Below are 72089 nucleotides of genomic sequence, written 5' to 3'. Positions count from 1 at the left end.
AGAATCCTGTTGTACTGAAAGGTCACAGATTGAGAGTGAAGGGGTAATATGGTGAAACACTGTAAAGTACTTACCATTTGTGACAAGTGATAAGAAGCCAATGAGATAACCAAGCCTTTCCTTTCTTTGGCAAGTTCATACATATTTACGGAAAAAAACATGATCTCAAAGCTATTTCCAGTTTCATATATTGTTTTGATTACTTATAATTGATTTATTATCCTTACAATTTCATGAAAGTACCTCATGCAGTGTCCCTTATCCTAAATCATCAATGCCAAGACTGCTATGAGTTAAGTAAGATTAAGATTACATTATCCAATTGTATCACACACCTTTGCTTTGCAATGTCATTTCATACACTTTCATTTGGGGTAGATTTTTTAGAAAGACGTTTCTTTAGTTATAGTAAGTGTGGACATGAGATATGTTGATTCTAGCTCTTACAAATATTGGTGGATAGAGCAAATATTATGAAAGAACATCAGCATTAAATGGAGCAGTTTTGGTATAAAAATTGCAAGTAGGTCAAATAGTTGCAGGAAATACTCTGTTAAAAGTAGGAAAATGGAAACTTGTTTACAAATATTTATCAGTTTAGAATGGGATGTTTGAGAGAATATCAAGTCCAATTTAAGGATAACAAGGAGCATGAGAAAGGTAGAATACAATAACCTGACCAGACTCAGGCTAGGATACCAGTGATAAAATAATGAAGAAAAATGACATGGTGACTTCAGTGACTGTTAACGATCAGCAGCTCAGTTTTATTTCCAAACTGAAGGGAGAATGAGATACACTTGTTTCAGCCTGACCTGCATTTGTGGTGAGTGCTCAGCGCGTGTCTAAGCTTGCCCGAGCAAATCTGCTATGGTGTATTCCACAGAAGGTTTGTGACAAATCCTGCAGGGTTTGTGACTGAGAAAGATAACATAGCAGTTAAGGACCATCATATTTTACTGCTTCAGAATTGCTGGTCCTGCACCTCAAAACAGTGGTTTGTCTCCTCAGCAGTAGCTTGAGCTGCTGTAAATATTCAGCTTGCCTGAAGAACAGAAAGAAAGGGCTGCTTTTCTCAACTGGGGAACAGATTATCACCCCAATTCTGTGACGCTTTTGAAAGGTAGAGAGACAGCATATTCCTTGGTTAAGCCTGGTTTAGCGTGTCTAAGTTCATACTCTCTTGATTTCTAGTCTGTTCATCTAAAAGAAGGCTTAATGAGGAATCCAGAGAGCCAAGGAATAACTACTAAAAGACTACGTGATACTTTGATGAAGAGTATGCAAATATAAGTGTGGGCTCAGGCTGGCCAGGCATTGATTACAGGATCTAAACCAAATGCACTGCAAAGCTCTGCAAGCAGAACAAGGACCCCAGTCCATGCTCAGAGTTTGAGACCATAGCTTTGGCCAGTCAGACTGGGAATGCTGACTGAGTTGTGCCTATCCTCATTTCACTGGGAAGTACGTGGTACTTGGAGTATAGGCTCTTCCATGCAAAGATCAGGGATTGGGTCATAACACGGAACATAGAATGTGGAAGTTTTTTTTTGTTTCTTTTTTTTTTTCTGTTAAAGGAAATCTTTGGGTTTAATAACATATAATATGAAGATCTGTTTGATCTTGAGACAGAAGTTTTTATTTGTACTTTATTTCCAATTCACACCCTTGCAACTAAATTGAGCAGGCATGTGGAGCATTAGTTAGACCTGAAATCAACTGAGAAGGTTAGCAATGTAGAGAAGATTCACCCATCCTAATTTACAAGCGCACCTGAGCGAAATCCTCTCTTTCATATTGAGAAGGGAACTTTTTGTAAGTTACACCTCTTGCTTCACAGTAAAATGCAGTTGCAATTGGCACCCCACCCTCAAAGATCCATTAAACTGGATGTAACAGAAGTTTCCAGACACCGACATACAGTTCTCTGGGCCTCAGTGCATTAATGCATTTGATTCAAACACAGTAGGAAAAGGTTCCAGTTCAGAGATGAAAAGAATTTACCTAAACTCATTTAGCTTCTTAGAGACATGAATGTGCTGTTTTGTCACAAAACATTGGCCTACTGCTTTGTTTTTTTTCCTTTTAATTTAGTTGTCTGTAGTAGAATTGCAAAAATATATTAACATTTTACAGAAAAGTTGTCAAGAAAGAAAATATTACGCGGGTAACTGTTTTGCTTACCATTTTTAAACATGGTATTGGAAATTTTATTTTCCCCAAATGAATCTGGACTTGACGAACAAAAAAAAAAAAAAAAAGAAGCTAAACAACTGATCATTCTAAAAATAATTGCTCGCAACTGTTGTGAATGAGTGGTTTAGGTTGCTTAGGGGTGTGTGTGTCCTTCCTAAGGATACAAATGTTAAGTTTGTAGGTGATTTTCAGCATGATCTTAAGAATCATAGTAAAAGTAGTTTAGTGTGGCAGAAATTCCTCTCTACAGGACTTAGATGACATGCCCATCAGAACTCAATGATGAATTTCATCTGTTTCTTACTTTGAGTTTGTAACCGAAGTAATGAGTGCTGCCATCCTCTTTGGAAATCTGAAGGCCACTGCACTGTCTCTGCCTTGTGCTTGCTAAACTTCCCTATCACTAAAATGTTTTTGTGATCCATTGAATTGTGTTCAGCTTTCTTGGAACCACTGCTTAATTTTATAAATTGTGATATTGGTTAAGATACGTATTTTTGGCATGGAACTTTATAAGTAGTGATGTATTTATTTATGTGACAACAGTAGTGCTGTTGTGAATGTAAAGAAAGGCAAGTTAATACTCCCTAAATAATTGAAGGGTTGAGGTCCGTGTAAACAACCAGTAATTTGATTTGTTAATGCAGAGAATTCCTGCGAGAACTTAGGTTTAGATGTCTCAAAGAAATGATAAACCAGTGGAAAAATTGCTCCTATTCTCACTGTATGGAATTTCATATCTGAGTCGAGGGTGCTAAAAGTTCATTAATCAATATAAATTTTCTACACAAATTTTTAATATATGCTTGTTTAAAATATGGGATTTCAGAATTGTGTAGCAGTATCTCTAGTATGCTTTTGAAAGTCTTGTACACTAGATTGGAAAGTGCCCTCAGATGTATTTCTATCTTCCTTCTGAAATATAGATTCCCTAAAGTAAAATGTCTGAATATCTCCCATATGGCCAACTTATGAAGCTACAGAATAATTAGTAATTTTCATTATTAAATGGATTTTTATCTGCATTCCATGTAAGCATAGTACTTTATGTAGATACATAGAGAGCTTACAAAACATACTGTAATATAGTAACATTACATATGAGAGACGCTTTAACATTGAAAATATTATTTATTCTTATCTCTTTAGGCTGCTACATCATATATTCACATCAAACCAAAGTACACAACTTTTTACCAGTACTATCCAATGATAGGAATAATATTTTAAAAAGCCAGTGAATATGTCAAATGGAAAAGAACAACATAAATATTTTCAAAATTAATTAATGGATCCCTCTTGCCTCATTCTGTCTTTGTTCTATTATAAATGTTTGTTTTACTTCGTATATTTCTGTGAACTCTCAGATATTCATTCTGCAGAAGACAACTTTCCCCATTTCTAATCTAATGACTGTATCTATCACTTCTGCTGTAGCTTCCTATATTACATTGTTCATTCTAATACTTGCGTTGTATGTTATGTACAGATGAAAAAGCTATCATCATTGAATATTAGAAAGTTTTTCAACCATTATTTAGCGATTTGTTTCATCTGTTGAGTTTATCACACATGACAGAGGAAATTTGACAGTTAACTCTGTAAGATACCTGAACTTTGGCCTAGTACCCAAGCCATAATTCCTCTCATCCTTCTTGAAGCTGATGCATTTATTGTGTTTTTCATGTCAAATGGTGGCTGGCTGTTTACCCCCTCATATACATGCCTTTGTTATTGTGAGGGCCCAAGGAGAAAAGCAGTCACATAATTTCACTTGGTACTTATATTTTTTTAATTTTTCCAGACTCCTACTAGTATAAAAAACATTGGTTAAATATAAGAAAAAACATTCTATTTGTTCCTTAGATAGGTGTACCAATTTGTTGTGTGCTGTAACACTGTCAAGATAAACTTACAGCTATATGTTGTACAGTTGTTAAAATCATGACCACCTAATTTCATTTCATCATTTGGTTAGTAAGGCAATTAACAACACTAAAAATACATAGAAGATGCTTCTCTTAATCAGAAGATGCATGCATTTCAACCAAATAACTGAGATACACCTTGTTCCTGAAGTCGTACTCACCAAAGGTACTAGACTGAGTAGGTGCATGTCAGCGAAGAGCCTGCTTATTTATTTTTAGGGGGGGAAAAGATACCCTGGTATCATGGTATGAGTGTCCTATGTACTGTAACTGTTATGACATTAGCAAGAACTTCAGAATGTGATGCTGACTCATGTTATTTAGCATACAATTTTAATCTTTCTATCTCAATGCAAGCTGTTGAAAGGATGATGCCAAAACCAGATTTTCTAAGGATTATGTTTACTAAGACTTTCATAGCAAGACTCCAGAAAAATCTTGTGAGACTGGGAACTTTCAGGTGATAAAGGTGAAGTGGGTCATTTCTCCATTTATTCCTGTGAGGGAATGCATCTCAGAGGGATGCTGTTACAGCTTTAAGTTTCACTGAAACTTGGTCGTGTTAAATTTCCCATGGAGCTTACCCTGTCAGTTGATAGTTTAACAGAAGTAGTTAACAGAAGTAGTTAACAGCTGTTTCACTTGGCAGGAAAGAAAAATCTGAGCATGCTGAAAACAACTAAATATATTAAAACAAGTGCTCGATTTTCACAGAAGAAGGATTTCAATTATTTATTGTAACATTGCTTATCAGCAACATTGCTGATAATTGCTATACCTCCAGGTGGCAAGTAATTGAAAAATGAATGTTGGGAACCATTGTATACTGTTTAGCAAATGCACAGCAGAGCAGTCTTCAAAAGCTGGATTTTCATAATTTTACAGTTATTGCACTACATTTTTATTTAAGTTTTACTGACATGTGAACAATTAAATGATTATCATCTTATTGTGATAATTCCTGTCTTCTCTATTTTGTTTCTATCATTAAATCTCAAAGCAATTTGCAGTGGAGGTCAGTAGTATTATCACTCCTCCCCAGGAAAAGCAGAAGTAAAGTGACTTGTCAGGCATACAGAGGGTGAATCCGGAAGGGACATGTAAGTGCATGAAATAAAATTAGGTTCTGTTGTCTAGTGGGACAAGATGTCTCCCATGCACAATAGAGTGCAGAGGGGAAAATCCTGTTTGTTTCATCTTAATTATGTCATAGGGTAGGTTGTTGCTTAAAAAGAAATGATGGTCTGATAACACAGCAAATACTGGATAGAGATAGACAACAAATCTTACATTATTAAGCACTTACCTAGACTATATGGTGGTTTTATGTATGTATTCTCTGCATTTTCTCTCATCTAAAAGTATTTTAACGTGCATATTTTAAGAAAGAAGTAAAACCCCATTTTAATTTTCTTAAGTCTCTTTGGATGTTTTTGCTTTAGATAAAACAATAACAAATAATAATGAAGTTTAGGTCTTTATAGACTTGAGTAAATGAGGCACTCTTTCGAAAAAATGCAGGTTTCTGAGTTAATTAAGTGAAAGAAAATTCATCCTTGCTTTTGCTCACTGATGATTTTCCTCTTGGTAAAAAATTCAACAGCTCTCTATGAGAGCCACTCAAAGAGCACTGTGCCCCTTTGGCACAGACTAGTAAACAAGTCCCACAGAGCTTAGAAGATTATCAGCTGCTGAGGAAGCAGACGTTTGACTGTGAGCCTGTAGACACACACAGCAGGGTGCATAAAATAAGGTAAAAATAATTCGGCCGATGGTTGAGAAATCCAAAATTCCTGCAAGAATAAAAAAACATGTGAGACAGAAAATTGTAGTAACATCAGAGTGAGGTAGTTTGTGGATGAGCTGCTTGAGAACATAGTTTTACTCTTCAGAAAATTTTGCACAGAGGAGCAGAAGATTTGTGTTGTGGATGTATGACAGAAAAAGAAGAAAAACATGGAAAGACAAAGTTGTAATTGAAAATGTAACAAAATAATCGCAGATGGGAGAGAGAAAGCAGAAAAAAGACATTGATCTTTGATAGTTATGAATCAACACAAAAATCAGTGGACTGATTTATGCAATTCATACCAATTTTTGTATTTATCCTTCCTGAACTCTATCCTCAGCATGAAAATAATGATATTATATCTATCATAAATTGTGAGAGGAAAAGAAATCACTGAACTAAAAATGGTAAAGAAGTTACTTCAGCTGGTTGCTTTTTATGTGTCTTAGGTGAGATGTGCTTCATAGCTTTTACTTCATACACTGCAAAAGGCATGAGATTCTCCGTGGCAGCACCTTTGAGCCTCTAAAGTCTGTGCTAGAGTAAGAGGGGAGGTATTGAGAATATGTTGTGCTGAAATCGCAGCCATTGTTGTATACTTGTTTAAAGAGGTATGCAGTCAGAAGAGACTGCATTTTGAGACCTTCGGGTTATATAAATACTACTCAAAAAACATAATCAGAAGAATGGCAGGGCTCATGGCAGGTTACTTCCAATGGATGGTGGCCTAAGGACATTTGGCTAAAGCTGCTGGGTAGGTCTGTCAACATAATGTGATGGGGTGTGAAGGCTAAGATAAGGCCAAGGTACACTGAGGAACAGTGTGATCCAGAAGGCAGCCTCTGGACAGATCAGGGGTTTTGCTGAGAAATTAAAGCAGGCGGATCTGGGCTTGCAGGCATCTTAGGAGGCTGTATTAGTAGAATAGTATCCAACATAATTACAGAAAAGAGTCAGAGGATATATGGATAGCCTCAATATGTACATCTGCTTATTTCAGTTGCAGAAGAAACCCAGAGCACAACAATGAGAAAATAAATATTATATGAAGAAACTGTAAAATGAGTAGTCAGGTAAGGTTTGAACTGCTTTGTAACCCATTTTTTCCTTGTTATACTCAAGCCAGATTATTCATTCAACATACTTTGACAAATATTCACAGAGATTGTCCACAGATTGTTGTTGCTGTAAAATGCTTGATTTTCTGTTTTTTACAAGGTGTCTTGGACTGTGCTGACAGCTACTTCTCCTGTAGCGCTGCTTTCCTTTGTATCGGTGTGCCCTTACATTTGTAAGAAACAAATAAGTCATGAACTATGTGATTTATTTGGTTTTCTTTTTCTTCACTGATTTGTCCTCTTTTTACACGTTGCAGCAAGTTTCCCCTCTGTTTTTGGTGTCTACTAAGTCTTTAATTGATCTGAAAGAGAATCAAATGCAAATAGAAAAAAAATGAATTTGTGTGATGTGCAGAATCCTCTTGTAGTTTTTCTTCTCATTTGCTGTAGATTTAATATAATTTCTCTTTTTTCTACACATTCAAAAAAACAGCCTGGGATCACCAGCACATGGTCATATGGACTTACTGAAGTGAGTCTGGCATGATGATTGAGAGATTGAAGCATCTTTGGCATGTGGAGAGGCTGAGAGAGCTGTGACTGTTCAACCTGAAAAGAGAAGGCTCAGGAGGGGACCTTATCTGTGTGCATTTGTGCATTCCCTCCTTATAGGAAAGAATGAAGACAAGGGAACTAGGTTCTTTTACTGACAGGACAGGAAGTAAGGGGCACCAATGAAAAAATATGAAATCCCATCTTAATGCAATAAAACAATTTTTTTCCTCTGAGAGTGACCAAGCAGCTTGCCCAGAGAGCAACTGGACATGGTTCTGGGTAACCAGCTCTAGGTGGCCCTACTTGAGCAGGGGAGTTGGACTTAGATGATCTCAATAGGTCCTTTCCAATCTCACCTATTCTATGAATCTATGATTTTGTGCAGTTCTTGTTGCTGTGTTTTCTGGCTAATATTTGCCTGAAAATCAAACTAATATTACATCATTATTCTGTAATTATTTGTTAGTAAGCAATCTTTCTATCTAGTAGTCCTGAACAGTTCTAAGTATTTTCCCCCCTCTCCTTTACATCATATTTAGAATTCTGTGATAATATTTTTCCAGAATAATTTCATATTATCTTTGTATATTTGTCTTTTATTCAGGGAACTGATCTTAGTGACACTTATAATCCTCTAAATATATACATCAAATATCACAAAGTCAAGGGCCTGATTAATTTGTGCTAGCAAATATGTTTAAAAGCCCTGCATTAAGCTGGCGGTTCTAGTCCTTCTGAAATAAAGAATTGTCAGTAGATGCTTCTCAACTCCATGTTAAAATGATAAGACAGTGTAACATATGCATGGTCTCTTCCTCTCTTGGGTCCAATCTTATAATCTTATCTCTGTTAACACTGTCCTTGTTCTTCAGAACCAGTGTTACATCAACTGGGAATTTTCCCACTGTATTTCAGTCCACCTGTTTTACTACAGAGAGTTTGTATATGTTACTATATTAGTAATAATTTACATGAGTATTTTTTGAGAACTAGATGTATCAGTCAGAAGTAGAGTTATATACAGAAGAATGTCTATCCCTTTTGGTTTTCTGAGAGGTGCATAAAGTCTGGTACTACACTCTGATCTTCAATTATATTTCATTTTAGAGGGACTTGCTTTTCAATATTGCTTATCGGTGTATTTTTAAATAAAGAAATAGAACTTTCTAAAAAATCTCTTGAATGCTGAATAATATTATGATTTTCAATTTTTGTATCACAGGTAATTGTATAAAACTATCAATAAAGTAGTGGTACAGATGAATTATTGAAGGTAGTCCTGACTGTTTAAGGGTTTCACACATTTCCAAGTGCATTTATTCTGTGCCCTTAATGGTATTTCTGTGAGGGTGGCTAGGGACTGTTGTTGCACCTTTCTTTGATCAAGAACTGAGGATAATTCAGCTTTAATAGAATTTGAAAGCAAAACTGGATGGCTTTAGGCTTTTTGGAGTGTACAGTTTTATGGTTGTTTCCTTATTTTGATACACAGATTATTAATTTTTGAAACAATCAAGCGTAAGCTAGAAGAAAAAGGAGATACTTGTATCATATTTGCTATATTGTTTCTCATATCAAATTAGGAGTCTATTAATTTGAGTAGTTGAGTATTTGATGTGAAAATGAAGTTTTTGAAACTACTCAGGCTTTTGAAAACATTACTGTCTACAATTCCCTCTGTCCAAAGCAGAACAGTTTTGACATCAGTAGTTACACTCATTTATCTCTGCCTGTTTACATATGTCTTTGAAAGATATTTAAGGTGATTCCAGCTATCCCACAACTGAAATGTGAGACATGGCAGGAAGTATCCTATCTCTGCTACATATGTAATCACACAACCCAAAAATTGCTTCCATGTATTACATGAATTTTGGTCTTTGGCATAATCATATGTTGAAATAAGAAACATATGAAAGATCAGGAGAATATGAAAGATTCAAATATTATATTAAACAACAAGAAGGAAAAGCAACATATGGCTTTGGAAAAATTGAGCAAGAAGTCAAATTGTAACTTAATCTGGAGTAAAAGCTTAAAGGTCTGAGGAGTCTTCGTGCTTGTTGATTTATTTGAAGTAGATTTCCCACTTGCTTTGAACCATATAAAAGTAGTCAGTCATCTAAATGTGCAATGTGGTGCAGTAGAACAGATGCTCTATTTCAGTGTCCTAAGGCTCAGCATATGGGACTCACAGCTTACTGAATCAAGACAACCAGTCGTCAGCTTGAGGAGTGCTTTTCAGGGCTTTCTGATGTGATCTGGAAAGATATATTCTAGCTGAGATACAGATCTACTCTTCTACTTGGTGCCTAGAATTAAATAAAAGTAGATCTAATATAAATAACAGTATCCTGTATTTCAGAAACATCTAAAGGATCTGTATTTATAAAAGGAGACTTTGATCTTCACTGAAATGAAAGTCTGTAGTCATAGTATGCCGTAAAAAGTGGTTTCTATAAAAACGTGCAAGTGTATTGGTATAACTTGGAAATCAAAATGGTTAAAGTTGCATTTATTTATTTATTTATTTATTTATTTATTTATTTATTTATTTATTTATTTATTATTACTGTCTGTAGTCAGCAAACATAGAATAACAAAAAATTATTGACACAGTTCAATACTGGGTTTAGTTGCACAGGACTCAATGCCAAGACATTCCAGTATAACTTGTACCTGAGAACTGAAGCAGGTTTCCTTCTGTAGCAAGGTTGTCCTCCTGTCCTTCACAGTAACTCTCTACTAATATTCATTCTTTCCTTGCTTTTCTTCCTGACTTCTCTTTTGTTACTGTTCTGCGTGCTAGTACCATGAGAGTGAAGTGTCTAAAACTTTGACTACTCAACAATTCGTCAGAATTAAGCAGCACTGCACTATGTGCTCATAGGAACATACAGCACTATTGTCAATGGCTGCTCAGTTATAAATTTATTGAAGAAGAGAGTAAATATTGCCATAATGCTTTGAGGCAGTGTTCTCACAATTTTTTTAATCTGCCATCTGAATGTCTTTATTTTTCATTTTTGCTTTCCTGCCAAAATGAGAGATTACATCTTAATCACATTTTTAAAAAGAAATTGATTCAGCAGCAGTCTAGGTGTTTGTTTGCTTTTTTTAATCACACCATTTGTTTTAGACTCTTCATTTGATACTGAATCTGTATATCTATTGAACTCTGAGCATTTTGATTCCTACAATAGAGACCTTGTGTTCCTCTAAAAGTATAATTTCTGCTTGTAAATACTTTTTTTTCTGCCTTGCATTGTCCTGCCTTTTATTTCTATTGTTAAAGGAAGCCAGGGGAAGTGACAATGCAAATAGAGCACTGTGCTTGGCAGATGAACACTGTGTCAGGACATGACATCAACTGCAGGGCCCTGGGCTGCTTGTTCTTTTTCTGCTTTACTTCATACTGCTCACTGACTGTGTTGCTTTTCTTCATGGAGCTGTGAAAAAAGTGGATGGAAGGATGATGCTGCTTCTTCTTTAAAGCCTTTCCATCTATCAAAGACATTGGGAAGGTGTAGCACTACAAACTTATTGTTTCCTGATGGTATTTCTTTAGTCTTACTTTGTATTTCTTAATGTGGTCTTAGAAGAAATTGTTCTGGTAATTTTTTTTTTTTAATTTATTTCCAAACAAATACAGCATATATAGAGTCAGGAATCAGCACTGTGTATCCAGCAATGCCTCTTTCTCTTATTAAGGTAAGGTAAAGCATAGCTAGCAAGCTAACTCACGTGAAGGAAGTTAGAGTTGAGATGATTCCTACCAGATCTGTCAGCTGGTTATTTTGTGTGATGCTGTACACATTTACCCTGCACATCGAATGGCTGGTTCTGACAGAGGCTTCTAGAGGTGATTAAACAGAGAGCACTTGTCCCTTTTGTGCAAAGGAAATCAAATTAAAGGAGCAAAAGGCATGGAAAAGACCATGGCTTGTGTCCTGAGACAAGGTCAGTATATAAAATTCAGCTTTCATTGAGGCAATTAAATGAAATAATTTCATGTCCAGAGAAATAATTAATTAATTAGATTTTGAATGTCTTAATTTAATCCAAGACTTATAGGAAACATCAATCTGAAATCTAAGCATGTGGAATTTACACAACATTGACAAAACTCTGAGGCTTTGTTTACAGTGTTCTACAAATACTTAGGCACACACTTCTCTCTCAAGCACATGAGCCAAATCAGAAGTGAAAGCATTGGAAGTGCTTGAAAGATCTAAGCTGCAGTGGCAGAATTTTGAAATATGACAAAAGCTGGTAGTTAAAACAAAAAGTTTTAATGATGTAATCTTACCATCAATGACAAAAATCCTTCTGAATTGAAGACTGCCCAATTACAGTCAAGCATCATATCAGAGGGATAGTACGTGTCCTAAGGCATATGGATATAGAGAAACACCAAATGCATCAATACTTTGATTTAGAACTGAAGAGAGGTGCTAAATATGTTTGTATTTGACACTGTTAACTATCCTGAAGCAGTATTTGTAAAAGTTTGTAAAAAGTGTGTGCACCAGGTGGGAAAATGCAATGCCATCTCTTTACCTCACACAAGCACGTTGGTTTGTGCGAACTAGTTATTATGGATATTATAACTGACTTGACAAGCAAACACGTTTGTTTCTACAAATACCAGTACTGAAGTTTGCACACACTCCCGCAGATACAGAGGAGCCATCTAAAAAGCGAACTCATTCTGAATAAGAGCAAATGAAAACAGCATTAATTATTGGTCACAGTATAATCTTCACCATTCCTTACAGGTATAAAAGTGAGTCTGTACTCCATCTTCTTAATTTAGAATCTTTTTAGTATGGTTAAATTGACCTTCAGCCTTTTAGTTATTTTGAATGTTATGCTCATTTCTCACCTTTACAGATGTGAGTAAGATGCACGAGAACAGAAATGCCATGGTGTAGAAAACAGAGGGTGAGCAAGCTAAAAAACACAACACTTTGGCTGTATAGTGCTCTGGAGCCTCTGGCAGCAGGACATCTAGATATGGAACTCTCACAGCAAATTCAAACTTCATGTTTATGACAGAAGGCTCAAAAAGGAAGTGGCTACCACCTAAGTGGACTCCTATGTGACTGGAGTCCATCAGCTATATATGTATTTTCCTTAAAATTGCAGCAGGTAGCTAAGGTAGAGAGTTATAAGATAGGTCATGAACAAAGGCTATAGATTGAAGAAGAAAGGCAAAAATTAGGTCTGAAAAGAACACTGATTTTAGTTAATAGAGTTCTCAGTGATAAGAAAGTGATTCCTTCTGAAATACATGGTCTTTTTCTTATTGTCGTGTGACAGGGGTGATTCCCCCAGTGGAGCCATGCTGGGTGGAAAAGATCAAATTTGCATTTCTTTGCCATTGATCACTGATTGAATCCCAAAGTGTTAAATCAAAAAAAATACATCACTGGGGACAAGTTTCTACATATACAAAACAAGAACTGCCCTTCATTGGCCGTGATTCTTCCATGCACCATTCACTCACTGTCTATTTCTAAAGTAGATTAATGCATTTGGATCATTAGAAGTAGCTTGTGGCAAGAAATAAATAAAAAAAGAGGAATTGTATAAATCCATTAGAATGTACTGTTTGCTTTCTCATGAAGTGCTTGAAGCAACTTTCTAGTGTACAGATAGTGCAGAGATTGGCCGAAACCAACCAACCAACCAATCAACCAGAAATAAAAAAGCTGTTTATCTGACATGTTGGTTGTGGGATAAGTAAAGAGTCATGGAGACAGCTGATTCCATAGCAAATGATCAAGGAAACAGGGAAAAGGTAACTGCAGTACAGTACCTTTAGTCACATATTCCAAATACATAGGAGAATCCGAAGACATCCATGAATTCACAGTAGACAAAAAAAATCAGAGAAATGAACCAGGTCTAGCTGGTAGAGGTCTGGCAGATCTTGTTTGTACTCCGTGCTGTGTTCCACCAGGTGGGCACTACAGGTGGCACAGAACAGAAATAGAAGAAACCAGCCATGCATAGGAGGGAGAAACATTTTAAGTTGTGGGCATTTCTCTCACTTACCCCTCTATCCCCTTGCTGTTTGGTCATGTTTGACAAAGGTAGTGAGAAGGTATGAAGCCCTTATAAAACAAATAGTAGTTAGAAGAAGGTTGAGGTGAAATGAAAGAGAGTGAATCTTTTGCCTTCCAATCTTCTGGATCTATTTATAAAAGTACAGACACCAATGTTGAAATTAGAGAGATTAGATTTCATTACACTGAGAAGTTTCTCCCACGAGGACTACATTTGTCATCCTGTACAATGAAAACCTGATTTTGACAGTTCCATCTGCAAGTAAGTAACACTCCACCATGTGAATGCTGCGCTGTGACTCATTGTGCTACAGAAAACAGACCTGCATTTGTACAGCGACTTTCCACTTTGTCTTACTTCCTCACATTTTTTTTTTTTTAGTTCTTTTATTAAGGAAGCTTCTATCCACCATTGTTCAGCAAATAGGATCTTGTCAAGTACATCTTCTTCAACTTGATAGAATTGATTCAGGAGCTGAATTATATACCAAGTAATTGGAATGACCTAGCAGAGAATGTGTCTGCATTTATAAATAGGATCTGAACTCAAATAACGTATGAGAAGGTAACAAACCAATCTCCAGATTTCCTGGTAAAGTCTCATTATCAGCATCCAACACCACCTTGATTAGGTTGCCCTCCTGGTATAAAAGCCGATTTATTACTTTTCCTTTTAAATAACAAATTACTCTATTTGGCTTAGTCAGAGGTTTGTAACTGAAAGACTTTGGATCTGTTTTAGAAAGACTGGGATTGTTTTACTATTCTATTACTTTTTGTGTTGCAGCATGGCATCATGACTTAGGAAAATTGATAATTTTTTTTCCAGGTTAGCTTTCCAGGTTTCTGTTAGCCTATCTTTATGCAGCAGATTTTCTCTTGAAACTCACCATGCAATGATGTATTTATGGCTTTTCAAAATACATTTTGAGTATTATCAGTTTGAAATTTTTAAGGTATTTTCTCAAGTCTATTTTCAAAGTTCAAAAGTTCTCCTGCATGGTTTCTACATTACTATAATAAAACAGCTGAAATTTGAGAATAGTTCTTCAAAAATATAGGAAGTTGCGGCAGTTTGAGCCACATTAAAAATCTAAAATCCAACTTCCAAGCTTCCCCCACCCCTTCTCAACAATTTATCCTAACACCGGAGAGAAACTTTCAGGCCAGAGGCTTCTTTAGGGGAAGGGGGAAGTATATACATTTATTTACACAAATAAATACTATACAAACTAAAGGCAACTATATATATATATATATATATATATATATATATATATATAACTATATATATATATATAGTTATATATATAACTATATATATATAACTATATATATATATATATAGTTATATATATATATATAACATTACTGTCAGTCAGTCCTTTCAAGCCCCTCCTTTAACTTTAGTCCAGGAGCAGCCTTTAAGGCTGATATGTAGCACAGTCTGCCATGGGAGTGTTCTGGGCTCCTGAACACTCCCTCCTCACCAAGTTCCAGCAGTTGTTTGTTGTAGTGTCTCCTCCTCATGAAGTCCGAGAAAATAGCTTTGAGTCCTTGCTCTCCTGCTGCTGGTGATCTCTCCCTCTCAGTGTCCCACCTCGGTTCGTAGGCTGCTGCAGTGTAGCTTATCAAGCATACGTGTCCTGGAATCCTCATTCCTCTAAGTCAGTTTTTGGCTGCCTCCGGTCAGCTTCGACAGGCAACTCCTGAGCCTCTCTTGGCCCATCTCCAATTTCGCCTGGGATTCTTCTCCCAAGCACTGAGCTGATTTTATCAGCCCGTCCATTTGGCTCTGCTCGAGTGCTGAGCCTTAAAATCCACCCCCACCAGCCTCAGTGTAGTGGGGGGAAAAAAGCCCCCTAGCCTTGGCCACAGGCAGCTCGGTTCAGTTATGCACTGTCCCAAGTGTCCCACAGCTGCAGGGGGGGGAAGAAGGCCTGGCCTCCTCCCTCTTACCTCAGGTGCTGTGAATCTCTTCCTTCACAGCACACACTCCAAATGCTGACTCTAATTCTAGCCAAAGACTGAGTTGGGGGGTCGCAGGGCTCCCCTCTCCCCCCTGGAGGGGAAGAGAGGGAGCCCAGCCACGCCCTGGCCTTGTCCACCTACACGCAGCAGACACCAACAGCAAAACAACCAAGACTGCAATGCCAACCGTTTCCAGTGCTGTGATATAGGATTTTGAGCAGAAGCGAACGACATGAGTGGTGATTGGCTCTCCAGGGAACACTGTCCTGGCACCCAGTCACCTCTGAGCCCCTCGAACTCTCAAGGGGGGCCAATTTCAAACTATGACAGAAGTGTTTGTAGGCTGGATAAGAACTTAAGGGCTAAGAAATGACCAAACATCTATATTCTGTTTGTATTTGCCACTCTGCTTCAGTTGTCTTAGGGAGAGCTTTTGCTGCAAAGCAGACTGAGATACATCACTTGAATGCATGCAAAATAAATGGCTAGGGAATCTATCACATGCTTTAGTGTGGATAACTGTAGAAGCTACACATTGTCAAGATGTGGTCTGGTGTTTGGTTGTTGTGTTTTTTGTTGTTGTTTTTGGGGGGGTTGTTTGTTTGTTTGTTTTGGTTTTGTTTGGTTTTGTTTTCTTCTAATCTTTTTTTTCCTGTTTTTTATTTTTTTTTTGGCTTTGCTATAGGTAGATGAGATATGGGAAAAATGGACCAGAGCTCTGAGGCTTATGGAGAGATGCTTACACTTGTTTGACTTGCATAGTTTTCTCACCGCTTTAGGTTTGAACAGGTTCTTGAGATGCAGTCAGGAAAAAATATTGTCCTTATCTCTAAGTAGCATAATCATCTGACCATGTCACCCCAATCTGTTCTCTGCCAGCCATGGTTATGAGTGATAATTGCTTTTTTCCTAATCTCCAGCTGTTTAAAATTAAGTGGAGTAAATTTTGTACAGAAGGAGGTGTCCTGACAGACATGAATCTCTAGAGCTCTAGACTATCAGCAAAACAGCAGTCTGAAACTACATACAGTGACTAAACTAAAAATGTTTATATGTATGGTCTAGACAGTGCCAAGGTTAATTCCGAGTTTTATTAATATCTCAGTTAAAAACTGTATCTGTATTGAGGTCAGGTATCTGTTTGCATTCTACTAATGAGTGTACATTTTTAATGCTTTCTTCTCTCCTTGCAGTGTAAGAAATAGTGTATTGATACTGCACTGCTTCTACTGTTTTTTGAATGGCAGTTACAGAAATATGCAGGGTCAGTTTTTATAATTATGTGACCAATTAAATGTGATTTAATTTGTCATGTATAGAAGCATGTATATAAAAATATATGCATTATTTACATTAGCAATTCCTTTTTATACATTCAAAAGGGCTTTCCAAAGAACTTGAACTACTGAATGACTATGTGCAAAGGAAGTCCTAAGCCACTGAGTCACTTTCAAACATTGCAATTTGTTATTGCATTGTCATAATCTAAAATCAACCTGCACTCCTCATCTAAAAGCTTGTATATGTGGTGGAACAAGAGTGTAGTAACTGAAAGTGTAAATTCACTGGATACCTGTAGAGACATTTATTTCCTGTGCCTTATTTATCCCTGTAATGCACTATTACCTTTCCTATGCAGGTGTCCTCAATATTGCACAAGCTTGTTCCTGTTGAAATTTAACCTTTCTGATTCCCCTTATATTTTTTCCCAAAGCCAAGAGTTACCCCATCATTCCCCTCAAAAGTGCAAGCAGTGCCTTTTAGTGCTTCAGCTGGCAAAAACATTTTGAAGAATAAACTGCTAATGCTGAGACACAGAAATGCTTGAATGCTGTGGGACTATACAGGACCTGTCAAAACCCTTAAATCAGTGATTCTTCCCAGCACCACTCCTGCAGAGGGGCACCTGGAGGCAATTAATTCAGATTGAGAGGAAGGAATATATACAGTCTCTGCCCTTGCATGGTAGATAAAGGTAGTTTACTTGATTCTTTTTCTGTATGGCTGAAAAAACAGTGTTTTCTTGCATGTGTGACTAAGAACTGTCAAGCCCTGGCAAGTATTTTATTAATTTATCTGGGCACGTAGGTTTCTAGCTATTGAGTTTAAGGGTCCTTGGGGAGTGGCTGTAGAAAGCAGTGGAGAGGAAGGCTCTGGGTTAACATTTTGCTGCCCAGTTTTGATTTTACCAAGTGAGAGAATGCATGCAGTTTAAGACAGATGGTAGTTCTTGACATATGACAAAAAAAGCTAACATTGAGGGGCTTTTGGGGGGGCTCTGTGTGTGGTCTGTTGTAGCTTGTGATGTGCAGTACCTTAAGTTTGTTGCTGTTTTAAGGCTGTATCTCTGTCTTTAAGCTGATGGAAATATCAGGCTGCATTAATTTTTTTGTCTGCCTAGAATTTCTGAAAATTTCGAAATGAAAAACTTTGTCTTTTCTTTGTTGTTATGACACTTGATTTGTGATAAGTTTAGTTTTTTTCTTGCTTTCGTACAGAATAGTTCAGTTCCTCTCAGTTGTGCAAGTAATGTAGGAAGAGCCAATGCTAAATAATACTCCTGTTTAAAGTATAAATAATCTTAGTGTGAAAGTTCTAGCCAAGAAATCCTTACCATTAAAATATTAAAAAGATTAAAATAATACTGATATTATAGTTCAAGTTTCCCTAATTAATGCTCTGAACACTCCAAGGATGAGCAGAATTTTCTTTATTCTGTAGAGTTATGAATTTCAAACTGAAATTTATTTCTTTTACAACTTTATATTACCAGATGTTGCAATTTTTTTTAATCGAGTTGTTTAAAACTATGTACAAAATACAAGGATATAGACTATTCCAAATAGGGTGAAAAGAAATACCTGAAAAAGGACCATAAATGCTAAGATGCACATAAAGAGTTACTTTTACCAAATTATGTCAATTTTTTTCTTGTGTAATGTTTGCCTGATAACTCTTATCTTCACTCTTCTTAATATGGATGCTCGTGAGATTGTAAAAATATATTCTTTAATTTTTAAAGACTTACTTGTACTTATTTCTATTGTAACAATTAGGAAATTATAAATTAGTTTTTTAAAAATCATAATCCTAAAGTATAGTCAAATGGCACTATCTATTTTGAGTTAGAAATACTGCAGTTTAGCTCAACCCACACTAGCATTAATTTAAGATAAGATTGTGGTTGAATATGTTAGTTTTTCCAAGTTTATATGTGCAATTCAGGGATATTTATTGTTATAATAGTTAAAATGTGAGAGATATAAGAAACTCTTAGTGTAGATGTAGATCATTAGGATATACAAAACCCATTAATTTCTGGGTTTTTTTACACAGCTTTTGATTAATTTTTTTTTCTGGAGTTCGTGATTTCTTTACATTTTAAATGTTAGTTTGAATTCCTAGGACTAATATAACTTGACTATGGGAAAATTACTCTTTTAATTATGTTACTTATATGTTATCAGCTTTAATTCTATGCAAATATAATACTTTTTTGGGAAATTATTTCCTACAAAATAGTAGATTCCATAAATAAACACTAATCTTGAATTAAATCCCAAGAAAATGTTAACCTGAGTTATTTTTAATGAAATAACATCGTTAAATCCTTCTCAAAGGCAAACAAACAACCTTTTTTATTGTAAGATTAAATATATCTTCCAAAGCCCTTCTCGTGTTCTTGGTGCTGCTGTTTGTTTGAATTGCATCAGCTACAGAAGCATAATTACCAGTTCTGAAAAACAGCTTTCATGCTAACATGCAGCCCAAAGCCTGGAGTGGCAAACAGGAGAAGGAAAGGATTGATAAGAACTCTTGACATATGTCTCAGTCTCTACCATATTACTGAATTATTACAACAAATAAACTTGCTAGTGCAAATCATGAGTAGAAGAAAGCTGATGAGTGGCTGGGAGTCCTTTCAAAAATAATTGTGAGCCTGTTCATAGAGTTGTAATATGAGCAATAAGTTCTTAACACCTTAATTATAGTCTGAAGTCATTAATTAAACCTGAACATAAGATTTTCATTAAGAGTTAAATCTGTGGTTATTAATATCATTAGAGATGAAACTGAGACAGAGCTTTTTCCTAAAATTAGTCAAAAGATACAGCTAATAATTAATTTCACCAACTCATTCTGGTCCTGAAAGTGAAAGTTGAATATTTTGGGGAGATAGTCTAACAGAAGGGCTAAATCACTACTTTGAGTAGAGAGTATAACTCAGTTATATTAAGTGTCACAGTTACTCATTTAATTGTACATGCACATACACAGTACATTCCTGGATTAGAAAAAAGAGAAACAGGAAAAATGATACTAAAATTGAAGATGCTGTGGTTTAACTCCAACCAGTACTCAAGCACCATTTGGTGGGATGGGAGAGAGAATCGGAGGGGTAAAAGTGAGAACTCATGGGTTGATATAAAGACAGTTTAACAAGTAAAGCAAAAACCACCTGCACAAACAAAGCAAAGTAAGGAATTAATTCTAGACTTCCCACAGGCAGGCAGGTGTTCAGCCATCCCTGGGAAAGCAGGACTCCATCATGCATAACAGTGACTAGGGAAGACACATGCCATAACTCCAAATATCCTCTCCTTCCTACCTCAATTCAGAAAGGACAGAGAAAGGCAATGAAGCTGCTGAAGGGTCTGGAGCACAAGTCTTATGAGGAGCAGCTGAGGGGAGTGTTAAGCCTGGAGAAGAGGAGGCTCAGGGGAGACCTTATCACTCTCTACAACTACCTGAAAGGAGATTGGAGCCATGTGGGGTTTGGCCTCTTCTCCCAGGCAGTGAGCGGCAGGATGAGGGGACACAGTCTTAAACTGCACCAGGGAAGCTTTAGGTTGGACATTCTTTCACAGAAAGGGTGATTAAATATTGGAATGGACTGCCCAGGGAGGTGGTCAATTTGCTGTCCCTGGAGGTGTATAAGGAAAAACTGAATGTGGCACCGGGTGCCATGGTCTAGGTAATGTGGTGGTGTTCGATCATAGGTTGGACTCAATGACCTCTGATCTTTTCAACCCAATTGATTCTGTCATTCTGTGCTTCTTTGTCCAGTTTTATTGCTAAGCATGATGCCATATGATATTAAATATCCCTGTGGTCAGTTGGGGTCAGCTTCCTGGCTGTGTCCTTTCCCAATTGTCTGTGCAACCTCAGCCTCCTCACTGGTGAGGTGGGGTGAGGAGGAAAAAAGGCCTTGACTCTGTGCAAGCACTGCCCAGCAACAGCTGAAACATCCCTCTGCTACTGACACTGTTTTCAGAGGAAATCCAAACCACAGCCCATGCTAGATAATGCAAAGGAAATTAACTGTACTTCAGTCAAAACCAGCACTGAAGACATGCCCCAAAATCAGAAAATTGCTGCAATTTTCTGTTTGGGCTAACAGACATACATGTTTATGTAACTTCCTATGTTTTTATGGGTGTATATTCATCATTCTAGGATGCTATATTCTTCTGTCTTCTGTTTTGGCTTTAGTCATGGACATTCATGTGTATCAGGTCTTCTCCCTCACTAGTATTTTCCATAACCTCAATCCCAATCTCTCACCCAGGATTCTTGTCCCCTATTTTTTCACCTCTGATATGTTATGTTTCTTTACAGCTGATGAAGGCAGCCATCTGCTTTTGTATTTGAGACAGTGACATGGCAAATACTAGTCAGATCTTACTTCTGTGTTCCTCTTTGATCCAGAGCATGCACACAGCATGGTCTAGAGAAGTAAGAAAATGAAAATTCATAGAAATCCCTTGACAGATGCAGCCATAATTTGCACATGATTAAGTACCCAAATCCAGCAGGATTCTATTGATCTTATGCAAGTTTTGTGTGTGGGTGGTTGTTTTTTTGTTTGTTTGTTTGTTTTTTTATTTTTTTTAGGTGGTGGGAGTCTTTTTTTTTTTTTTTTTTTTGGTGGATGTTTGGTTGTTTTTTTTTTTTTTTTTTTACCCCAGTCCTGGTAACTTAGCTACAGCAAGTAGATGAAATTTCTGACACTTTCTGCAGTAATGTTCAAGGCCAGATTGGATGAGGCTTTGAACAATCTGGTCTAGTGAAAGGTGTCCCTGTCCATGGCAGGGGGTTTGGAATTAGATCATCTTTAAGGTCCCTTCCAACCCAAATCATTCTATGATTCATTGTGAAGTGCTAACATGGTTAAGAGAGATTCAATGAAATCTGATCAAATGCTCTCAGAGTGAGGGGAAAGTATATGCAAGATAAGCTTTACAACAAGGGACAGTTTGTAAGCCTTAAACAGACAATTCTTTGCTTTTGGTCAGTTTGTCAAGACAAGCTCTTTGATATTGACTGGACTGAAGCTTTCCTTGCACATGCACACACAGTTCACTTGACAGGCATTTGGAGCAGAGAAGTTTCAGCCTAAAAGACTTCAAAGTTCATGACAGCATGAGCAAGTAAAAAATAGTTCAATGCTTGGGAAATTTGGACAACCTTTTTGGTAAACGTTGTCATCAGCTCTGCCCCTACAAATAACGACAGATGTCTTTCCTCTTTCCCTTTCTATTACTAAGATAGCTTTCTTATGCTAATGCCGTTATCTGAAATGAAATATGCTACACAGAAAAAACAAAGAATGTCCATGAAATCAAAATCTCAGTGTTCTACAACAATACACTTCAAATTATGCCTTTTATCTAATTCTGTGGGAATAAGATATGAAGCTTCCTCCAATTCAATAACCTTTTCCTTTACAACTAAGCTTTGGTATTGGATATATGTGATGTTTGCATTGTTTCACAGGGAATGCTTTTCAGTAGGCTCAAAATTCTACCTTCTTTGTTGAAAGCATTTGAAATTAACATAATGGAAGTAGCAAGAAATGCAGACGGATGTGTGGGGGGAACCTTGTTTTTGAATAAATGGCATTCGTAGGCTTTTTGATCTCAGATACCTTTCAGTTACACTGAATTTCCATGTAAATTTTAAGAGTTTTAAAGACCTCATCCAGCTGGCTGAAGTGCAAATTCTACTATTAGCCACAAAAAAAAAAAAAAAGAAATGGGTCTTTTGCCTACTGTTTTTGTTTCAAAGGAGTGTAAGTGTTAGCTGACAGTCGGTGTTCTTGTGGAGTTTCAGAGTCAAAGGCTGTACCAGAATATACCCTGCCCACACACAAAAATTTCAGGGCTATTTAGCTTGTCAGTGCTAGTTTCTCTCTGCAGCTGAAATCCTCTTGTAACACACACAGTGATGAAGCATATCACCTCAGCAAACATGCTCATTCCAAGAGAGTATTCACTTTCTTGTTGCACTTGCAAAATAATTTAAGATAAAAGTGTTAACGTGCTACCTCTCCCTGAAACCTTAACAGTTGTTTCTATCACTTGAGAACTGGAGTTTATATCTGATCAAAAAAGATGCAACTTACCTGCTTATGTTCAGGCTGTTGGTTGTGCATCTGTCCTGTTTTAACCCTAGCCAGAAGCCAAATCCCACACAGCTTCTCAGTCGCTTCTCTTATGCCCCCATGGAGGGATGGGGAGGAGAATCAGGAAAGAAAAGAAAATAAAACTGAAGTTTAAGAATTAAAGCAAAATCAAATATAATAATGATAATACTGCTAATGGTAATTTTCATAAAAAGGAAGGGGATAAAGGAGACAAAACCCAAGAGTAACAAGTGATTCACACTACAATTGCTCACCTCCCTCCGATCGATGCCCAGCCTGTCCCTGAGCAGTAATCATCCCCCTTCAAATTAACTCTCCCCAGTTTATGTTCTATGGAGTGGAGTATCCATTTGGCCAGTTTGGGTCATCTGTCTTGGCCATGATCCCTCACAGCTTTTTGTGCACTTCCTTGCCAGCAGAGCATGAGACACTGAAAACTCCTTGCCTTAGGGTAAGCACTACTGAGCAACAGCCAAAACATCAATGTGTTATCAGCATTATTCTCCCACTGAATCCAAAACACAGCACTGTACTAGCTACTAAGAAGAAAATGAACTCTTATCCCAGTCAAAACCAGAACAGCATTTTGATGAACTGGGGCTTCTATTTCTGCGGACTGGCTAATCTTTTCCATTAAGGAGCTCTTCCAGTCTGTTTTTCATGTGATCTGAGTTCTTTTATTCCATGAACATCTGAACTCTTTCTGCCACACAGAAACCTACTGAAAATACTGTGTTTTTTAGAGATAAATTCACTACTCTCTTAAAACTAATTTGTGGACTCTCAGTGGTCATTGAAGCCCAATAACCTCAGGAGTATTTCTGTGATCCTCAGATTTTGTTGAAACTATGCTTGGTACCCCAAGCCATGTTGGTTTTGTTACCCACCCCCATGAAGCCACCAGTACAAAACTGCCTTTTATCATATGCAAAACAGACACATTGTCTTAAATGCTGACTTTTTTTAGCATGTAATGCAAATGACTTTGAAAGATGTAGGTGCTACATCTTTAGTAGTAATCTTTCCTAGGTGCATCACTAGTGCACTGATAGGATGTTTCAGACTGCTGGCTGTATTTTTTATCTTATGCTTTATTCAGGAGATTTCAGTATGACTCTAGTAGCTGTTATGAATCTGTGTTGCATGTACCAGTGAGGGAATGTGATCACTTTAATTTGATAGCAGTGGCATCTTCTGTAAGGAAGTCCTCATTCGATCTGTAAGATAAATTTCTGTACAATCAACTACTTTTGCTACAAGTTGCTGCTGTATGTACATAACTTGTTCCCCAGCTTACTGTGCTTGCAGAAGATTCGTACTTCCATACTGAATATGAAGGCATAGTTAAGCTGATGTGACAGAGCAAGGACAGAGATGATGAAGTGGGAGGAACCATGCAGAGTACTGGGGGAGTGAAGGTAGGCAGGGACAGGATTGGGCCCTGCTTTCAGAAGAAGGAGGTGTAAAGAGGGTCATGCACATGAAATTGTAATATTGAGGGTGAGGAATGGTGACACTGATGTGCAAATGTGGGACAAGAGCACAGCTATGCACTGGCACAGAGGAACTGGGAATCCATTCTAGATGTGCTTGTGGCAGCAACTTCCATCTCGAGAAACTCGGTTTCTTTACTTTTGGGGTTGCTTTTGTGTGAGGTTTGTTTTTTTTTTTTTTAAATTGATTACTTTTGACATGTTTTGTTACAATTAATTTCGTTTGCCATGGTTTCCTTATTTGGAAAAAAAATAACGTCTGCAAAATAATACAGTGACATTCAGCGTTTATGCTAACGTTTTTCCATGAAATGCATCAGAGTAATATATGCTATAATAAATTGTTGATTAAGCTTTTTAAAACTAAGAACTGAAGATAAAGTGTAGCAGAGGATAGCATTTTTATTTGTACAAAAAGAACAGAAATATGAGAAGAAAGTACATTTTATCTTCAGTCTAATTACCAAGATAGAAGAATACAATCCTGATTGAATACATGCTGAATTAAGTCTTTGGTGTAGAAAACTAACTTTGTTTTTGTGTACTAGTACAGCTGTGAGTCCATTCAGTTAATTTTCTCATCTTTCTGTCAGTAAATGGAAGACCATGTGATAGATGAGTTTATATGCTCATAAAGGCATTCACCTGTTTTGCTTTTTGAAACCAGGAAGCCACACTCATCTCTTAGGCAATATTTTTCTAATTTTCTGCTAGTATTTTATACAACTTCTTTCCAGTGCAAAGAACACCCTTTCCCAACCACTATGTGTGTGTGTGCATGTCTGTACATGTGTTGCTCTTTTGTATGTGGGAGGAAAGGAAGATATTTTGGATTTGGCCTAGTATTTTGGGCTGCTAAACCTGCCTTCTATGAAAGATATTATAAGCTATGAATAGCTAAGCACACTTCAGTTTGTACATTATTAGACTGTTTCCTTCCTTTTCACTTTGAATGGCACTCAGCGAGCTGGAGATACTGAAGGAAAAGAACTTAATTATCTCTTAGACCTATGAAGAAGCAGCTAGGAATGGCTTTGATGTTCTTTTGTGGCTTAAAGTAGGACTGAGACAAGCATATGGTTAAGCTGTTTAAAGTTCACAAAGGAACCCCCAAACTCCCACCCCAAAATCCAACCCCCAGAGAAAAGAAACAGCCTTAGCTATGTAATCAGTTACTGGGAGCTGGATAGATAAATACTTTAGTTGGCTTTCAAAGTGTCAAGCAAAGGTTTTTGTCTTTGAGTGTCCCTAGCTCAAAGGCAAAGATTTTTGTTCCAGCAAGGTTAAATATGCTGTTTAGTGTTAGAAATGGAATTTTGACCTTCATTATAAAACTTTCCCCTTGCTTTCCCAGTGCTCCATGGTGTTTCCTTTTTTCCTTACCATTTCCTTCTGCAGTTATATCCTGAGATGCTCTTTGTCCTGTTCTCATTATGGTCACTCTTTACCATTATTAATGATCCTGGATGATCCTATTGCTTTCTTTCAGCTTCACTCCTGGATTTTTACAGGAGGATGAAGTGATTCTATTATAGCATACTTCAATGCATTAAAATAATGATTCAGATACTAGATAGCTAAGCTATTTTCAGTAACTGCAATATAAAAATCTTTACTGTAACATTAGAACTATCCAAATTAAAGAGTGAGGAAACTGCATCTTAAAATTGAAGATATTAATGAAGTACCAGGCTTACAAACCCATACAACTTTGCTAGAGAAAGGCACCAGTAAGTCTTCATAAGATATGTGCTGCCATTTGCTATAAATTTCTTTGGACTTTTTAAACCACTCATCTAACAGGAAACACTCCACAATTTTAACATTCTGTTTTGAATACAAATGGCTATAAAATATCCTAGAACAATAGAAAAGGAAGGAGATACTGAAAGAGGCAAATGAAAGTCAAGTTTATTTAATAAATAATACATTCTAAACCTAAACACATTTTAGCAAAAGACTGACAGTTGCATATATTTTAATGACAGAGAGCTGCTTTCTGCTGTAGAATATTGGCCATTAGACAGTTCACCATTCTAGTTCAGAGTCCCTTCCAGTACTTTCAGAAAGATTCCTTGCTGCCTTTGGATAAATCAATAATTCTTTTGCATTGTCATAAACATAAAATAAAACCAGTACTATGATTTTTAGAAAGACATTTACTTTGGAAAACTCTTGATAGCTTTAATCCTATTCTGTTTGACAGAAGTCTCCAAGGTGATTTAGGGAACACTTAGATCTACAGTATTTTAAAGAGGGCATATATTCTCAAAATGGATGTGGAAAAACTCAGAAAAATAATATATCCATATAAAGACTCAGAAAAATAATATATCGATATAAACAAAATATATGTATGCAATTTGCAGATAATTCCCTCATCTCCTTCAAACTCACTCTATAACTGCAAGGTAAAAACATATAAGAAGATGTAAGCTCTGACGAGCTGGGTAGCAGCTCTGGGTCACTTCCACACTGATGTGTTGCTGTAAAGGGACCTTGATTTATTAAGAACTGCAGAGGGCACAGGAAGGAACAGATTACAGGATATCAAGTGTCTTTTAAGTAGAGAATTGCAACCCAGTATTGTTGTTTGTGAACTCTTCAAATCTGCAAAATGCCTAACTTACTAAACAAGAGGTACACTGAAACCTGAACTTGAAACAGCGAACAAGACAAAGGTAATGGAATGCTGAAATTATTTTTTTGGGTTTTATTAAAAGGGAGAAATGATTTACACTGATAGTGGGTAAGTCCTTGCTGCAATGGCTATTTTTCTACTGACTCATTTGAGCGCTTGGGCCAGTTAATTGGACTTTATAGATAAATTAGTAAGCATGAGTGTTATAAATCAGAGAGGTCCTTTTCCAAAAAGTGAAGACTATTTGTGCTTAATATCTGCAGAAAGATGAGGGGTTAGGAGAGTATCACTTCATCATGGAAAGCATGCATCATGCTGTCACACACAAAAAATTGTCCCTGGATTTCTCCAGAACTGAACCAGTTTAATTTGTGAGCAAAGGAGTTCATAAATTATCTGAGACAGTCTCATTGACTGCCAAAATGCAAAATTCTTATTAAAAATTAGGACCCTGTATCAGACAATACCTCATGCGTGCAGTACAGCAGATGAATGACACTGAACTTGAGGGAAAAAAATAATCAATAGTCCTTGCTTCAAGAAACATTGGGCATACTTATTTTTAAGTCATATGCAACTATAAGGAATTTCTTTGAATAGAAAGGAAAATTTCTGGGTCATGTCACTTTTGCTGAAAAAAGGTGCTGTAAGTGTGAAAACTCTATAATCTTTAAAATGCAAAGTTATTAGTATATTTGTGGAAAGTAAAACCTTTCATTATTAGTTAATAGATCCCCAAATTATATCATTATTAATATCATCCAATTAATTGAGAGGCTGTAGTCCAAAAAGCTTACTTTCTAAATTCTCAATTAAATCAGAGAAAGGAAATTTTACTATAAATGGGAAAGTCAGATCTAGTGAGATTGAGCACTAGCGGAGGGTTTGATTACCTACTGAAATAATATAGCCCTCTCTTCTGTGAGCTTATTTTTATCTGTGTAGATCTTTACATATGAGAAAGAAAATAAAATGCAAGCCTTTTATTTTGCTAGAACAGTATCCATTCTTAGGGTTTCTATGAATATAGTTGCCCTGGTGCATTATGACAATATGATTTTTGAAAACTGACGGGAATAAGAGTAAGGATTTTGGAAATACTAACATAGAACAAAAATACTAGGCAAGACTGCTAGACAATTGATATGCCAATTACATATACAATAGAAATTATATTCAAGAAAACACATGATTTTGACTAAAGGAATAGAGCAAAAATAAACTTTCTGCAGACAACTGATACCTATTCACTCTCCTCTTATAAAATAAGAATTTTGTTTCCCAGAATTCCCAGATTTATGGGGGGACCTGGAGACAACAAAGAAGACATTAGGAAGCGAGCATTGATGGACACCAAATCATGGCTAGGCTTCACGAACGAAGATTTGGTAAGGCTCTATCCACATTGGACACCAAATACACTTACTGGAACTGTAGTTACATGAAGATTTGGACACCTCCTTCTTACTGTGTTGGTTCAGACATAAGGTTTTTTGTCTTTAAGCCACATTCCTTACATTGCCTTTGTGTTCTGCACAATAAAAGCTTTATTCTTCAACTAGAGATCAGGTGATTGTTTATTTGGTAAACATCCTTGTTTATATAAAATATATATTCAGTGCTTTGGTTCACCTTTCAAGAACTCAGAGACTGAAATTGGGATTGGATCTGGTTATAGAGATAGAAAAAAAGTAATTGGGGTCTAAAATAGTTCTGACCAGAAATCCCAATATTAGTCAGTAATGGAAATAGCTGTTACCCAAAAGCCTGATTTTTATTCACAGACAGTGAATTAAAATGTTTGCAGATAGACTTCCCTCAATATTTCTGAAGTCATCTGACTTTCCTCCTGGATCCTTGTCAGTCAGAGAGAGAGACCAAGAATTCCTGCAAACAGAAGAATGCACAACAGTTAAATCTTGACACAAATGCTCAGGTTCTGTTTTTATGGGCTTGTTATTCTAAATGACTTCCCACAGCCCTTAGGTGTTCCTGACTTTGACTGCCTTTACTTTTCATGACAACAAAAATTTGAAGGAAAAGTTGTTGTTAATACTGGACTATCACCTACTATTGGTACAAGAATAAACCATGGTAATTTTGAAGATTTTTTGATGTTAGAGATTTGTATTTTAACGGCATGAGTGGAAATGACAATTAAGTGTTGGATAAATGTCTTTTGGTCTAGAAGTGAGGTCCCAACTAACCTAAATGGCATAGCCGAAATCTGTGGTCAAACTTGGTAGGTAACTGCAGAGATGGACTTTATAGAGAATGCAATATGGAATTAATAATTGTCTTTATTAATGTGTAACAAATAAGGCATTGGAAGTGGAGAGTAACAGAATATTGAATAGCTCCATCCTAAATGAGGGCTGAATAATACCAGACTCCTATTTAAAAGAGTAAGTGGTCATATGATTAGCCTATATCAGAATATATAAATAGAAAAGGCAGTGAATTAGGTGATATCATTAACTCGATTACAGCATTTGCAAGTATTGAATAATGACTGTGCAATCTTAATTATGTTTTTAGCATAGTGTTTTGGGCACTGCTGTTATATATGTGCCCTTACTGAAGGCTGGCAATGTGGCCTCATAGATAAGGCATTGAGCTCAGCAGGGATGGTCAGACTATATATGGGATCACCTCTAATATTGAGTAAATCTGTTCAGCTCTGAATGCTGCTGTTATTGTAACCCACAGCCTAATGGTTCAGCTGAATATGATCTGGGCCTAGTCTGGTGCATGACAGCCCTGTGAGGCCTGGTTTTACCGAGAAAACTGTTATTAAGAAACAAGAAAGTATGTGAATTAAAGCTATGAAAGACAAGTAAAGCAAAAACAAACAGAAGAGCAGTAGCTGAGATAGTAGTCATCAGCAGCTGAAGGATACAAGAGGAAAACTACTGACATGAAAAAGCACAAAACAAATAAGACAAAGCAGAGCATCAGAAGGCAGCAACTTGGCAGTGTCAAGAGTCAGTCAGTTCCAAAATATAACAGATCCAACCCTTGACTGTGGTCAGAGATTTAAAATCGTCATGTATGATGAATGTTTGAAAGAGAAACCTGAAGAAGGAATTAGAGACTGTTTCACAAGTAACATGTAAGCGGCACAAAATAGTACATATTTAATATATTTGATAATATATTTGATAACCCACATACTTTTTGTTAAAATGTGGAATATATAGTGCAAAAACATGCTTTATTTAACCATTTTTTGCTGTTGAACAACAACATAAAGCAGTATCTGTGCTGAGGAAATAAAAAGGACTTGTGAGTCAGACAACTTTGTGTATAATAAATTCAGCACATTAAATCTGGCAGCAGCAGATCACAAGAAGCAGAATTCCCACAGAGAGGTAGAAAGATGCTCCATGTGAGTTTTTGCTGATCTTTTCAGCTGGTGATGAAAAGAAATCGCTCGTCTCTATTTTAACCCTGAATTTTCTCATTTCCATAACAAAATATTGGCAATTCCTTTATATAATCTTTATCCTGTGATATTAAGATTACTTATCCAAAATGAATGCCTGCTAGGCTGCTATGACAATCATAAGATTATGAGCTTTCATGTGATTCATAATTTTTCATCTTATATTCTACTTTCTGTAAAAATATTGATTTTTTTCTTGTGTGCTGATATATCCTGAGTATTTATTGAGAATCCAACTGCTGGCCTGTTAGTATTCCTTTCCAATCTCTACAGTGGCTTAAGAGGTCTATAACACATTGTAACACATCCAATTTAATTAGTGCAATTTTTATCACTTTAAAATAGAATTTAGAGGGGAAACAGAAGAAGTTCAAAAGTTCATGAGACTGTTCATTTGAAAATGAAAAGTGACTTTCAAAAGTGTATCAAAGAGCCTGATGCACACAAAATTTTGAGTCTGAAGTGAACAAACTCCAAAAAGCTGAGTTGGGATATGTTACCAGCTCAAGTAGTGAGCCTCACTCAAGCAAGAAGAATGAAGACATTCTTTTTCCATACCCCTACAGCGAATATACTTGAAGAAGGAATAAGTGAGTTCTAAGGATTATTAGACCTCACCAGGATAAATCACATTTGCTAATGTCAACTAGTCAGGTCTTGGACCCAGAAAATCCAGAGAAATTTATTTACTCCTAGAAACTACAATTATTCTTTATCTTCCGTAATGAATCTGAAACATATGAGAATTTTATGTTTGGGAACTATTTCAGAGGACTATATAAAAGTATAATCTGGATAATAATTCTGGTCTTACAGTCTTTTCCTAAGGGTTTGGTTTTTTGCCATTGTTAGAGATGAGATAAATACCTGCATATTTTCATTTGAATGTCTGTTCTTTTGTTTTTATACAATATAGGATAAAAGTCTACGATCACTTAAAACTATGAACATCTTACAAAAAAAATAAAATTAGTGTTTGTGTCAGTTTCATTTTTGGTACCGCTTACCATATGTAGGAAAGAACCCAGTTGATTCTAATGTCATTAGTTTAATTAATAATTTGCGTTTGATAGCTGCTAATAAGAAAACCAATTTTATTTGTTAAATAAATACAGAATTCAAGGAAAAGCAAACTAGGCAATTTTTTAACACCAAGTTTTAATTTTGAATAACATTTCTCTTCTAGGAAGGTTGTTCCTAAGAAATATGCTAAGATTAATTACCATGATATAGGAAAATGCTTGCAAGACACTTACATTATCCACTCATAGACCACGTAGGTCTATGTTTAGTGGAAAAGAGGATTTAGGATATTAAAGTAGCAGAACTGTAATTTGCACTTGATTATTATACAATTAAGCACTGTCTTGAAAATGAGTGAAGTGACCTGGGAAAACTAGAGTGTATAGATATTTTGCCTGGAAGAATTTTTACAGATAGATGCAATGTGTAAACTAATGCATTCCTAACTCTTTTGCACAAATTATTCTCGAGACATTCATATGGGATTAAGCGCTGCCTCAAAATATGTGAATTAGCATCAAAGAAAAGGTTGAGCTTTTCCAGTTTATCTGTAGATAGAGACTATGCAAGAAGCATTTTCTCCCCAAATTATGTATGGACTAAGAGTTAATTGTTGATGATATTCATAAGCAGCTGTCATTGTGTATCAAACCAGCCAAATTTAAGTGGCTAACAAATCCACAAAACTCCTGTCTTATTTATATGTGTAAAACTGTACAGTAGACTCGGTTTTACAAAACCAAATTCCTAAGTGCTTTCATTTCTTTGGAAGCAAAGAACTGCTCTCCTTGCAGCAGTTGTGTGCTTGTTACTTGGTTCTATCCTATGTCTATCTGTAATTTATTCCTCAGCCATCTCTGAGTCCAAATTCTTTGAAAGGCCTAAAATTGACAGCTCTGCTTGGAATACACATGATGCTGTTAGTGAAGATTTTATTAAAAAAAAAAAATTCTGCTACGATTAATGCTTCCCAGCCTTAATAAGATAAAAACAAGAACCTTGGATTTACTGTCTCTCTTGAGGAAGTTCAGACCCTTATGTTCCAAAAGGCTGCCCTTTAAACCAGCCATTGGGCAAGGACCACCCTATCCCTGGTCTGGGGTCAGGCTTTTAGATAACAAAGGGTTTAATGTTTATAGTTTCTCTTTGTAAGACTATTCCAACAGTTAGCCAATGGCTGCTAATGCAGAAAGCAAAAGTGAGGCTGGAAATAGAAGTCTGACTATCCCAGCGTCTTAATCAGTGGAACCTCATGTCACATTCATTAGCTTTGCTTTTTTAGGTCCATTTGAAATAGGTGAGGAAATGAGCTACTTGGTAAAGCATATGTTTAAGATAAGGACTCAGATATTTTATTTCTATCCTGCCACCTGAGATATCTTTTCTATACCTATAATCCTTCTTGATGTTTTAAACAAAGGAATTCTTTTGTGTACCTAAACATATATCCTGAATTCTGTGAAAGGAATAGGCTTTGGACACAATACCTACAAATTGTTATGGAGGCGTATCCTCTGGGGACAGTAGGAATAACCATCCCAAGAATGAAACTGTGGATCCAATCTTGAAACTGGTTAAATAAACATGAACAGATGTCCTGCTTAGTCGAAGTAAACTGAATGATAAATACCTCTCTCTGCCTGAAAGAATGCAAGAATATAAAGGGATTAATGATTTAAAAGAAGAGAGAATAGCAAGGAAAGTGTGGGAGAAGCAAAGAAAACATATAATTTTGTTTTAAGCCAAGAGCCCACAGTTGCATGTAATTTAAAGAGTTTGTTCAATTGGTTCTGATTAATGATTAATTATTTTGGGCTCACAGCAGCTGTAAATACTTTTTTCTTCACAATAATGTGCATTCTGCGCCTGTTTGAATATGATTAAACTTTATTAGCCTTCTAATAAACTGTGCTAAACTTATCAATCATTTGAAATATATAGCCATGTTACATCACATATGATTATATGTAGCCATAGAACGTCACATATGATTATATCCTCACATTGGAGCATTAACAGTATCAAAAACATATAGAATTTTGTAAGAGGCTTTAGTGCTTCTTCAGGGCTTAGTTTGATAGCACCAGGAACTTCCATTTTTTTAATCCCCTGATGACCAAGGCCAGGTTTCTTTTCCCAACTAATGTAGCTGAAATCTTTCTCTGGACATTTCCTGTCTTCTTCCTAAAAGAAATCTAAACAACAAAGTGGTTTAGATTTTTTTAGTTTCCTAGAGGCAAATAACAACAGCAAAGAAGTCATATAGCACAGCAACTGGAACAAGTAGTTCTTTCCTGTGAAAAGATCTAGAGCAGAGAATATATTGTACAATATATGGTTCCCATTGCATGCAAACATATATCACATAGTTTGGATGCAATTTTTTCTTTAGAAGTTGTAGTGCTGGATAGACAGAGGCTATATATCAGGATGGAACTAGCTTTGTTGAGGAAGTGTTGCTGTAGTCAACAATTTCCAAACTTCTGCATTTTCTGAATATTTTTTATCTCTTCGAATAAATTTATAATATATCTTCAGTTCCATAAATATTTTAACTAGTAAGTACAACTTAAACAGCAAATTTAATTTACTCACTCATTTTCTTGACAGGTTTAATTATTGCTGCAGTACTTATTCTTATACTCTTATTCTCCTAAGCTGTACCTCTGAAATAAATAATTGGTTCTTTCACTATCACCCAAATTTCAATATCCTACATGATCTTGTTATTATTGCTTCTTTAAAGCCTATCATGAAAAAAAGGTCTGGAGAGAAAGAATTGCTTTTAGGTGATGCATTTACCTCTTTATTCTTCTGTGTCACTACCTGGCTTTAACATCTGCTTTCATTTGCCATCTTGATTGTTTTTGTGTGTGAAAGATAACAGTAAGATGACGAACACAGTCCTGTTTTCCTTGTAAGGATTTTGGCTTACTGAACCCCTGTACTGCCCTACTAACTCAGGAGCACCCCTTGCCTCTCAAAAGCCAGGGCCTTTTCTCACAGCTCCCTTTGTCTTTGGTGAAAGCCCACAGCTGCAATTTGAACTCTGGCCTTCACACCGCACAAGAAATCCAGATCAACCGAGTGCAAACGTTATCTGCAAACATTGTGTTCACCTGGAGGTACAAATGACCAACTGAGGCTGAGAAAAAGGATAATGCCAGTGTCTGGTGAGGTGATTTGTAGTGACACAAGCTCAGCTAGGTAACACTCGTTATTATATACACACCAGCATGGCATTTATTTGGCTTTCACTTTGATGAATTATAGCTCTAGAGAAAATCTTAGTAAATCAGTGAAGCCTGCATAAGATAAGGAAATAATATTCTTCTTCATAGTAGAAGAAAAGGTAACATGTGGCAAGCAATTTAGGAAGTCACCATAGAATCTCTGAAGCAGTGGTAGAAATTGTGTATCATGCCAAGTGCCATTTGCATGTGGCCCAATAAATTCCCAGCCTGTATTTGCATGCTAAAAAGTCAACCTCTGCATGGCTAATGATCTGGAAATATTTAAAAATGAGAACTAACATGGACTTTATAGCAGTGTAACTGCGTTGACCTTAAAAGTCCTATTTTTTAGCTTATGAAGACCAAATTCTGAGTTAATCCATGGGAAAGGAAGTACCAAAATGATGATAACTGCACTGATTCGGGGTGCTAACACTGAGTCAATAAGAGGAAGAAAATGGCATTGTACCTCACCTTCTGTCCAATATTTACTGCATACTCAGCCTATAGAAAAGGCATAGTAAATTTGCACACCTATGCCTTTGGTTTTCTATCACAAGAGTTGCCCCGTTAGCAATATATAAGTACACGTTAATGTTTACAAAACTCAAATATATCCACTGGTTACCAGCTCATAAAAACTACATTTAGTAGATTGTCTAGCGCAAAAGTGACGACAATTATAGCTAACTTATTTTAAAGACTTTTTTGAGAACGGCAGTTGAAAACTCTGTGTAAAAACTGCTGGTTAAAAAAAAGTAATATTAATATTTTGTTATTAGAGTTAGAGACAGGAATTTTTGTGCACTGCTGAAACCAAGTGAATTTTAATGTAGTAGAGGTCAAAAATCCCATCAGTCTGAATCTGTACAAGGGTGACATGCCTGAACAGGACAGAAGAGCTCCTAATACATACAGGTGATTACATACATTCGAAAGAGCCTATTATTAGTGTTATGTTGTCTCCTGCTATCATAGAAAGTATTTTTTTCCCTATGGTTTATGACCTTTAATTTAACTCATCCTTGTTTACCTGAGTTCACTGAACCTTTGAATGAAAAAAGGAATTATGAGGAAAGAAATTACCATTTTCTGAATATGTCAGAACTGATCTAACATGTTGATGGTTTTCACAAGGAAAGGAAGCAGTGGAAGTTTCTGGTAGGAGAAACAGATGTATGTGACAAAAATTTTTTAGACAGGAATTTTTGTGCACTGCTGAAACCAAGTGAATTTTGATGTTTCTAAGGGAGAAAAGGATAAAGCTTCTATAAGAAAGGCTGAGTTGACACAGGTTACAGTGATCACTCGGAGTTCATAATCTGCTTTTTCCTTCACATTTTACAAAATACCTTTGAGGGATTAAGAAGCTGCTGAATGCGATGTGAATCTGTGAATACAGGTAATGTGAATGGCAATGGAAGTCTGCTACTCTGTTAATTAGAGAACACCTGGAATTGATCTTTGTAAATTGTGATGGAAAATAGTGTTATAATACAAATTCTGGTTTGAAATGCAGATTTATTTCTGTGATATATTTGCATATCCTGAAAAACTTGCCTATTATGGCTTTTTAATCACTTTATTTTATTTTAATCAAATACTGCTGTCCTAGAGTCTGCCATCTTTTGGTTGTAAACAGAATTCAAAATAAAGTTTAGATATTTTAAGTCATTTGTGTTTTGGCTATTTCTCCAATCATAAAATGGATCTTTACTCTGGAGAGACTTGTATATAGTTTTATTCACTGAAGTCAACAAAACTGACAAATACAAAAATAAGTGAACGTGAGTTTTGGCAAAAAATGGGACATTTACTCTGTAGATTAACTCTCATTTGATGTAGTTGTCTGTAGTGTTCTGTTTGGGTTTTTAATTGTACTTTGCAAGATCTCCAATTTAGAAAAACAACTTGTGTTGACCTACTGTGTCCCATTTTGAAAATTGTTAATCAGATGGGATTTAGCTTCTTTTTTATAACATCAAGAATCAAACTCCTAGGGAAAAATTAATTAGGTATTTGCATTGTTTGTTTGAAGGGCATTATTGTCCTTCCAGTAGCTCAGGGAGGTGGCTTACACACAGAATTTGGAGTATTTTCTTGCTAAATGCATAGTCTAAACAATCTGTTAAACTGGGAAGGCAGTTGGATGTCTGCAGAAGATCTGTTAGCATTACTGTATTTTTTCCAAAAACATATTCTAGCAGCAATTTCATTGCGGAAAAAGTCTTTTTTGGACAACTTTTTTCAGGTATTTTGAACTTCAAAGCAGTTAGAAAAAAATCTGTGGTTTTTATCACATTAGTCCTGTTCTTTTATGCTGGAAAGAAACTGGGAAAATACTTTTGCTTCCGTCAAAAATATGTTAAGATATAACTAAAAATACATTTTACTATATATATGCAAGAAAATCAATATGTTTCAAGATGAAAATAAAGGGAAAAGTGTGAGCATTCTAAGCATTTTTCAAAATAAAAACTTAAATACTATCTCGATAAATACAGAAATTCAATATTTAAAAAAAACTATATAAAAATTTTTTATTTTTGAATAAATAATGATCTGATAAAACAGGATATGTATTTAAAACAGAGATAAAATACTGTGGTGGGCTGACCTTGGCTGGACACCATGTGCCCACAAAGCTGCTCTATCACTATCCCCTCAGTTGGGCAGAGGAAGAAAAAGGTCATGAAAAGCCAATGAGTAGAGACAAAGACAGTGGGAGATCATTCACCAATTATTGTCATGGGTAAAACAGTTTCAACTCAGGAAAAAAATTTCATTTATTACCAATAAAATCAGAGTAGGGTAATGAGATATTAAAAGAAAAATCTTAAAAACACCTTCCCCCCACCCCTCCCTTCTTCCCAAATCCATCTTCACCCCAAAATTCTTTCCCTCTTCCTCTACAGTGGCACAGGGCAATGTTGAATAGCAGCTGAGGTCAGTTCATCACACAATGTCTCTGCTGTTCCTTCCTGCTCAAGGGGAGGACTCCTCACATTTCCCCTGACCAAGTATGGAGTCTCTCCCACAGGAAACAGTCCCTCTATGAACTTCTGAAATGTGGGTCCTTCCTGTGGGCTGCATTTATTCATTAACTGCTCCAGTGTGGGCTCCAGTCCTGTCAGCAAACCTGCTCCAGTGAGGGCTCCTCTCTCCACAGGGCCACAGGTCCTGCCAGTGCTCCAGTAACTCTTGAGGAAGAAAGACATGGAATGTTGGGGAACCTGAACATTTGTGACCCTGGAATCAGGAGTCTTGTAATTTCCTTTTGAAGATAAGCCTCTGAGGAAAACTTTGCAGTGAAATACTTTAGTAAATGGCTTTTAAAGACAAAAGCTATGCAAGACTCGTGCTTCTTATTAATGTGATGGTAAATCTGATGAGAATTTGATACCTGAGATCCATTGTGTGGAAGGATGACTTGTATTGAGACACATTTTTATTTTGTTAATTTTTATTTGTTCTCTGGTGGAGTGCAAGCCAAAACATCCTCTAGTCTGCTATAATATGCAGCACAGGATGTATGTCACAAATCTGAAGCAGTCTTAAGGAAATAAGGATTTTCCCACAATCTAACATATTGGGGCTGATGGATAGGAGAAGAAAGCTGTTGTGTGGCATGGGCAAGGCTTTTAGGAAAGTTCTTGGGAGGACTTTCTTCCATGAGTGTTTTTTATCTTAGGTATTATTTGGGTCTGAATTTTTCCAATAGCAATGTAATAGGGAGCTTTGCATTTCACCACGTAAGTTGAATGTATTTATTCTTATATAATTCCAAGAAAAGTCATTATGTTCCTTACAGAAAAACAAACCTGAACTCTGACACTCTCTTGTATTTTCCTCTGATATATTTACATCTGAAGCAGCTTTGCAATTAGATTATCATCCTACATTAAGATACAAGTTTTGATTCCATCATCATCATCTCAAATTAATTAAGAGACTTTTAATCATCATATTCATCAAACTCTAGGATCATTATGTTTTTCTTGATCCTTAAAATTGCCTTTGTCTTAATTGTCAGGCTGGAATTTCAAAATAGGGCTGTACAGTCATAGGTAAAACTTGCACTCTTACCTCCGAAATAATTTTATTAGGTGCTGACTCTCCCCATGCTGGTTTAAGTGGGATTTGGTTTACAACTAGCTTTTAAGTATACTTGCTTTCTCTAAATGATTTTCCTCCCCATCTTTATAATTTTTCTTACGTAGAGCATGAAAGCTTCAATTTCAGTCTCACTTTCTTAGTACATCATTATATTTCTAATCTGCATGTGCATTTTTAAGATCCTCTTGCATTGTGTCTGAACCATACTATGTTGATTGGAGCATTCAATAAAAGGACGGGATTGGTGGGTTGGGACTGACTTTGGTCAAGTAGAAGATTGGAAGGGGTTAAAATGCCTGAAGAGGTGCTCCAATTTTCGGCATAGTAATGAGAAAGAAAACTGGATCATATGAAGGGAAGTGCAGAACAAAAGAAAAACTGGAACATGAAATTAACAGACCATAAGTTGTGTGTGGAGGAACGTGAATGAATGAAGATATACTATACACAAATTAGACCTCTATCTTGATATGCATTGTGAAAAATATAGAGCTGAAGAGGATTCTGAGAACTAAAAGGGCTGCCAGACTGGAGGGCATTTTCAGACTTGTTCCTTTCCATAGAGCATTAATGATCTTTCATGAGACTTTAGGACCTGATTTTCAATCTAATTTTTGTCCAAATTGTCTGACCCCTAAGTTGAAAATACTGCAGATAGAAAAGACAATTTTCCTTCCTGCTGTTACAGTAAGATCACCAAAGAAAGTACAGAAACGTGACAAGAAAACTTACCATATTTTTGACACCAGTGGAATAGGATGTAGGATTCTTTTCCTCGGTTTAGGTTGCCACTAGTAGCATCTGCTCTATTTCCATGTATTAGTCAGTTTGCCCATGTTACTCACGCTGCTTGTCCTTGGTGTTCAAAAATAATCTGCACTGATGTTGAGAGTTGAACCAAAAATACTTAATAAGAGTTGGTAATATTGGTATCTGCATCTACTGCCACCTTTTCTTCTGTCTGCCTATTTTTATCACGCAGTCCCTGTCTTTTTACAGTTTAATATACGTATATGATTCTTAATGTATGAGTACAACTTACAGCTACTTACTGATCTTGGTCTTTGCTTAAAATCTAACAAGATCTTGGCTGATAAGAGAAGGGTGACAGTCACATTGTGTTTATCACTCTGTATGAACACTACATGTAGCATGGGTCACGGAGTGTTCAGCAGCTGATGAGAGACTATATTTGTATCATGGTGATCTCAGAATGCAGCCTGAGCACCTTTGTGTAGCCATTACTTCTACTGAGTCTGGAAATCATCCAAATCCATAGCAATGCATTAATCTTTTAGATTCACATTACATCTCTATTACCTATTGACATTTTTCCTTTTCCCCTCTCCTGTCCCATTCAATGGATGTGATCTGATTCTCATGGACATGTTAACTTCACTGCTGTGCTTGTTCTCGTCATTAGACAAAAGCCTCTCTGCAGAAAGGAGGAAGACTGAATGGTAAGTACTACTTTGAAGTGAATCAGCCTGTTTATCAGGTAACTTTACTGCTGAAACACGGATAGCAACAGCTGAATTATTAAAATTGGTGTACCCCAGGGTTAAATACAGCTATCAGCGAATGGAAATTTTATTAGGGAGCACTGTTAGGTCTCCTCTATCCGACCCTGACCCCAAAAGGTCAAAGAGAGAAGATGTATAGAAGTCAGGTATTGCACTTAAGAAAGAGACTGTTTAACAGCATCAAATTTCCAAGGAGGGAGATGCAATGCAGACAGAGACAGTATTTAGAGCTTTGGTTGGGAAGGCTAAGCATCCTGATATAAAAAGTTTCACTGTACTGAAAGGGGAAGTGTAGTGCCAACTACCATAAAAATAACTGAGAAGAATCCTGGAAAATTATTTTACATGTTTGTTATTCTTTTCATGGCCAATGTCAGCCACACCTTTACTGTATTAATGTCACAGACAAGGAGAAATGTTCAATAGTTGTCAGCAATATCTGTGAGCAGGTACCAAGCAGAGGACAGGGGATAGTTAGTGTGCATGACCACTGAATCTGTGAAGGTCTGTCTCTTCCAGAGAGTAGCTCCACTCTCTAAGTCAAATCAAGACAAAAATCTGTGAATCTGTATAAATCATTTAAATTATTCCCTTGAGAGCAAACCTCTCTGTATATATAAAAAGAAAGAATTGATCAAAACTGCATTATGCAATGTTGACTTTGTTCTAGCAAAACACAGATTCTTTTTTCTACTATGGCAACTATTCTGTGTTTTGGTCTTTTGTGGTTTGGGTTGTTATGATTTTTTTTTAACCCCCAAAACTTTTGCACAATGTGTTGCATTCAGCCTGCTGTTTTTCTGAAATAAAACAGCTTTTGAGAACAGGAACTGCTGTTCACCATGGACTTTTAAACAAGGAATGACCTATTTTCTTGCTTCTGTGCTCACTGCTACATCCTTTTTACTGCCTAGAGCCACAAAAAGAGACTTAGGGAGTAAAGCATTAGGAAACCTTTCCTGAGGTGGAGTAACCACCTTGTCATTTTATTTGTTACTTTTCCTGATAAGGCACAGGGTGAACACTTCATTGCTGAAGCCTTGCTTTTACAGCAAAAATCTTCTTTCCATTTTGGGCTGCTTAGGTTAAACAGACATTACACTGATAAAGGAATGAAGATGAAAATGCAATGCATTAGCTTCCTTATATGTCAATGTTTGGTGGTGGTGGGGACAATCAAATTTGCCTCCTGAGCTGTGCTATTTGTGGTCTGTTGTTTGGATAAGGTAGCGGGGAAAGGAAAATGAAACTAATGTGTTAGAAATGAGATTGTGGATTGTGTTCATAAGAACTGTGAGCAAGGCAGGGTAAAAACTCAGAGGCATACAAATAAATTAAAGGATTGAAAGGATAAAGCACATATCACAAAATGTGACTTGGGGATATAAATACAAATACTGTAGAAAAATAAGTGTAGGCATTTATGTAGGAAAAACCTAGATCAAAGGAAAAGTGTTCTGGATCAGATTCTCACAGCCAGTCTGTATCCTTGCACTTCTCTAGAGATGGAATCTCACATTCACTCAGCTTCCTTTTACAGCTGGATTACAGTAGCTCTGCAGCACAGAGGAGCCAAGATTTGTCTAGACCTGGCTCCTTGGCCCCAGAGGGTGAATAATAATAAAATGTTGGTACAGGAAAGAAGTATTTTGGGATTATTTTGAAGGCTAAAGAACTCACAGTTTCAATATTGTTGTGCAACCTAAACCAGTTTGGTTGGTCTAAACAATAGCTTGTATTTGAAGAAATAGAACATAAATAAATAAAAGGGAAACATAATGGAGCAATCATTTAATAAGAAATAGAAGTGTAGTTAACCTTTGTTGTCCTTTTGCTCCCATAATTTTATGCCACAGCAGGATGTAAAGAAATCAAAATTAACAGTTATGCACTGTAAATACCTAGAAAACCAGAACTCTTCTTATACAAAAGAAAATATTTTTTTCTGTAGCTATCTTTAGATTACCTTTATTGTGTTTGGAGTACGAGTCAAAAAATTCTGAACAGCTCACCCACTCGCATCCCAGGATCACCCCTTTATCAACATATGTTCTATATTTTTACACTAAACAAATAATGCAGGTCTTTTCAGCCACTGTTTTGAAATTCCACACATTTTTTACTTTACAAAATCCTGAACTAGTACATTTAAAATAAATGTGTTGTTTCGAGTGGAAATGTCCTTACCAGTTTAAGTGATGATCTCTACAGATTTGAATGAAAGTGATATATAGAGTTGGAAGTAAACTGAAGCTGGTACTAAATTAGTATAAATTGCAAGCAATTATACTTAAGTGAATCAGATTAAACCAATTCACTCTGATGCAAGTGAGCAATGACTAAGATCTTAGGTTACAGATTGCAAATTTAGAACAAAAGTTAACAGAAATAGTCACCATTTTCATTTCACACAGCATGTATAACTTCCCAGTGAGTCACATGCTGCAAATTGTGATTTGAATCCAGTTGTCAATGGCAGGTATCTGTGGTGACACCACTGTAAGCTGTAAAGCATTTCAAAGCATTTATCACAGTTCAGAAAGATGCAGGTGTATGCTTTCCCAAAGTCTCAGGGTATCTTCAGGCGCAAGCACTATGGTTGGTACATTCTCTCAGAAGTACAGAAATATAGTAATGTATTGGTGTAGGCAGCAAGGTCTTGGTAGTGGGAGGACTGAAGGGGTGGCCTGTGTGAGGGGACATCAGGGACTGCTCTGTGTTGGACACAAGCTGGCTCCAGAACACACAGACCCTCTGCAGGACACTGCTGAGCCCATCACTGAAGCTGATGGTGTCTCTGGGAAAACATATTTAAGATAAGGAAGAAATCATCACTCATAGACAAGTGGGGGGAGGTGGTGGGGGAAGAGTGAGCAAGAGCAAAGGGAATGTCAAGGTCAGAGGAGGAAAACTCCAGATCAAGCTCCTCAAAGCACAAGAGTGGTCCATTCCAACATGCAGGAAATCAAGTGAGCGTGGTGGAAGGCAAGTGTGGATGACAAAGTACTACTCACTGAGCTCTTTCCTGGTAAGGTCTGCTTACAAGTTACTCTGCCAAGTGGCACAGTAGGGCCATCACTTGCTTAGTGCTATGTCACTGATGAAGTGATAAACTATCCAGCTGACTAAAATCAAGTCATGTAAAATCAAGATACACAAACAATTATACGGGAAACTTAAGTGCTCTTTTAACTTCCTTTAATGAGTAATTGTAGAGACAATAGAGCCACTCTTCTTGAAAATGCACAATGAGAGGACAAGATGCAGCAGATGAAAGCTTCAAGAGAAATGCTAGTGGAATCTAAGGGAAAAATTCTTCACAGAGAGGATGATGAAGGATCACACCGACTTGCACAGAGAAGCTGTGGAATCTCTGTCCTTGGAGTCACCTGAACCTCAATTGAATTGGACTCTGAACAACCTCATCTAACTTCAAAGTCAAACCTGCTTTGTACAGTATGTTGGATGACATAACCCCACAGATCTCTTCTAATTTAAATTATTCAGCCATACTCTATACACCTGGCTCAAGGTGGTCACTGAACAGCCTGCTTTCCTGTAACCCATTCACAGGAGTGCAGGCAGGAATAAGGCAAACATTTACACTCTGAGAAGCAGGTACTGCCTGGTTCCTTACCTGCAATACCTGTCAGGAATGGAAGAATGACCAGCAGGAGGAACAGTATGCCCTTCAGAACAAAGAGAAAATTATCTGAGGTAGTGGAACTAGACAGTTTTCCTTTGGTTTGTAACTATGGGAATTAATTTGGAAGTGTTGTCAATCAATACTTCTATAAGTAATTAGCTCACTAAAAGTTTATCATTACTGATTTTTTTATTGAATCAAAGAGTAGACTAACATGTAATATGAAATTGCCACTAAGAATGATTTCTTATTACAGAAAGGATCCAGCAATTAGTTCAAAGGCTTACTTTTAAAAAAAAAATATTTTACTACTTTATTCTTAAATTATGGTATTAAATGTTTTACTCATAAATACAAAAAATTTAGCAAATTGTATTATCCAAGTCCAGTGATATCATTTTAAAGTAATTATTTTCCAATCCAAAAGCTATATTGGCAACACTGTCATACTATGTTTCAGAGGAAAACCACTTTATACTACTTAAACACCTCTCTGTGCAAATATCACTCGATTAGGAATTTGTAAGGTTTTTTTCAAGAACATTCCCTTTATATTATTTTAATACTATTTTAATGAAAGAGAATTAAATACCGAAAGAATTAATACTGAAAGCACACATGTTGGAAAAAATTATTTCCAAGGAAATAACAAGATCTCACTTCTGAAAATACAGATATTGTTATTCTTCTCTAAGTAAAAACTCAGCACTCACTTTCTGATTTTTTTTTTTTTTTTTTTTGGGTAGAGCAATAAGATCTCAAGATCATAGGATTAAAGAGTTCATTACTGAGGCAAGTGTGTAGAGTGGATAACATAAATAGTTCTACACTGACTTCTTCAAAGTATGACCGCAGTCACAAATGATGATTTTATTTTTTATTGCCTACTCCCAAACACTAATAGCTAAAAAAAAGAAAAGTAATTGCTAAAAATGGCTTTCATGTCAATCTGAGGCAGGGAATCACAGAGTAGCATAAGTACTAAAGGACCAACATAAATCTTGTGGACAAACCCCTCCTCAGAGTGGGCCCAGCTTGGGGCATAGGCTTGTAACATGTACTGTCCCTTGACTGAGATATGGGTAGGTATAGTCTGATCAATAACCTCATGTCAAATAACACCGTATCAAAACACGGAAATCTAAATGTGTCTTCAGAATTGAGAGTATATCTTTGACTAACCTAAACAACAATGTGCATCTTGTTTATTTTTTCATGGAGCGATCCCCTTTCAGTAAAGTATACAAGAGAAAATGTAAAAGAACTTTGTTACAGACTTAGCCTAGAAATTCACAATTTCACTTTAGAACAACTTTGTTCACATTTTCTTTGAAATTACAGAGCAAAAGACTATAATGGAAAGAAGATCAAATGGTGCTCAGGTAGCTTTGCTGGATCTAGTGAGCAGTGTTACTCCCTTTTCACTTAGCAAACTGGTCGAGAAGGGAATTCTGTGGAGAAAAGTGTAGGAGGTTTCCCCCATCCTGCATAGGTAAAGTTTGTGAATTATGTGCAGTTAACTTCAACCGAAGCTGCAAGTTCTGATCCAAAGAACAAATGGAGGAGAAGGAAGGAAAACTAGGGAGAAAGAGAATAAATATTTGCATCCTATTCTATGTTAGCAATGCTTCAAACACTATTCAAAAATAGAGGAAGATAATGCAAACCTCCCACAGTGCTAACTATATGTAGGTCTGAATTTAAATATATGTAGTGTATTTTTGCAAGACCATCAAATTTTTCAGTTGCCATAAAAACCTGTTTTTCTCCAGTGTAAAGATTTATTTCTACTCTACAAAAAAAACTCAAAACATATTTTTTGGTTTACAAACAACTAGACATGCTAAAATATAATTGCTGTTGCTTACTTAATGACTGTTCTCTGAAGTGTATTCCCCAAAGCTTTGTGCATTTCTTATCCTCTCAGGTGCTTTGAGATTCTTCCATCTCTCGGTATAGAAAACAAAAAGCATGTTATAAGAGTGCATTAAAAAGATCCCCACAGAAGTTTAGCATATGCTGCTTTTACCACATGACTAACATTTTTGCACCAATATATAGTGTGAAAGTGTCTATCACAGAAAACTGAAGGAAAAAAAGTCTGGTTTCTTAATTTCTCACTTGTAAAGGATTCACTTCAGATCCTGTTGAAATCAAAGGGTTTTTGGACAAGTGATTGACGTGAAAGCAAAGTGGATTGAGGTTTTCAGTAGGATTCTGCAAGGCTTTTTGCAAGGCAGAACTCTCCCACAGTGAAGGTCCACGGATGAGACTTCGTCTAGGACAGAAGAGTGTGTGAGAGGAGTGGGGTTTTGGTGTTTTCAATTCTACCATAGTTTGCCATCTGGCCTTGGACACATCACCTAGTTTCACTGTCTTATTGAACATATTTGTAATTTGGAATAGTTTCCATATGGTTTTATGTGCAGTAACTGATCCATCAGGTACCAAACTTGAACTTTTTCGTGGTGTTGTATCCTGTGTTAACTGTCACTGTTCATCACCAGCCTTATTTTGACTGTAAATGATATCTTAATATAGTGATCCTAATGTCTTCTGTTTCCTACAACTTGTTTTTGTCAGAAATAGTCCTTTCTGTTCAACCATCTCCTGTTGCTCCCTAGAACTGAGCTCTACTCTCATCCTCAGAGATCCTAGAAGCATCTGTGTCTAAAAAGAGACTAGATGGATAAGCATTAACAAGTGCATCAAAGCCTTGGTTTTTCCCGTCTTTTACCTCCTCTTTAGAATTCTAGGATATAATTTTTCTTTTTAAACATCACCAGGGCATCACTTATAGAAAGGTCTGGATAACCTTTAATAGCTTATAAACCTGTTATTTTGGTGCTGCTCTAGGTGTTCTGCAGTCTTGAAGATGCCATTATCCACTCAAGTCAGGAGAGTGTGCACAAAGACATGCACCAAACCTGCTTGTTCTTATTGAAGAGGCACAGTCGCTGCAACCAAGATACACTAGAGGTATATTTGTATTACTTTTCGTACCCTAAGAGAGACAAAAAGGAGTGTGGGCCTGTGACTGACTATAGGTCTTGTGAAACTCAGTGTAGAGAGGATAATTTCTCTTTCTCAGCATTTTGTACACCCCCACACAGGGAAGCCATGACCTGCTAAATTCCTTGGGGCACAGATCCGTCATTTTCATTGTTGGAAATATAATAAATGTTTCTCTGACAAAATTTCATTGTCTTTCACTGTACGTAATAAATCATATTACTCCATGTGAACTTTTCAAAGCAAGTTCTTTTAATTCAAATTTGCTATCAGTTTCCATGGAAAATGACAGGAGTAGTTATTAGTTTGTGAGCATCTGTTAATGCTGCTACAGAGAAATATAAAATCCACATTAGCAACTTCCACTTTTTTTTACCTAACATTTCTAACTTCTGAAACATCTGCTTGAGCTATTTTTCTCCTTGCGTCTCAACTGATCCGTTGAAGTAGAGAGAGGTGAGCAAGCAGCTTGAGACTTCAGTTTGAAATATATGAAATAGGAAAAGCTCAGAGGGGAAACATCTGCTGTGGTGAAAATGTCTGTGCAGGGTTGGAAGACAGAATTTAAAGACTGAGGAATAGGAGAAAGAAGCTTTAAGAGTATTTAAAGTAAGATCTAGGTGATTTTTATAGTTCTCTTAGGTTGTTCAATTTTAGTACCTGGTTCAGACAGGTAGGCAATATTGTCCAGATTCCTTTTCCTGTATTTGTGTCTGTGTTACTTCTGACTTGGAAACAAACATGGCCTCAGTTACATAGCATCCATTTAGCTTCAGAGCTATCATTTATTTATTGCTGTGGCACATGAGGGAGAAAACAGGAGATAATCTTGCACAAAAAATAAAGCTGCTTACCGCTCTAATCAAATTTGTTACACTTCAGATCATCTGTACATCAAGCAGTCCCATAGCACCTTGCAGGCATCCACCTGAATCTAAAAAGGGGCTGTGCAAGAGATGGGTAAGCTAGTCTGTATGAATACCCACAGTCTGTCCACAGCAGCAAAGATTCACTGAATATACACAGAGGAAAACCCACCACTGTTTATTCAGTCCCTGACATATGAAACAAGAGGTTACTCTTCTGTATTTAATACATGATTACAAGATTATGGATCCTCGTAATACGGGTCTGGAAGAAATTCTATAGCAAATTCCCAGGTAAAGTGTTTTATTTTGACAGAAAGGAACGAAAGATTGAAGAAAAGAAAAAAAACACCCAACTCTAAAACCCCTGAGGCCAACTCTAGCCAGATGTTTTAATTTCACAGGATTGATCTGTGAAGGATACCAATTTCTTTGTGATTGCCAGTAGGGTGACAGCACAATGACAGCTTTCCTGGTCAGAGGACAAAGGTTGTCACAGAATCTGCAGAAAAATAAGACAAAGGAAAATTGTGGCTGGAGAGCTAATTCCCTTCACTTTTAACAGGAGGAAACCAGGAATATTTACATCCAGACAAATGCATAGGTAGTGTCATAAATAAGAAAATGAAGTATATTCACTCTCAAGGCAATAAAATTGTCTACCACACCTCTTAATCAGGGAGTCACTACAGTATCTTTAAACCTAGAGTCCCTGAACATATGGAAAATCAATTATTTTTAGCAAGAGAGGGGTGGAAAATATTTGAGGTCATCCTAGACGGCCTTTAACATGTTTTATCTACATTTTCTTTGAGAGTTTAAAAACTCCAAAGATTCTATCTGGCTTGTTTAGAGTTAAAACGAGCCAGTTGTGGAGAAGAAACCACAACTGACATAGGTAATGTCAAATCCCATAAGCAGCAGTACTTGCAATCTGGGGGCTGTGAGGCCTTTGCTAGATATTATCAGAAGCCATTACATTAGCTGAGATTGGCAAGAAGAGAACATATGTTGCCCACCTGTATTTCTTTTGAAGTGATGTCTATGCAGATCATTAATTTTTAGAAATTCTGCTCTCTGCAAAACTAAAAGCCCTGCTTACAAAAAAATTAAAATAAATATGCAGGCTACTGTGACACAATACACATATTCAGAAAAAAAAAAATTGATTTGCTGAGCATCTGAGAACAGAATGACTTCCAGAGTTCAAAATTGGTAGAAATTCCAGTGATTTATAATACTTATAATACTATCAGCCAGCTGGTGCTAGTCTCCTGCAGCATAATTACCCAGGCAAGGAGTAGAGACTCTACAGAGAAGGGGTGCAGAATGCATGTGAGGAGCTAGGGTCTGGAGGAATGTTGCAAGAGAATTTTTAGAAGCAGAGCAAAAAAACTCCTGGAGGATATTGCTGGGGAAGGTGAAGGTGGGGTAGAAAAGTGCAGGAAAAGCCTTCCTGAGGAGCATTGGCCCAGGAAATCCTGCTGGAAGAGTCTGAGGCAAGGCTGGAAATGGTTCAGAGATGGACTGATGGACCTATACTTGCTGTCTTCCCAGGCTTCATGGTCTCACCTCCTCTTCCCATAGTTCGAGGCATCCCACAGTCCTGAGTGTCAGGAACTCTGACTCCAGGGGAATGTAGAAGGCAATAAGATCATGAAATGTAGCCTGGAGAGAAAGTAGGCTATCATCATGGTGAACTACAGGTGAAAACTGCAGTAGGTTATAGATTCCTTGCAGAGACATGATAAGTTTTCCTATGGCCATGGAAAGGTATTAATTTTGACCCTACTTTTGATTTAGGTTCACAGGGGTTATGTTCAGAGGGGAAGTATTTAGAAGAGGTATTGCCACATTGGCCGGGCCAACGCTGCAAGGCAATCTACCTTGGGAACTCATTTCTTTGACAGTAATTACTCACAGTTGACAGTGGCAGGAGGAAGGGAGTCTGATACAAGTGTTCATGTGTCTTTGCAGCATGAGAGGAGGGTGATATCATGCCTCTGCCCTTTACTAGTCAGCTTCCTTCCTGCTGTAAGCCTTTTCCAGGGATACAGTGCAGGCAGTTCCAGGGATCGTACATGAAGGAAACTTTATTCCTATGTGTGACCTTATGAGATAAGCTATGAAACTAGCTAGAAACATGCTCAGAGACTATGAAAAACACTTTGCTTACAGATGCTGGAAATGGTGTCTTTGCTGTGATCAATTCAGTAATGACTAAATCAGAACACTTATGCAGGAGCAGAACATACAACCCCTTTTTTAGAAGAATTAAGCCATTATTATTTCAGTACATACAGTGTACCACCTTAATTTAAACAGTCTTCCTTCCTTGGTGTATTTGTACGCCTTCACTGTCACCACGGAATGGGCAAATTTTGAGAACTTGTTGTTTTGATGATTTAAATTCAGTAACATTTTCCTTTCTTGTACAAGTGTTTCTAGCACTTGCTCTAGTTAGATAATGCTGTAGTGCTAGCAGCCATCTGCTAATGTTACAAAGTGTTTTGATTAAAACTTAAGCCAAGCTTTGTAAGTTCTTCACAAAATGCAGTTGCCACTAGACATCTAGACTGAGAAAGCAACCTTCACTTACCCCAATCTTTTAGACATATCGTGTTAAAAATATCTTTCCCTATATATAGAACTGTATATAAAGAAAGCAAAACTGAGTAGCTACAAAAAACTGGGATATATTAAATAAACCATTATGCTATAGGATGATTAGCCATAGAAATAATAATATTAAAGTGGTTTTCAGAATTTAATTATTTCCCTGGATTAGTATAAGCAGTTTCATTTTGATTTTAAGAACAGTTGGTGCTATTTCTTTGAGAAAAATAGTGACACAATTTCTCTACATGGCAATGCTTACTTCACCTTACCTTTTGAGCCCTTGTAAGGCTCAAGGGATTTGTTAGAGAAAAAGATTTGGATTCCCCTCCCTTGCTTCCAGTAGAGATCATTTTGAACTCTATTCAGGCATGAAAGAAATACTAATCAGTCTTTTAGACTGGAGAGAAACTCCCAGGAGTATGGTACACATATAAACTCTTCTATAAATATGAATATCATAACATCTGAGAAAAAAGCCACATGAAATAGAGAAGTTTTGTTTGTTTTTTCTTCAAATGGGGAGATGAACAAAAGGTTTTGCTGGAAACATGGAGATTGCATAAACCTTGGAAAAGTGGTTTTATAATCTAATCTTGAGTTCATATTAACAGGTTATATCTGCCTATTTTTTGTGGCTGAAACATAATTGTCCTAAAACTTCCCTATTCCTTCATAAGAGTTTTTCTTTTCAAGGTGATGGAAGGTTTTTTCCTCTGCTCTCACATGAAAACTCTAGCCATATGGAAAGGGGAAGACAATAAGAAGCAAAGCAGACTGCCCCCCAGAATATTTTAATATGGTATGTGGATAACTTCACTCTTTCCTTCAGACAAACAGGATTGTTTATTTTTCTAAAATCAAAGACAATCATATTAACCATAGCAACAACATATGTTGTGCCAGTCTCCTGTTCATTGTAACCAATAGCTGTTTAATACAAACTCCATGTAGGAGCAGTATCTGCACAGAGACAGGGAAGACAGGTCTCCACTCCACAGCTGCAGCATCCTGCTCTGCTCCTGTGTGTCTTGTGTTGGTGCAACTTCAGAGAAAGGCATATGCTTCGCTCAGATAGGCATATTTACTTATTGGTTAGGGCAATCTCCCAGGAGGCAAAAAATACAATTTTAAACATCTGAATCTGAAAAAGAAGTTGAATCTCTGGCTTTTCATGTCCTAGATAAGACCTGTCTGCCATGCCACTTAACTATGGGCAGTGCTACAACTGTCTCCAGCCAGGCCCCAGAAGTGAGCCTGGCTTGCACCTCTGAAACAAAAGAATTAAGTGGAAAAGGGAGGGGAGAGTTTTAGCCTATGAATCAGGCTATGAACAGACGTAGTCTCTAAATCTGTTGCTTTTGGTTATCCTCCTGTCTAAGAACCTTTGTGCTCTTGCTGTTTTGGATCCTATTCTGAGGTACCCAAGTCCATGCCTTCAGAAGCCTTTTTCATGTTACACCTTTTTCGGGTGTGTAACTTTACTGTTACACTGGTTTTAAACACATAAATCCTTTACTGTGTGTAGACCTAAGCATCTGGTGATAAAAACAGAAGTACTGAGACAAAGAGAACATGAAATATGTATTATGAAATTTTCTAATATGTGAGGAGAGAAACATTCTTGGATTCCAAGTCAAATTACATTCTATCTCATTTGCATCAAGAAAACAGAAGCACTAATAATATACGTGTCAAATTTGTGATGGAAATAGCTATGCAATCAAATGATATAATGATGGTATATAAATGAAGGTGACCTGCTAATGAATAATGTGGGAAGGAAAGACTGACAAAGTGTTAATTGATATGTCAAACCAGTAATGTCAGTCAGTTGCATGGAAGAAGAGAAATTAGTCAGTGTAAATTGCGTAGTGACCATCAAAATACGCCAAAAGCAATTTCACTTTCTGCAAAGAACTTGACAGATAAGACATAAGAACAAATTGAAAAAAAAAAAAAAAAAGGAAACGTACCATATCTGATTTTCTGTTCCAGGTAGCCAGTAGTGATTCGCCCGATGATGCCTTTTAATGTCTAAGAAAAAATATTTGCAGCATGTGTATACAATAAGCCTCAATTTAACCTGTGAAGTTTGAACAGCTTGTCCTTAGAGAAATCCAATAAAATCTACAATGTCTGATCCATATATGCTGACATTGAATGGCTAGTGAGTAGCTGAAGTGATATAAAAAATATGTATAAATCAGTATGTATAAATCTGAGTTCAGCAGAAGCTGGGGACTCCTAATTCTCTGTTAAAATAAAAAAAAAGAATTTTAAAATAGTAATGTCACTTTGTACTTCCTTATAAAATATATTACAGAAATAGATGGCAGTTTCCCAGACTGAGCTTTTGCTTAGTTTGCATTTTAGAGGCACTTTTTTTCTTTTTCTGGTAGAACTCTCAAAATCTACAGCCGTTACCTTGGGACTAAACAGTCAGATCAATGCCATGAAATTGCAGTGGGTCATTCCAGGCAGTGTGAGAGAAAAGAAATTTATTATGTGGCTTTGTCATGATTTAATCTAGAAGCAAAATGAAATATTAAATATATATATATATATTTTAAAATTATATAGTTGTGGATCATAGCTGCCTGAGAAAATTTTGTATTTTTTTTCTAAACTTGAAACCATTCTGTTTCATTTGCTTAAAATACATTCACAAATTCTCATTTATGGATAACTTAAGAAGTTATATTTACTTTGTCCACTAGAGGGTACCAGACATATTTTCAATCTTGCAGTAGAAAGCCTCAGAAGCTAAGAAAATAAGTAAAATCAGGTCAAATTAATGTTACCAAATTTTTAAAAAATACCAGTGCCTATATTTTATATAATACTTTGTGAAAATGAAATGAATTTTCATTTTCTGAAAGAAATAACTTCCTCCAGATATACAAATTCCTAGATATATTTTTCATTTCTCAATGTTATCATAAGAGAGAGGCCATGTTACACTGAAATATTTAATGATGTTTCTTGTGATATGAGATTTCTACTCCTTCTGAATTGGAGCTGAAATTAAAATCCAGTTTTGGATTTACTCTCTAAAAATTTATAGTGTAGGATTAAATATAATTTAAATATCCTGGCTCTGAATTTGCAGAGGCTTGTATTTCCATATCTAATTTGTGATTAGCTCTTCGAAGAAACAAACAAATTAAACTCTTGAAGTATTACTAAAAAAATACTTGGTATTTTATGTTAGTTCTATATGTTACAATTTTCTTGCTGCATAGCTTAGTTTCAAGGTGTTTGCCTTTCTTTTAAAAAGAGAGAAAACATTCTTTCCCTCAAACTCAAAGCATTTAATAGGCCTTTTCCCAATCCAGGATAATTATCAGTGTTGTTTAACAGAACTGCTGAAGCAAAGTCTGTACTTCACATGAAACTTAAAATGGAAAAGTTATGTAAGAGAAATACTTTCAAAATCCATTATTCTTGTTAGTTCGAAGCACTTTGTGTTGAAGTAAGAGTAAACAAATTCAAGCAGTCACTGAAGTACACCTCCTTTAACATTTATATAGTTGCTACTACAATCAATCAATGAAAGGTGTGAATTCATCAGCACTTGAAATCTGTACCAAGATAGGACTTAAAGAGATGGATGTTTTCTTGTTCCAGGAGAAGGTAACCAGCATAATGCAGAAGTTGGTAAATGTGGATGGAACTCTTCAGTAGGTGTTATCCTGATGCCTGTGGTCATAGTGGTCTCTTGTGGCTGCAGTATTCACTGTATGTGATGCATGATAATGAATACATTTTTGCATTGTCCTGGACAAACTAGTTTGTGGGATCCCAGGGAATACATCACACATTCCACTTTTTCTATTTGGGAAAAAAAAAAGTTCAACAAAACAAACCCAAACAGACTTCTTTGGAAATAGTTAATTCTCTTTTCTTAAATGCTGAAATCCTCAGTTGAATCTCCTGCAAAGCGTTGTTCATAATATTTGCAATGATAAGCCAATTTTAGACATTTATTTATGATTTGTATATATTGAAAACAGTTGAATTGAACACCCTTCATCAACTGGCCCTCTAGATTCTGTCTGTTCTCTAGAACAGATGCCCTCCTAAAAATAGATCTTGTCAAATCCTTTTTATTGTAATTTGTCTCTGTGTTTTAATATCCTTAACAGTATTGTAGAAAACCTGGATCTTTGGAGTACAAACAATAAGGAATTTATAGCAGATTTTGTTTTGCTTCTGCCTTCATTAGCTGAGGTTGCTGTTTAAAAGATGGATGCTGAGATGAATTACCCTGTGAAAATAAAGAAATTTTAAAAAATCTCAACAGTTAAATTTCACGTGAAAAAACGAGCCCACAGCGAACTGCAAGTTTAGCTCGGATGAGGCTGGCTGAAAATTCCTGTTGAGTTTAAGATTCTCAAGTGTTCAAAGTACCTTTTTTCATAGGATGGCAGAGTCACTGCCGCTACTTTCAGAGTCCACTATTAAAAAGAAAACAGCAACTGAACAACAGCCTGGACATACCTTCCTCTGTTTTAGTCCCACAATGTACTGAATAACATACATGCACATTAAAATGTACTCCACTCTTCTTCATCTAAAGAGAAGATTACTTATCCTTTTTGTCTCTAGTGAATATCATATATACTCTCATTTCTAAATAACTTGACTGAATTGACCTTCAGTAATTCAGTCTACCTCAATGCAACGCATTAGCACATTGCATTCAGATTATCATCCAAAAGATGCACATTAGAAAATAAACTTGTCATTTGCATTATCACATAAGTGCAATTAGTCTTACAATGAGAGTTTATTTTGAATTTATCATTTATATCAATGAACAGAGCCTTGTATTTCTTACAAGATGATCAATGACAAAGGACCTAATTCACTGTGACTACAAGGCAACAAGTAGGTTGACTTTGGCTTCTGTGAAAATTGGATTAGGCTTTACAGGTTCTATTGAATAAAGTAATTTGTTAGTTCTTGAAATTCACTACTTCCCTGGAAAACATTACTGAGTTTTAAATTTTTATCCTATAGTCCTTCTTCAGGTCTTATCTTCATGAAATCAAAGATGGGGTGAAACTCTGGATCATATGCTTCAGCCCACTTACTGTCATCTCCTTTATTCAGAAGCACTTGTGAGACACGATTTTAAAAAGGTGTTGGCTTAGTTATAATTTTCTAAAACCTTTGTAGTTAAAGACACAGAATGTTACTTTGGTTGCTTTTTAACCATCTGTTAGGTCTCTCAAATAAAAAAGGTATTTCTAAAATTCAAAAAAATAAGTTTCAGGTGTCCCTGCAGGGAGAGAAAGAATTGCACACACATTTTTTTCCACATACACATTTTATGTCTGTTTTATGCCAACATGCTTATGCAAACATTTTGATGTTCTACTTTCTGAGCATAATGAAGACATCTGAGACCCAAATTATTCCCTGTAAATACTCTGTGCTCTGTCCCTTCTGGCTACTTGTTAGTGTTCATATTCAAAGAGGATCATACTCCACTGCAACCAAAAATGCTAAGAGTTTGGTCCTGAGTAGCACTCATCTAGGCACATTGAGAGGATTTGAGAAATGTAATCTTCTAGTATTGATGTTAATGTAGTTATTTTTCCAATATGTTAGTCTTACTGCAGTAGATAAATGTATTTGCACTATGTCAATGTGTATATATTTCCCCTCAACTTGGTTCCTAACAGGAAGTAATTTCTTTAGGTTACTGGGTAACATTCTGTTCTCCTCTCCGCAGAGCTACTGATCTGACACACACTTCCTGGAAGGAGCAAATTTGCTTTTAGCCTAAGCACTCTGCCCTTTCACGGATATGCCTGGAATTTCTGCTTTACCAGACTCCACCCAAACTTTCTTTCCTTTCAGGAAGAGTCCTGAAGGGTGTATCCTGTGAGTTTTCCTGACACCTGGCATGAAGCCAAAAAATATTATTTCTTTTGAAAATCCATCTACTTGCACCTTCAGCATTTCTTTATTTCACATTGGTCGCTTATTGTTGATGGAAGTTTTAAAAACTAAGGCAGTGGAGGTGTTAGTTCATTTGGACAGATTTTTCTTCTAGTAGGAAATCCACTTCCTACAATTTAGTGTGCATATACTAGAATGGCAAACTTTGTTCTACCTTAAACCCTGAATGTCATGTAAATCCAAATATAACTTTTTTTTGCTACCAAATTCAAGTTTTCTTCCTCATGTCGAATAGTGGTAGATTAGTCTTGTCTGGCATCCAGATGCACACTAAACTAATCTCTTACTCCCCCTCCTCAGAAGCACATGGAGATAAAATAAGATAAAAAACCTCATGGGATAAGATAAGGTTAGGGCAATTACTCAACGATTACCATCATGGGCAAAAAAGACTTGACTTTGGGAAGATTAATTCAATTTATTGGCAATTAAAAAGAGTAACATAATGAGAAACAAAAAACCAAACTAAAAACACCTTCCTTCCACCTCTTCCTCCTTTTTCTTCTCAGTCTCCTTTTCCTTCACTCTCAAGTCCTTTCAAAGCGATGCAGGGGAATGGGGGAGTTGGGGTTGCAGTTGGTTCATAACATATTGTCTCTGTGACTCCTTCCTCCTCACAGTCTTCCTCTGCTCCAGCCTGGGGTCCCTTCCATGGGATACAGTTCTTCATGAACTGTTCCAGCATGGAGCACAGTCCTTCAAGAACAAACTGCTCCAGCGTGGGTCCCCTGTGGATGACAGGTCCTGCCAGAAAACCTGCTCATGCATGAACTCCTCTCCATGGGCTGCAGCTCCTTTCAGGGCATCTCCACCTGCTGCAGCATGAGTTTTTCTTCTCAGTCTCCTTCTTTCCATGCCACTGGTGGGGTTCTAGGCTTTCCTGGTGTTCATATTGCTACAATTTGGGACATAAATAATCTGACTCTCAGGTAATTTTACTTTATTTTGTTTTAATTACTCTCTTCTCATAATTCTTGTCTATACTTTTTTATCTCATCCCGACCCATTTCATCCCATCTTGCCTCATCCCATGCTTGCCCTAAATGTTTCAGACATTTTCATTTTTCTTGAGCTTTCTGACTTTCACTTCTGAACTTTGTTTTCTCTGTCTCACAAGATCTCCCTTTCATCCATCTGCTTCGTTGCAATCCTGAGTTCCACCTGACCCTCTAGTATATTTTTGTAAATAAAACAATGCTTAACCAAATAGATATTGTAGAGCAAACATGGTGATTCCTGTATCACAAACTTTCTCTTTACTGCATTTTTTTTTAATTATAACTTGTATATCTTCCCTCTTTTTATTTTTTCTAATTTAAATTACTAGACAAAGAACACTTTTATGCCCTAGCTCTTATTATGACTTACTAAAAGAAAATATATTTGATTATATGAAAGAAGTGGGAGAGGTTCCAGTACACTTGCAATGTTTTTCCTTGGTGTGGCTGATGTCTCTTGTTTCATACTGTTGTATTTTCTGTTGGCATTTTTTTTTTAACTTCACTATCTGGTTCATTAAGAACATTTGAGCAGAGCAAAACAAATTCAGTAACATGTGATCTTCCAAATCTGCTATCTTTGTTTTAACAGAACATCCTTTCAAATTAAAAATATCCTGACTGGTGTAGGTCAATTATGCATGAGATAAACCTATTTCTTAACTGATCTCATACACAAAGTATGTGCAAATAATACTTACACAACTTAATATATTGTTGTTTAGAAAGGGAGTTTTAGATTTAGAGCTTCTCATGATTTCGTGGCAAGGAAAAAATGAATTTGTTTATCTTTCTGATTGCAAGTAAATAAATAGGGCGTTATCCTCATCACTGTTTTCATGGAAGTTCTCTCAAATGCTGCACATTATCTCAGAGACTATATAGCAGTACAATGCCAGAGCACGGAGACAATTCAGCAAATAAAACTTTTACCAGTGAAATAGATGTTCCTCATTTATGTTGCATGCATATAAATGCAGGAAAACAGCTCAATACCACTATTTATTAAGAGGAGATGAATGGTCTAAATGTGGAAACAACCATATTATAGAAGTAATAGTCAAATGCTCTGGAAGGGTTAATAAAAATAAACATTCCTTACTTTTAAAAATACCATGTATGTCTGAAGACAATGAATTTCACAAAAGTTGTTAAGTGCTTGAAGTGGTTTAATATATTTTAATGGCGACTGTGAACTGTGAAAGAAAAGTTTTCTCTGAAATGAATGAAAAACAAGTGCATTCATTTTCACAGATGTTGCTAAAAACATCTGTTACTTAAAGCTGCATCAACTTTAATTGGATATTATTCGTAACTCTCTCCCACTCTTCATTTTCCTAATAATTCATTTCACTAGGTATTGATTTCTATGTGTAGGAACTCAGTAATATATGATATTACTACATACTGCTAAGTTTTTAGAAATGTGTGGGTGTTTTATCATTCGTAGATTGCAAAGAAAAATCTGTACATGCACAAGAGTGTTTTGGTCAAATAGGTTGGCAGAGATGATCTCTCAGAAGTTTGAGTGCTTAACCCCTTCCTAGAGGTCATATGAAGGCTCAGTCAGAAGCCTGAGCTCTTTAACAGAATCCCCACTGACTCTGATGGCTAATGGAAATGAGAAATGAAAAATTATTTTCTTTCTTTGCTACCTCGTATAGCAAGAGATGCAACAAGTCCTCTCCTAATTTCTTTTACAGTGTTTAGGGTGATGGCTTTTTCCTGGTGGCATGTTCATAGGTCTGCTATCAGGAGATCAGTAAGCTGGGATCCATGCAGAACAGTGTCATCTGTGTCAAGGCAGGAGACCAGAGCCCAGTCCCTGAGGAAGACAAAGTGAAGTAAGACAGTCCATAAAATGAAATGAAGGGAGTATCTGACATGTTCTGTGTGCAGTTTCCTACCTTTCTAGAGAGAAAATACTACATATCTTTATGCTTTGCTAAGGTTGCATTACTACTAGATTCTTCTCTGAATTTCTTTTTCTTCCTCCTGTTTTTTCCATGTCTTCCATCTTCAAGTAATCTGCAGTGTTTATGAGTGAGTGGATTGTCCAGGTTTTTATGTTCTTGACAATCTCTATGCTCTGCAGGTTCCATTCAACTACATTTTGCAAGGGCTCGCTGCTTCTTAATATTTCACAGCATAAGCTGTGAAATATTTATTTTCCTCCTCTCCCTTCAGTTCTCTATACCCACCTCTTTTCTTTTGGAAACTATGCTCTCTTATCAGCAGTTCTACTGTTAGTAAGGGAACTGAAATGATGGCCTTAGATTTTATTTGGTTTGTCCTGTTTTCTGTCTGCCCCTCTGCAAAAGGTAGCTTTTCTGATACACTCCCAAAACTACTTTTTTTTTCAGGAGGAGGGCAACATCATCTGATGCAGCTGCTGCCTTCAAGTCTCTTCAGATTAAATCAGATTAATTTACTGCAGGATCATTATAAAGCCATTCATGCATGCTTGTATACTCAGAAATCACATTTACCAGCTAACTGAATGCGTGAATGTAGAGGAAATTACAACTTTCTTCTCTGAAATCATAGGCCTCTTCCACTTGAATGACAAGAGAATTTCTACTAGCTGAGGGTTATTAGAAGACATACACTGGAGGTCCACATCATTTCTATAATGCCTCAAACCATGTAAAATACACTTTTGTGAAATTTTATCAAAAATCTTATCCTTGCAAGAGATTCCTATGGAAAATTACAGAGTCCATCACATTATCACAAAGAAGATGGGGTACAGTGAACACCAGAAAAAAACAACGGAGGTTAAAGAGGAAGGATTGAAGGAAGATTAAAAGAGCCAAATATATGCGATTTCAGTAAAATGGGATTACAGAATCCCATGATTGTTCTTTACATTTATTTGAAGGGCTTCAGGAGTAGAACATTATTTCTATGTAGTACAGGAGGAGTACATATGGGAACAGTTAGATAAAATAAAAAACTCCACAACACCAGCAAAATGGAGTTTAATTGTTCTGATGTTTTTACTAACAGAAAACTTTCTTCCAACAGAAAAAGATTCACTACAATGTCTCTAATGAGATATATACTCTGCAAAAAAGTTCAGGAAACATCTGCTTTTCTACTCATAATTATTTTTTGTTCAGTAATTTTGAAGAAGCATTGAAATGTTTTCACAATTGTTATGCAGGACTTTGAAACCAAGCCTGGATAAAGACCCCAAACCAGAAGGGATAGATAACGTACTATGTTACATGATAGCGTACTACACTACATGATTTCCACTGAGCTATGATTTCTCATGGAATTTGAGTTGTTTTGCAGTTATGAATTCTCATATTACTTCAATAGGAAGCCAGTTGAAACTTGCAGTTAAGAGTTTCTCTGGGTTATTTTGGCTGCGTTTGGATTCAAATAATGAACTGTGATGAGAAATGCACAGGGGTGCTCGGATAAACTCTGTGAAATACAATGTATATATTTGGTCTTGCTTTCCTCCTGGTCAGTTAGAAGAATCAGAAGCAATCAGAAGTCCCATTGTTGCAGTGTGATAACTCTCCAGGACAAGGAGTGCTTAACTCTGGAAGGAACTCTTCACAGAAGGTTTGAGTTTTCTGCAGCTGTCCTCAGGAATCAGTTAACTGGTAGAATTCTGTTAAATAATTGATTATTATAAATAAATATATAGGATAGTTATTACAGTATTTTTTTAAAGACTTTCTTTCATTATCTCTATTATACACAAAGTGTGTGTCCCTAAGTAGTGTTACTGCCTAATATCATAGAATAGTTTGGATAAGAAAGGATCTTTTAAAGTAATCTAGTTCAATTCCCCTTCAATGAGCAGGGATATCTTTAACTAGATCAGATTACTCAGAGCCTCATCCAGTTTCACCTTAAATGTTTCCAGGAATGGGGTATCCACCTCTCCGGCACCTCTGACACCTCTCTGGGCACCTTGTTCCAGCGTTTCACCAGCCTAATCATAAAAATTTTTTTCCTATATCCAATTTAAATCTACCTACCCCCTTTCAGTTTAAAGCCATCACTTTTTGTAGGGCAATGGGCTCTACTAAAAAGTCTGTCCCTATCTTTTTTAGAAGTTATTGAAAGGCCACAAATAGGTTTCCACAGAGCTTTCTCTTCTTCAAGTTGAACAACCCCAACTCTTCCAGCCTTTCTTCACAGCACAGATGTTCCATCCCTCTGATAATCTTTGTACGCCTCCTCTGGACCTGCTTTAACAGGTCCATATCTTTCCTATGCTGAGAACCCCAGACCTGGACCCAGTACTCCAGGTGGAGTCTTACCAGAGTGGAGGGGCAGAATCACCTCCCCTGACATCCTGGCCACACCTCTTTTGATGTTCTTTTGATGGTTGTCTTTCTGGGTTGCAAATGCACATTGCCAGGTCATGTATGGCTTTTCATCCACCAGTACCCTCAGCAGGTCTACTCTCAATCCCTTCATCCCCCAGCCTGTATTGATACTAGGGGTTGCCCCAATCCAGGTTCAGGACCTTGGACCTGGCTTTGTTGTCTCTCATGAAGTTCACATGATCCCACTTCTCAAGCTTGTCCAGGTCCCTCTGGATGGCATCCCATCCCTCATGTGTGTCAGCATCACCACTGCACTCATCACTACTGCCTGTGTCATTGACAAGGATATTAAATAGTACTGGTCCCAGTATGGGCTCCTAAGGACTATCACTCCTCACTGGTCTCCATCTGGACATTGAGACATTGATCACTAGTCTCTGGATGTGATTATCCAACCAGCTCCCTATCCACTGAACAGTCCACCCATCAAATCCATGCTTTTCAATTTAGAGAGAAGGATGTTGTGGGACAGATAGATGACACATGTAGTTCTTCCCTTCTCCACTTATGTAGTCACTCCATCATAACTAGTACTGCTGTGGCTTACGGAAGGAGTGGCACTGAAAGATTCACTATACAACCCTATAAAAAACCCCCATCTCTTTCTAGGATATAGAATATAATTGGTTTCCAAGATAGGTAGAACAAAAGGTAGAACAAAATATGAAACACTGTGGGATGAGGAGGTAATTTTAAAAGATGCAGGAGCTGGCAGAAATACAGAAGACACAGGTCAGGATTTGCCTAAATAATAAAAGAAAGGAATGAACTGTTGACTCACAGCAGTGACAGAGACTGAGAAAGAACCCAGTGGTAACCTGGGAAATTGATGCTGATCTTTTTTCCATGTCATGATAGAATGGGAAAATTGACTGAATTTGAAGTAGCTGGCAGAGCAAAATTGGGGATCAGAAAAAGCATATGCACATACCCCAATCTGGAAGAGAAGAAGAATAATTAAATCTTAGAATATAGCATTGCAGCACTGGCTGTGGGACACCAAGGAGATGTCTCTTAAGTTAGTTATAAAACCCACCAGACATAGGTAATTGATTTCACAGAAATATTATTAAGAAAGCTACCAAAGAAGTACATTTCTTTTTATATGTATGAGTAGCTTTATTATGAATCTTAGAATCATCGAATCATAGAATCGATTGGGTTGGAAAAGACCTCCGAGATCATTGAGTCCAACCCTTGGCCCAAATCCAGTCCATTTACTAGATCATGGCACTCAGTGCCATGTCCAATCTGCGTTTAAAAATCTCCAGGGATGGTGAATCCACCACCTCTCTGGGCAGCCCATTCCAATGCCTGTAGCATTCTTAAGATTCATTAGCAGAGAGAATCTGTAGATCTTTTTAAAGACCATCTGTTTTGATTCTGGGATCATCACCTTGTCAGGTTATGAAGAACACTGTGTTCAGTAGAAAATAACAAATACGGTATTAAAATTCGTAGGATGTATTTTTCTGATTAATAATGTAGATGCCTTACTTTCCTCATTTTAAAATCTGTTTCAGGGAACAATTGAAGTCTTTCATTCCATTTTGAAGATTTTTGTTTCTTTGAAGAATACTGTCTTGGAACCAGGAATAGTTTTTCTGCAGACCTAAGCTCTGGTTAATTTTTTTTCCTCCAAACCAGGGATCCTCTCCCCTCCTATTTCATTTATTATTTGTCTCTTTAAAAATCCGAGTTGAACACCTTACAATGCAATATTTACAGAACTGTCATAACTTTTTGATTTATACAATGTAGGTTATATGATATGCGCAAAATACACTGCCATTATTTGTAGGTTTTTTTTTTCCAAACTGCAAAAACATAAAAGACTTCGATGCTTTTGCAAAACGTTACTAAAGCAATTATATTTTGTTGCTATTAATTTTTACTAAGGCAGAAAATACATAAAACTTTGGAACTTTTCAAGTAAAAGTGTGCTTTAAATGTAACAGTTTAATATTTGAATTATACAAAGGAATCTTGGAAGGGCAGTAGGGAATCTCAGCTCACGGTTTGCATATGGGCACAACACATTTCTCATTAATGTTAATTGGATTTATAAGCCTGCATCAAAGGAAGTATATAGGCTTAAAAGTAACTTTCAGTCATGCTCAGATTTCATTCCTCCTTTGGCATTTAGTGCATTTTTCTAGAGCTTTTCTCAAACTCTGTTTTGAACTAAACATAAGTTTACTGTGGGTCATAATGATGCACGCTTTAATCACTTTATCAAGGTCAACATAACTAGTCCACTTACACAGAGACTCTGTCCTTTCCTAACAATACTCTGCATGCTCTGTTATGATTTACCTGAAGGCATTTTTCTGAATTAGATTAAGAAATAAAAAGATTTTTGTACGTTTGCCCTGAAAACACTGCCACTCTATTTTGATCAGAAGCAAAGAAAAACATATAGTGGCTTCCTCAGCAGCTCATAGCCCACTGTCCTATCCTTTGCACCATTCTTCTTTCAGTACTGAAGACTGGAGAAAAGATTTCAGTAATTGGTTCTTCTAACTCAACAACACACTTAAGCTAATGCATTTTTCTTCAAACTGATATAAACCAGCAATCTATCTCACTGAGAGTATGGTCAAGGCTCCATTTTATACATCTTTATCCATAATCACATGAGTGCATTATGAATCTGCAGTAGTCAGGATTGTATCACTATTTATATTGATATTTATTTCTTCATCTCGGACAAGGAGAAACCCTCTGTTCTCCTGATCTCAGAAGGAGAATGAAAAAATGGCACTTTATGATGCTCCCTTTAGCTGACCATCAGCAAATGGCTTCTCACAAGTAATTGGTTGTACCAAGGCAGAGATGATGAGAATACTTTGCTGATAACTGCTGACCCACAGCTCCAATTAGGGCTTTGCAGCATCAGGCAGTCCTGAAACCAGAGTAGGGTAATTAGAAATAAAACCCAATCTTGAAACTTCCCCCTATCCCTTCCTTTTTCCTGGACATATCTTCACTCTTGAATTCTCTACCTCCTTCGCCCAGTGATAAGGGAGGATGGGAAATGGGGGCTATGGTCAGTTTACCACATGTTGTCTCTGTCACTCCTTCGTCCTCAGGAAGTGGACTCCTCACACCTTCTTCTGCTCCAGTGTGGGGTCCCTCCCACAGGTGACAATCCTCCAACAATTTCTCCAAGTACTTCCCACAATCTGCAGTTCTTCACAAACTGCTCCAGTGTGGGTCCCTTTCCAGAGGGTGCAATCCTTCAGGAACAAGTGGCTCCAACTTGCATCCTCCATGGGGTCACAAGTCCTGCCAGCCCTGTGGGCTCCTCTCTCCATGAGGCCACAGGTTCTGCCAAGAGCCTGCTTTAGCACAGCATCACAGCTTCCTCCAGGCACCCACCTGCCCTGACGTGGGGTCCTCCAGGGGCTGCAGGTGGATCTCTTTTCCATTGTGGACCTCCACAGGCTGCAGGGGACATCCACAGCTGCCTCACCACGGTCTTCTTCACATGCTGCAGGGACATCTCTGCTCTGGCTCCTGGAGCACCTCCTCCCCCTCCTGCACTAACCCTGGTGTCTGCAGGGCTGTTTCTCTCGCATATTCTCACTCCTCTCTTCTCTGGCTGCAATTTCTCCTGAACAACAACTTTTCTCCCTTTTTATATATGCTATTCCAGAGGTGTTACCACCAGCACTGACAGGTTCAGCCTTGGCCAGCAGCGTGTCCACCTTGGAGCCAGCTGGCGTGATCTGTATTGTGCATAGGGGAAGCCTCTGACAGCTGCTCACTGAAGCTACCGCTGTAGCCCCTCTGCTACCCAAACCTTGCCACACAAACCCAATGCACCACAACAGGTTAGGATTTAATGCAGAATGAAAAAGAAGACAAAGCCCTCCCCAACATTGTTACATGTACCGTCTATGTTTTTTGAATTGCGATTGTAAGCCCACTTGTCAATACTCAACAGCTTACTACAACTTCCCTGATTTCAAATACATTTCATGGCATTGATGAACTTCTACAAAATGCACCTGGGCTGTACATTGAACTCTTCTTCTGCAGAGCTCCTTACACCTTCATAAATTCGAAATCACTGTGCAGATTTTTCGTCTCAAATGGTTCTGGCTGTTTAGATCCTCTGTGTATAACCTCTTACCATTCTGTTGAAATCAGGTAAAATTTTCCTCTCCACAGGGAGTAAGTAGCATCCCCAGCAAGCACTTGCACTAGTGGTCTGTCCAGGGCTCTAAGGATTGGTAGGTCTTTTAATCAATGTGATACTTTCCTCATTTATTTTTATAAAATATGAACTCATCTCCCAATGTATTTCTTGCAAAATATTGTCCTGAACTACAGACATTTGTTCAAAACGAATAAGAGAGTATATATAATGTATCATATTTGTTGCAGAATGCAGTACAATTGTGCAAGTAGACATTGATCAAAATAGTTGCTGCACCATATGGTATTCTATTTCTTTGTTGGGGAGTAGCAAAAGCATCAGACCTTCTTCCTTTCCATTGTAGACCCAGTTTTGATTAATTTATGCTTTCAACATACCTGGAATGTAGTCAACCAGGGACTAAATACAAAGCCATTATTTATTTGATTTATCCCACATTCTTTATGTACCATAATCAAATGAATACACATCATACCTCTTTCCGGGAATCCTGCAAATTGCTAAGAACCTTCTCTTCTTCTGATAACAATTGATCCTTGAATCTTTGATGGCTTTGTGTCTCAGCTTTCATTATAGCTTGTGCTTTAAGAGCTGAGTTGGTAGGACAATATATAAAATTCCCCGTTAGTATTTGGACAATCTTCTTGGTAAATTTCAGTGTCGCTGTAATTAATAATTATCAAATCTTGGTATATTAAATGCTCAATTGCATGAGAGTTTCTGTGGAATCTGTATTTTTTTCTGCATTAGAGAGACTTTCAATTTTTGCTTCTTTACTTATCATCCTAGTCCAAAGAATTTTTTTTAAAATTAAAATAAAGAAGTTTCATGTTAACCTCTGACTGACTCATAGATATGCATTTTTACCTTTCTCTCCCACCCCTACCTTAAAATATTATATAAGTTTGGATTTCTTTTCACTTAAAGAAGCACAGCATGCTCTGTGCAAAATAGTTTTCACAGTTAGGTCTACAATGCAGGGATCAGATAGGATAAGGCCATTTTTATAAAAGCAAAGTACAGTGTTACAGTGAAGATGGCACAGATGTGCACCTCAAGATCAAAAAGAAAAAAATATGATGAGAGAGGGAGAATTGTTAGTTTAATGTCCACAAAGAATTCTTCCCAAGGTACACCAGTGCATCTGCTGTAGATTTGCCTATATGTATACTGACAGCTTTAGAAATGTTTATGCAGGTGAGCATCTGTACATAAAATCCTAGCAGACAGACAGCTGTTAGGTGAAACAAGGTGGTGAGATGCTCCTGTCATAGTTACACATTTAAAAAAATAAGAAATAATGTAAAAACTGAAAGTTTTTCAGATATGAGACAGCAGGGTCTCCCCTCTCCACACAGGACTTTAATAGCGTTAGTTCCCAAATGCCCAAATTTTTGCAGTAGTCTACCAAACAACCATTGCAAAGATTCTGTCCATCTGTGCAGAAGATATCTATGACAATATTAGGGGTTTTTTATTGCTTATTATTAATTTTATTGGTAAAATGCTAAAAAATATAATTATGAAATATCACCATAACATTGGATTCATCCAGACATGATGTTATTTTCATTTTCAGATGATGTAAGATGAAAAAAAAGTGTTATTCTCTTACATGATTCTCTGTCTTGTCTTACGAAAAGGACAGGGAATCATTTAAACCACAGAATGGAAGTTCATTCAGCTCCTTCTCTCTTTTTAAAGGATGAGAGAAACTTATATATAATTTCATCACATACTTCTGCAGTCAACAGCACCTTTACTGCTGAAAACTGACCTTCATTTCTGTCACAGAACACCATCATAAATCCATTTCACTGCTCGATATGGTTGGTTGAATTACAAATTATTGCCTTAGCTACACTCTTCACAATGCTATGGTCAGCCGAGGTGCCATCCCTGGGCATCTCTGCCTCACAGGCAGTTGTGACAATAAATCCAGAATGATTAAATAGGTTATTTAAAGTATACAGCCCATTTTATGCATGCTGACCTACAATATAATAATAAGGTAATAAAATGTAGTACAAGCTGGGCTTTAGACCTGTGTCCGTATCATGATTTTTTTTAATAATAGCAAACTTGAACACATGTAAAAGCTGTAAGAATGTGACCTACACACCTAGTTCAACAAAATCTCTTTGCTCCTGTCATTGCCATACTTTCTGGAGCACACATACTGTTTGGGGCGGGGGGAAGGGACTGATGACATCACAACCTGTCACTCATTGTGAGCCTGTTGCTGATGTCATCAGCATTAGATATGCTTTGGCAAATTTTTGTCACTGTGACTAAATCTATTCCCATTTTACATCAGTGCTAATTAGGTCACAGTTGATTTCCACACAACTGTACTATTTCTAAGATTCACAACATGAAAAATATGGTTGCTGATTATTATAATTACCATAACAATTACCATAATTCTAAGAGGTCTACCTTAGTCCCTGTCTAGGGATTCCAGAATTGTCCTTGTGGTGAAAGGGAAAGGTAAAACTTTCTGAGCTACAGTATGTTTAATGTTTCCCAACATGATATCCATTTTCACCTTGAAGGAATTTCAATGCTATCCTGGATTTTTATTTTCAGAGATAAAAAGGAAAATATTTGTTGAATATATTCAAGATTTTTTTAAAAGTTATTTTACAGATTTCTGTAGCTCTTTTCCTGGAAATCAGACTAACTTTCTTCAAACTGGCAGACTTCTAGCCATTTTACTCTTTGGGTAAGAGAAATAAAATAAGCCTACAGCAAATTCTGGTAACAGCCACAAGCCAAACGGAAATTTGTAACACGTGTGTTAGAATGTCAAGCCCTAAAACTTTCTTCCATTTCATCACCAATAGTGGCATCTTTGAGATTCAAATGAAGGCTGAACCAGCCTCTGGACATACCAGAGAGCTCTGAAAAGTTTCAGTAGCAATTAATGAGAAATTAAAATTATCCCCCCAAAATAAGAATGGAACAGAAAACACACTGAATGTTCAGGAAAGACCAAGCTCTCTATTACTCTTTACAGTGTTATAAATATTGAATAGATAGCACAAGAATTTCAGTGACATGAATTTCTGCTTAGATGCTTTGGAGGAAGTAGAGTATTTAAGGTGTAAATGCCAGTAACTCTGCAATTTGGAGCACACAGGGACTGTGGGCATTCTGTTCTCTGTCACTGGCAAAGTTGCTGCTACATACATCTCTGTGAATAACAAAGCTTTGGCTGAAGAAAAATCTGTAATAAATTAATTATAAATAGTTTTTGACAGAAATAGGTTGGGTTTTAAACTGATAAGTCATCAGAGGGCTGTATCACATGTTGCCTACACATTTGGGAACAGTGATCATGATGCTGAACGGACTCATCAGGTGATCGTCTAGATCTTGAAAAAACCAAGCTGAAAATCTAAGATATTAGAATGATTTCCTTCAAAATGACTGATCATATCATATACATCCAGATTTTGCTGAATATGAGTCAATGCCTGTCTTCTGCTCTGTCTGTTTTTCATCTTTTTCTGTGGTTTTCCTGGATCACAAGTAAACGGATATTTTGGTCCAGTTCTCCCATTCTGCACAGTTTAGATACATTTGCAAAAATTTTTCCTATATTACAACATAATTTTGTTTGGATTTTTAAAAATAATAATTTAGATTTTAAGAGCCTTTTAATATCTTGAGTAGAATTCTATGTCACAGTTTCAAAAATAATGACATAGTTTTTACCTTCTATTAAATTCTGTAGATCTTTAGATTAATTTCTGAGAAGTCCCTTATATCCATGGGCTTTCCTCTGTTTTTTTCCTATTTTGCGTGTTCCTTTTCTCAATGAGAGAAAAATTTCTGGTAAAAGAATCATAAAGCCTGTGACTTTGAAAATCTAAATTCTGCTCTCCCTGCATCACATTGTTCTACTTTCTAAGTATGACTTGGTAAGTCTTTTCTTTGAGCTCTTTCCCAGTAAAATTCATTATGTCAGTATTATTCCATTTCAAATGACTGTTGCCAGTATATATTCATTTTGCACATTCATTCAGACACCTTGCTACAGAGACAGTGTGATTATTTAAGACAGCAAATGTTTTCTGTGAAAACATATGTGAAAGCATTTCTTCTAGAAGGATTCTCTGTACTTACCCTGACAGTGGAAGATGTTTTTGGAATGCCAAGGAATTCCCTTATTCTTGCTCTTTTTCTCATTAATTCTTCTCAGAGGCATACAAACTGCAGGTCCTCTGTCTGCAGTATTTGCACTGCTTTGGCACATAGGACCTGCAGAGTCAGACTGAAAGCCTTCTCAAAAAGGCACTGAACAGACAGCTGTTGGAAAAGAATGACCTGAGATTGTTTGGTCCTGATCTTGTGATTATCTAGTGCCTTTTGTAGAGCCTCTATCAATGTTCAGTTAGAATCTTTACAAACCTATGACATGGTTCCAAAGAAGAGTAGAATGGAGATGTTTTGAAAGTCTTTAATAAGATTTGTCAGCTGCATGAACCTTGCATTTCAACAACCCTGGATAAAAATTGGGATTTTATGTGCTGACAACCTGCCCTTGTGTAAACAATCCTTTCTTTTTAAAGCCCCTTAAATTACACTGAAGACACCTGACAAACTGCTTCCAGGAAATGCAAAAAGACTTTTGTTGGTTATTTGTTGTTGTTGCTTTTTCCTTAAATTTCTTTTCAATGGCTAATGCACAAAAATTTCACAGACTTCTTACAAGAGATTTTTATACATTCTTAAGAACACAATGGAAATATCACAATCTTGTTTTTAAAATGCTTGGTGAGCAATTTTAGAGCCAGCTATTATACTTACAATACAATTTATATTGATCCTGTAGAAAAAAAATGAGTTTCAAACTTATGAACTAAACTTCTCTTCTAAACTATTCAACACTTGTTCAATAGTCAAGATGTCCTCCTAACTGTGGATTTTTTTATTCTCAATCACATGTAATTGTGGTCGGTTGGCTCTGGTTGCTGCCAGGTGTCCAAACAAAGCTTTTCTATCTCTCCCCACCTCAGCTGGAAAGGAGAGAAACAATATAGCAAAAGGCTTGTGGATTGAGATAAAGGCAGGGAGAGATCACTCACCAATTACCTTCATGGGCAAAACAGACTTGGGGAAATGAGTATAATTTTTTACCAGTCAGAGTAGGATAATGAGAAATAAAACCAAATCTTAAAACACCTTCATGCCATCCCTGCTGTCTTCCTGGACTCATCTTCACTCCTGAATTCTCTACCTCCTTCCCTCTAGTGATGCAGGTGGATGGGGCACAGGGGCTGTGGTCAACTCATCACACATTATCTCTGCTGCTCCTTCTTCCTCAGGAGGAGTACTCCTCACATCCTTCTCTGGCTCCAGTGTGAGATCCCTCCAATGGGAGAAAGTCCCTCACAAACTTCTCCAACAGGAGTCCTTCCCATGGGCTGCAGTTCTTCACAAGCTGCTCCATCATGGATCCCTTTCCACAGGGTCGCGAGTCCTGCCAGCAAAACTTCTCCAGTGTGAGCTCCTTTCTCTGCAAGGCCAGAGGTCCTGCCAGGAGCCTGCTGCAGTGTGGGTTTTTCATGGGGTCATCTAGTCCAGTGTGGGGTCCTCCACGGTGTGCAGGTGGATGTCTGCTCCAGCATGGACCTCCCAGGGCTGCAGTGGGACAGCTTGACTCACCATGGTCTGCACCATGGGCTGCAGGGGAGTGTCTGCTCAGGTGCCTGGGGCACCTGGTCCTCTCCAGTGTCTGCAGGGTTACCTTGCTCACATATTGTCACTGATCTCTTCAGCTGCAGTTGCACAGTTTATTCCTCTCCTCCCCATCCTAACTCTTTTATCCCAGAGGCATTACCACGATCGCTGATGGGCTTGGCCTTGGCCATGGCAGGTCTGTCTTGGAGCTGGCTGGTATTGGCTCTGTCAGACATGGGGGAATTTCCTGACAGCTTGTCACAGAAGCTACCCCACAAAAACCCAATGTATTAATATCTGAC

Source organism: Manacus candei, unplaced genomic scaffold, assembly GCF_025592945.1.
Source record: "Manacus candei isolate 608988 ecotype Guabito, Panama unplaced genomic scaffold, ASM2559294v1 h1tg000048l, whole genome shotgun sequence".
Taxonomy (NCBI): Eukaryota; Metazoa; Chordata; class Aves; order Passeriformes; family Pipridae; genus Manacus; species Manacus candei.
This window is presented reverse-complemented; position numbering follows the sequence as displayed.